At 40.5% G+C, this 72,089-nt stretch overlaps 1 protein-coding gene and 1 pseudogene across 1 annotated transcript; one reads left to right on the top strand and one right to left on the bottom strand.

Moving 5' to 3' along the window:
• Window positions 1–14,948: 14,948 nt before the first annotated feature.
• On the bottom strand, window positions 14,949–55,592 carry RAD23B (RAD23 homolog B, nucleotide excision repair protein). The gene is made up of 10 exons (XM_037495269.2): window positions 55,149–55,592; window positions 39,073–39,154; window positions 38,102–38,181; window positions 35,187–35,461; window positions 31,095–31,150; window positions 26,263–26,390; window positions 23,347–23,479; window positions 21,657–21,784; window positions 20,726–20,896; window positions 14,949–17,396 (listed from the first exon to the last, which is right to left on the bottom strand). The coding sequence occupies exons 1-10, from the start codon at window positions 55,212–55,214 to the stop codon at window positions 17,283–17,285; spliced, it is 1,233 nt and encodes a 410-aa protein (XP_037351166.1). The 5' UTR covers window positions 55,215–55,592; the 3' UTR covers window positions 14,949–17,282.
• A 7,200-nt stretch (window positions 55,593–62,792) lies between these two features.
• Window positions 62,793–63,294, top strand: LOC119231424 (40S ribosomal protein S7-like; annotated as a pseudogene).
• Window positions 63,295–72,089: the final 8,795 nt, after the last annotated feature.

The following is a 72,089-nucleotide window of genomic DNA, read 5'->3' as shown; positions in this document are numbered from 1 at the left end:
TTGACATGGCAGATAACAAGCACCTGAGGACCCATTGAGGACCCTAATCTCATCATGAGGTGCCATCCTCATGATCTCGTCTAAACTAAAGATGAAGCCCCACCTCCAAATACCATCATACTGGGGGTAGGGCTTCAACACATGAATCTGACACAGGCATGACCATTCAGTCCAGAGAAATGACAGTCAGCTTCTGGAGTCAGACTTCCTGGATTCAAATTGCAGCCTGACCTTATAGGACCTTGAGCAATTGTGTCTCAACATCATCTTCTAAAGTGGGATATATTGTATTAGTGTTCTCCAGAGGAACAGGACCAGCGCTCCATCGACTGATCAATATACAAATAGAGATGTATGAGTGGGGTGATGGGGACAGATAGAAATTGATTCATTTAAAGAACTTGGTTCACAAGATTGTGGAAGTCAAGTCCAAAATCTGCAAATTCAGCTGTTAAGAAGTTACAAGCCCAACTTCAAGAGTTGTCTGCTAATTCCTTCTCGCTGTGTGGAGCTCAGTTTTTGTTTTATCCAGTTCTTTAACTGATTGGATAAGGCCCACCTACATAATGGAGATGACCTGCCTTACTCAAAGTCCACCAATTTAAATGTTAAATTCATCCAAAACATGCCATCACAGAAATTTCCAGAATAATGTTTAACCAATTATTTAGACATCATAACCCAGTCAAATTGACACATAAAATGAACTATCATAGGTGGGATAATAATACCTATATCCTGTAGGTCTTCCTGCAGGCAGACCCAGCATTATTGGGTTCCGCTGTGTCCAAAAAAAAAAGATAATGAAATCCTAAAACTTTCCCCTACCCCCATACCTGTGAATGTGAGTTTATTTGGAAAAGTCTTTGCAGATGATCAAGATGAGATCTTGATGTATCCTCCTAAAAGGGAAATTTGAACGTGGAGACAACACAGGGAGAAGGACAGGTGGAGATAAGGACACGTGCAAGCCAAGCAACACCAAAGACTGCAGCAAAGCACCAGTAGCTGGGGAGAGGCCTGGAACAAGTCCTCCCGCCTCCCTCAGGAGATCCCACCCTGCCAACACTTTGATCTTGGACTTCTGGCCTCTAAAACTGTGAGATAACACATTTAAGTTATGAAACCACCCACTTTATGCTACTTTGTTACAGCGGCTCTAGTAAATGAATATACTTAGTCTCTAGAAAGAGCACTCGCCTGAAAGAAGGCCTGAAAGAGGTGTTTTGCTGGGATTTCGGTGGCCCCTTGGGCCCTCAAGTTCCAGACACACAGATAACAGCTGCAGTTACAGCCCTGAGCCTTGCCATTGGACCCTAATGGCTGGAGAGAGACCCCAGTGGACACAGGCAACTCCAGGGGCATCAGCAACTGGCTGAGTCGCACTGTGCTGTCAGTGACGGGAGTCCCTGTGGCAGAAAAACCATGGTGCATGTTGTTGTTTCTGATTAGTGTAGGAAAAACACTGTCACCAGGAGTAACTTGCTCCGAGTCCTGCCCAGTTTCCTGGTTCCTGTGTCCAGGTGCGTCTCCTGGCGGCCTGGCACTCCCCACCTGGGGGTGCTTCCTCAGCCTCCCCTCTGCTGCTCTGCTCACTCGTAGCTTCTGCCCAAAGTTGTTTTCACTTATTTGCTCTAAACTCAGGGCTGTACCAAGTTCCTCCTTGTACCTCCTCCCCACTCCAGACCCCAGTACCTACCCCCAACCCTTGTTAGAACTAACAGGCCCCCAAAACTCAGCCACCCCTCCTTCCATCCCCTTATCCCCTAAGCTCTTTTTATGGTATTAAACAACTCAGGCTGTGGAGTTATGCAGGTGCAAGTCTCGTCCCCTTTTCCCCCTATGCCTTGAAGGCACCAAGTTCATTCCCAGTTCAGAGTGTCGGTGTTTTTTGCTTCGTATTTACACTTCCCACAGGTCTTCAGGGAGCTGCCTCCTTCTCGTGTTCCAGAGACGCCCTCCCTCCCCTGATCATCCCAGCTGAAAGTGCCCCACCCCAGCTGATCATCATCAAAGAACCCGCCATTGTCTGAGATGATCTTATTCGCTATGGTACCAGTTGTGATCCAGCAGGAGAATAAAGCCACTTCCAGTGGTGCAAGAGAACTTAGAAGGAAACCAGTAACAAGGTGTTAGAGGAGCAAAGTGGAAATGGAGCCACCCAGGAAACTGCAATCAGAGTCCGCTGGGAGAAGCTGGGACCAAGGCGGTGGGGAAGAGGTGCCGTCCCACAGAAGCAAAAGCTTTGGAGGAGACCTAGTCACTGCCTAGGATACCAGTCAAAGCAGAGAGACCAGGGCAGGGTGGGGGGCATTTTTGCGCAACCATCCCAAGCCCGTTAGTTTCATTGTTCTTTCTCACAGACAAAAGAGGATTTTGGGGCCTCCCTGGCGGCCTACAGGTTGAATCTCAGCCCTGTCACCGCTATGGCTTGAGTTCGATTCCCAGCCAGGGAGATAACCCACATATGGGGCAGCAGACCCCTCCTGTCTCACCCGCTGCTCCCCTCAATAGTGTATTTCAGTAGATCCCCATGTTCTACTCCCCACTCTGTCTCTGGTGAATCATCTCAACCCTGCCCCTCCGGCCTATACCCCAGATTTACGTAAAAAAAAAAAAAGGGAAAGAGGACTTTGGAGACTTCAGTAATTTTACAGGCCCTTAATGCTGAATCAGGGGACAGAGCAGGGGCGGGAGACAGCAAAGAGGAACCCCTAGCTCAGAGTAACGCCACTCACCGCCAGCGCAGAGGAGCTCCTTTTCTGCCCCCTGCTAGACACAGGTGTCTGCACTGACATATGCGCATGCCCTGTGCTCTCTGGGCACAGGTGGCCACAATCATAGGCAAACGAGGCCACTCCCCATGCCTCTCAGGCCAGACATCCGGAACCTAGGAGGCTTGCAAGACCACAGGTGCCAGCCAGAGAGGCCAGTGGCAGGAGGGTGGAAGAAAGCCTGAAAACTATTTTCCCTACAGGCATGGAAAAAGGAGAAGGGATACCCCCATTTTCCCCCTCCTTTACTCATTCTGGAACCTCCCTTGGGCAAACCAACTAGGTAAGAGAGCCTTGGAAATGTAACTTTGAAGGGAAGCCCTCTGTGATACAGAATGGAGCAAGAGAAGGATCTGCGAGCAGACAGGCAATTGACAAGCACCTCCCTTCCCAGGTTCATTCACTGAACTTGCTGCTAAAATGCAGATTCCTTTAGGGAGGGACCCATCATATTTACTCCCCCCCCCCACACACAGAAGTGTCTGAACATAGGAGCTTTCAATAAATATTGACTGATCGGGGCTGATTCCTATTTCTTGAAGAACAGAGCATATTCGCAGCTTAGTTTAGACAGTCATTAAATATGAATAAAAAGAGTCAACCCAGTTTGCAAAGATTAAATGAGAAAACATTAAGTACACAGGCTAAAATTATAGGCAGCACATAACAAGGGTTCCACAAAGGATTGCAGGCACCATGAACTCATTTGTTTTCCAGTTGTACTTGGCCATAGTGTTCAGACAGACCATGATTTCCTATGGACGAGTTGTGACACCCGACACAATAGTTTTTAGAAGTAATCATAGTAAAGCATGCTTTGCCACGCCAGTGCACGTTTACTGTGGTGATATTTGATTCTTGCTCAATATCCATGTGAATTAGAAAAGAACCAGGATGAATTGAGAGCTCATACATTCCAGGAACTGTTCCTTTCCTTCGTCTTTACAAGTCCCCTGTGAAGTGGATGTTATTCTCCCCTCGTTGCAGAGGAGGAAACGGAGTCGCAGAGAGGTTATGTACCATGCCAGTGGTCACACAGCTGGCAAAAGGTAGACCCGAATCACCTGGCTTCAGCCCACACGCTAACCCCTGGACACGAAGCTGCTTGGGTTGGTTCTGTAACAACACCAGGCTTGGAATGATGCAGGGCTCTCGAGTAGTAGGTGGCAAAGCTGGGGAAGGGGTACAATAAACTGTATCTTTTCCATATCCCAGCCCACAAAGTTGGCTCTCCCCTCATGCTGTAGTACGAAGGCATTGAGCTCAGAGCTCCGGCTTTCAGTGGGCAGCTGCCCACAGGACTCAGCACAGCAGGCGCTTAGGACTTCTGTAAGGTAGCTGAGTGGCATGGGAGCAAGAATGGGGATCCCCTACTTACATCATCTTTGCTTGGAGTCAGACCTGCCAGGCCAGTGAGTCAGGGTGAGGGGTGGGCGAGGGGGCAGGAGCATGCCCGCCAGTCGCTCCTGGAGAGCAGGGCACCAGCTTGTCTGGCTTTCATTAAAGCCACAGCAGAGCCCCGGAAACACCAATGGCCCAAATCAAAACAAGCACGTTATGAGCCAGTCCCACACGCCAGCACAGAGGAGCCTCTCCGAGAAAACAGTGAGGTAGTCAGCTCGCCGCTTTCTGGAACTGCCCACACACACCTGGGGTGGCGAGCGGCACCTGAATGATTTACAGCCCCCAAACCTTTGTGGGAACACAGGCAGTAGGCAGATGGGTCAGAAGTTCACATCTGAAAGGCCTAACCTCTGGTAGGATCTTGGATTTGACTTTGGAGCAGGGAAAGGACATTAGTGGAAATCCACATAAGCTCTGTGGTTTAGTGAATAGCAAGGTGCCGCTACTAACTTGTCACTGTGTCATTGTTATGTGAGATGTTACTGTCTGAGGACCCTGGGCCTAGACACCGGCCTAGAGGAGGTTGCTGCCTTAACTTTATCTAAAAATGTAAAGTCATTCCAAAGTTTTATTAATTTTTTTAAAAAATTTATTTTTTTATTTGTACAAGAGCCAGGGTATAGGCCAGAGGTGTGGGAGGGAGAGAGGATTCACCAGAGACAGAGCGGGGAACAGAACAGGCAGACTGATGAAATACACTGCTGAGGGGAGCAGCGGGAGAGGCAGGCGAGGTCGGAGAGGTCTGCCGCACCGTGTGGGTTGCTCTGAGGCCGGCGGGGATCGAACTGGCACTGCAGAGGCTGCGGACAGCTTCACAGCGCTGCGCTCGACCGCCTGCGCCACCAGGTAGGCCCAGTTTTATTAATTTTTAAAAAAATTCTCCAAATGGACTCCAAAATCCATCACGTGCTACGCAGTCTTGACTAAGTCTTGCAGCTGTTGGTGCCCCGGTTTCCAGTATGCCAAACAGGGAAGGAATAAGGACTGCCTTAGAGGATGAACGGCATGCAGTCCCACTCAGGTGGTAATTATTCAATAAATGTTGGTTGTTATTATCTGCGTAGTCCACACTGCAATCTTGGGGTGCGATAGACTGGGAACAGTGCCCAAGTCCCCACCTGCAGAGAGCCGCCTAGCCTGAGGCTGTGACCTCAGTGACACAGGTGTTGGGAGGTGGCATCTAGGTCAACCAAATGTGGGCCTGTTCTGCCCGCCACACTTGCCCCAGCCCCCCTCCCCCCTCCCCGAAGGCTGAAGAGGCTTTCTCAGATCTGCCTTAGTGCTGACTTCTTCCTCCACCCCATTCCTTACAGGATTTGATCCCTAATAAGCATCTTGCCCCCTGAGCGCTAACTCATCACTTCCTGAGAACCTCCCCTGCCAGGGCTGGGAGTGGTCTGAGAAAGCAGGTGGTGGCTTGGGGTGCAGACGCTACTGCACCCCCTCAGCTGGCAGTGGCAATGGCCGGTGAAGCACAGGCAGGTGCCAGCACAGGTGGCACCAGTGTTGATGAAGAGGATGGTGCAGCTGTGAGTGGAGGGGGCCAGCGGGAAATGAATGTATGGGGTGATTGCAGGGCAGTAAAGTAACTCTAAAGGTGGCAGTGTTTGATGGCTATTGCTAAGCACTGGCCCCCACAGAAAAGTAAGGGACAGGAGAACAGCAGCGCAGGGCTTCTTTAACTGCAAACAGGGAACCGGGTCCTTTTACAGAGGGAGGGGCGATGAGCCCAGGACCACCCCAGGCAGCTTAGTCCGTGGCTACACTTCAAAAGGAAGCTCATCAGGCTAGGGTTAGGATGGGGCGCCTGACCTGTTAATCTTAGGACAGAAAGCTCTGAATGCCTCTGTTCCCCACACCTTCTGAGCTGGCAGCGTGGACCAGCCCTCCACGCCCTCCAGCACATGCAGAGGCCTCCCTGTAGGGAGCCCTATGCCCCTCATACCCCACCTCTACCTCCCCCAAGTTTAAAGTAATCCTTATATCTCTTTTTAAATTTTCAGTTTTACTTTTCACATTTAGGCCTCAGTCAACCACAGACACTAAAGACACCTACATGGATGTCATGCCAGCAAGGCACAGGACAGGTTTTCTATGATCTGGGCAGATGGGAAAAGGGGGAGTCCTGGAGCCCTTGGTGACTTTTTGAGGCTTTTTATGATCTTTCTACACCATTTGTAGTGAGGCAAACCAGGCCCAGGGCAGGCAGAGGGACCTGGGGACCGGGAGGCTGGCAGGCCTCCCTGTCCCGGCGAATCTTTAATTTCTCTGGGCTCTCCAGCCTTCTCTCTTCACTGGCCTCCACTGCACTGTGCCCTCTGCTGCTGCCCTTATGGTCTCTTGGCTCAAGTGTGCCCACTCTGCACGCCCACACCATACTCCAGATGCTGCCATCAGGCACGTGTGTAAGAGCACAGGTGTCAATCATTGATGCTAATGGCGGGAGGACAGAAAAAACCTGATCGCTTCCATTTACCCTATAATATATTAAGGTAATTTTTTTTTTTTTTGTCCAGACAAGTCAGTTTCCCTAATACCATTAAATTCCATCCTTTGTTCAAGGGTTTCCTTGCATTTGTTTGCCTTGTCCTGTGCTGCCGCTTTGGCTCTGTAACTACTGGAAACGCGAGTTGTGCGTGATCAGGTGGCTAAGGAGGGGTGGATCTGGGATGTGAACCCATGTGTAGGGACAGCACTGGACACAGTGCAGGTTTTCTAATATCCAGCAGACCGGGTAAAGGAGGAGTCAGAGTCCTCAGTGGTTTTTTTGCGGGTCTTTTATTGGGGTTTACCTGGTACACAGCAGGCAGGGCTGCTGGGGGGCCGGGAAGCTGGCAGTCCTCCCAGTCCCCAGCAAATCCTCACTCTATCTGGGCTCTCTGGTGATCTCTGCTTCTGTTTCTTTGCTTCTCTCTCGGCTTTTTTGCTTCTTTTGGCTTCTACTGGCGTCCTCACGACGCCACCTTTAAAAGCCCCTGACTCAGCCCAGGTGAATCCCATCTTCCTATGCCCACACCCTACTCCAGGTGCCCGCCATCAGGCATGCATTCAGGACCACAGGGATCCATCATCTATCCTGATGGCGGGAGGGCAGAAAAGCCTGACATTTTTCCTTACCCTATACCATGTCTGTTAATTTCAAAGACTGGGCACTTTGCACTCCATCAGGCTGTCCTGGGGTTTTCTCTTTCCCAGGAAGAAGGGGAATCGGGCATGGTATTTTGATTGCACTGGCTTCATGCCCCAAGCCTCAGAGGAGGTCTCCAGCGCTTTCCCAGAAGGAATGGACATTTCCCCGTGGCTCCCGGGACCAAAGGGAGAAACCACCCTTTCTGTCCCTGTGCCCTTCCCAGGGAGCGCCCAGCAGGACAGAGAGGACCCATCCCAAGCTCAGAGCCCAGGGAGACAACACCCCCCAGCCCAAGCGGGCTTCCTGCTACCTGTTCTGTGGCTGCAAAGAAGAACTAAGATGCTACTTGATTCTCTTTGGCTTTTTGAAAACAGATTTGGCCACATCTTTCTCCCTATTTTGCAACCATCCCAGGCCAGACAGGTTCATCATCGGCTCTCACAGATGAAAAGATAATTTTGGGAGGCTTCAGTAGATTTTTACAGGCTTTTAATGCTGAATCAGGAAACAGAGCAGTGTTCTCTTCCCCTCCCCTTGCCCCTCGGCACAGGTGCCCCCACTTACATATACGCAGCCCCTGCTCTGTGGGCACAGGTTTCCACAATCACAGGTTGCAAGACCACAGGTGCTAGACATAGAGGCTAATGGCGGGAGGGCAGGAAAAAAAGCCTAATTTTTAACTCATTTACCGTACATTCCCCTACTAAATACAAATAAAAGACACCTCACCGCCACCCTCCTCCAAGAAGGAAAAAACAAAGCCTGGTTGGCTCCCCAATGAAGCAATAGGATGAAGACATTCATTTTTGGCTTGTGTTTCTTTGGGCTAATAAACTTCCTTCTTTCCTATAATAGAATCATATACAAAAGCCCAAATGTAAAGCACTCTAGAGTAGCTTTAGAGGCAGGTGGTCTGCTCAGCCCCCTTCCTGTGCCTGGCTGCAACAGGTGGTCAGTAAATCTTCATGGAGTTAATGAAATAGGTTCTTTTTTTTTTTTTAAGATTTATTTATTTTTATACAAGAACCGGGGTACAGGCCAGATGCGCGGTGAGAGGATTTACCAAAGACAGAGCAGGGAACAGAACAGGCAGACTGATGAAATACACTGCTGAGGGGAGCAGCGGGCGTTGACAGGCGAGGTCTGCTTCACCATGTGGGATTCTCACCAGTCGACCAGGATCGAACCGACGCTGCAGAGGCTGCGGACAGCTTCACAGTGTGGCACTCAACCGCCTGCGCCACCAGGGAGGCCCTGAAGTACGTTCTTGGGGTCTGTCCCAAGCTGCAGTTTCATAAGTACAAGTGTGAACCCCCAACATGGCACTTACGTGCCTTATACATATGACCTTGTCCTACCTTAACCTCCTACCTCCTAGACCAGTCTACTTCCTTGCCTACGCCACATAAGTCTCATCATTCCCAAATTTACTCTTTCTTATATCTGTGACTTTGGAGGAGCTGTTCCCTCAGCCCAGAACGCCTTTCCTCCCATTTCTCCTGAAGTGTGCACTGCTAGCAAAACTAGGCAGCCCAGCTCTGCGAAGCCTTCTTTGATTTCTTGCCTGTTCTCTTGTAAGATCCATCTTTGTGCCGAGTATGCTTTGCTGTTGCTGTAGTATCAGCATGCCAACCTCTGTCACACAGCTCTTTAGGGTTTGGTTTGCACCTTTAGTCTTCAGCTTCAGTCTAGTATCCAGTCTGGCTCTTAGTACTCAACAAATATTACATAATGAATGAACTGATCAGTACTGAAATCGCCACACACGATCAACCCTCTGGAGGTTTACCAGTAGAGGAGCCAGCCCAGGATAGATCTCCAGAGCAGCAATGGCAGACACTGGGTGATGTTAAGCACTAAAACAGTGTCTCTGTCTGCCTCTTTGCCTGGGAGCTGGCACACACTTCACCTTCTGAGCCTGTTTCTTCATTGAGGTGGTACAGTTTAGTTCTAGTCCCTCCTTTCCCCAGTACAGCCTCAGCAATAGAGGGCCAGTATGAACTGGGCTTTCCAGACCCATATCTTCCCTTCTCCCCCTAGCCAGACTCCCCGCAGATGGCTTCAGCTCTTTCAATGTTCCAGGGATGCTGGTTCTTCCTCACCAGCCTGGGTCTATTATCCCAAGAGAAAACACTGCACGGCTCTCCCTCACCACAAGGGGGCGAGTTAGGGCACGGAGAACATCTGTTCACCTTTCAGCCTTGTTCTGTCAAATCCTGGCACCTTCCCATCGCTCACTTGGGCTTTTCACTTTACTTTCCATTTACAATGTCAGGCCAACCTCCTTCCACCCCAAAACTGTAGCCAAGACTTAAAACTCCAATTCCTTCTAGTTCCCTTGTTAGCCATGGGTGCTGAACTGCTGCTGCTGATGGTCATGGCAAGTTTTCTTTGGGCTTTGATACAATGTCCATAAATCAAATGTGCAAATAACTATGATCAGATATAGGTTTGTGCCCTACATGTTCAGAGAGTAGAATAAGGGAGCAGTTGGTCCTCTGCTGACTCCTAGGCAGGAATTTTCACAAGGCATGTAACACTAAAGCGGGTTTTAGAGGTTGAATAGGAGTTCACATGACAAAGTAATAAGGGAGAATTTCTAGACAGTGGCCAGCATGTATAAATGTGTGGAGATATAGAAAGGCCTAGGTAATTGAAATCCTGCGGTAGGTGGTAGAAAGGGAATCAGAAACAGGCTGAGGATGTAAGTTGGAGCAATTGTGTAAAGGGTGTTGGAAGGCAAGCCAAGTTTAATTTGTTATCCTGAAGGTAGGAGTGGAGGGAAGCATGGCAGGGGGCATCAAACAGGCTCTAGATGTTGCTATTTCAAACAGCAGTAAAGAAGTGATCCCTCACCAAACCCACAGCGACCTTCCCAAGCAGTGTTTTCTGGATCACTTAAAAAGTATTTAAGTGGAAAAATGATCACCCAACGGAACAGTTCTCAAACTTCCTTGTCTTAGGATCTTTCTCCTCTTGAAAATTAAAAAAATCCGGGCCTCCCTGGTGGCACAACCTATGAAGCTATCCGCAGCCACTGCAGCACAGAGTTCGATCCCTGGCCAGGGAGCAACCACATGACACAGCAGACCTCTCCTGACTTGCCCACTGCTCCCCTCAGAAGTATATTTCAGTCAATTTGCCTGTTCTGTTCTCCACTCTCTGGTGAATCCTTTAACCCCCTGCACCTCTGGCCTGTATCCCAGTTCTTGTAGCATAAATAAATCTTTATTAAAAAAAGAAAATTTAAAAATCCAAGATTTTTGTTCACATGGGTTCATCAATTTTACTTAATTGGAAATTAAAATTGAGAAATCTAAAAAAATAATAATTCAGGGCCTCCCCTGGTGGCGCAGCGGTTGAGCGCTGGGCTGCGAAGCTGCCACAGCCTCTGCAGTGCCAGTTTGATCCCTGGCCACCGGTGAGGGTCCCACATGGCACGCAGACCTCTCCTGCCGCCCGCTGTTCCCCTCAGCAGTTTATTTCGGTCCATCTGCCTGCTCTGCTCCCCGCTCTGGCTCTGGTGAATTCTCTCACCCTCCTGCACTTCTGACTGTACCCAGTGCTTGTATAAATAAATAAATCTTTTTAAAAAATGTTAATTCACTTAAACCCTTTATGTGGTAATTTTTTTAATGTTTATAAAAAAAATGCTAACTTTCATGAGTAGTATTTTATTTTTACAAATCTCTTTCTGGTTTAATACACTGGGATTCCCACATCTGCTCCTTCAATCTGTTGTGGTATCATATGTCATATCACGTGTGGGAAATTCACTATACACCTACAAGACAGTGGGAATGAAAACAGCAGAGTCTCAGTGTTATTATGAAAATAATTCTGACCTCACAGAGGCCCCTAAAAGTGATGCTCACACCACATTTTAAGAAGTGCAGGTCTAATGACAGCCAGGCAAATCTGGGAGCAAATAGCTGTTAAGACAGTGAAGGATTACACAACCCCCCCCCCCCAACACACACACACACTCAGCTCAGAGCATGCAAGGAGGCAGGAAGAAAGGGAGCAGCCCCATGGGGTGACCGGAGCCAGTGGACAAGGCTTGCGTCCTGCTCCGCCTGAGTGGCTGAGTAGTCTTAGCCTGACAAGCCCATTAGCCCAGGTATAAAATGACAGTAAAGCTTGTTTAAGTAAACACTTAGCAATGTGGCACCTGGCCTGGCAAATGTCAGCTCCCTTCTCTTGGGCCGGAATAAAACATGAAAACAGCATTTTAGTAGCTACTCAAGGCACATCTGGGGAAGCTTGTAACAAGGATCAGAGGTGGACCCCAACATGTGGTCACCTTGAAAACACAATACATTAGGACAGCTGCTCAATTCAAGGTCATGGTGTGACATGGCTGCCAAAGCAGCAAGCTCAAATTTAGGTGATACTATAGTATACACAATAGGGAGTAGGGGTGGGAGCACCTTTGACAGTTCATACTTAGACTTCCGCGGCCGAAAGTATTGTGTTCATCAGGGTGGAAAGACTTGACAGAAATCATTCCAAGTGATTTTTTTCCCCCAGTGTTGAGAAGACTTAGTCAGACTATAGGAGGTAGTCAAGGAGAGACATAATCACTTGGACTCAAGTCTAGGCCTGAATGAGTCCAAATCCTGATGGGCCAGTCCATCCCAACCTGGTCCCAGGTGTGATTCCTGGGAGTGCAGCTGCTACAGTTATGTGAACACTGCAGGGAGGGGACACATCGACACACCAGGTCACCCTGCTATGCAGAGTGAGGCAGCATCTCTGTGGTATTCCCTCCCCAAATGCCTAACTTGAGTCGTCATGAGGAAACGAAAATGGTAAGTTCATAAAGATCAAGGAAGAACTGAGAAAGTTCTAAATGTAGTATGCCATCCTAGATTGGGTCTTTGTACTCTGAAGGATCTTACTGGGACAGATGCAAAACTGAAATGGGTTGCAGAACCAGGGATTACATCTAAGTGGAGCTCCTCCCCTCCTGCAGTTTTTTAAGTTTGCAATTGTGTAAGTTTGAAAACATGGTGTAGGAATTATAACACCCAATTAAAGATATGAAAATATTTTATAACTAAAATATCAGTGAAAAATTTAATTTTCCTTCAGGTAATTTCCTTAGAACCATAGACAAAGTCAGTCAAACCACTGTCACACAAGGAGCAGGCCTAATCGATGTCAGAAATTTGAAAACAAAATTTAAAAAAATCCTCTAAAATACGAACTACTATACTAAAGTTGCAGGAAAAAAATCACCCCAAGTTTCATCAAATCTTTCAGGAACCACCTAGTTGCCAAGCTGATCCAAGGCACAGCCTCACCATTTGCATTTATTCTCAAATTTTAATCAAATTTGAGGCCATTTATCGAGTTCTTCTAATCTGCTATTGCAGACAAATAAAACCCAGATTAGCTCTGATAATTTACAACCAGTTTAAGAGCAGTGTTGGACTTTGTTACAGAGAGGGAAGGCACAGTAACCCAATCTAGGCTCCCTACCAAATATCCCGCGAGACTTTGGGTGGTAGTCAGCAGCCAGGTAGTCCCGCCACCGTCACCACAGGGAGCTCGGGCAGAGCTACTATGAGTACTCACACAGCAAGCATAGCACCTGGACAGAACATTAGGGAGAAAAAGACAAGGCTGCTTGGGGCAGGGTTGAGGACAGTCTCTCTCTAGACATCTGTAACTCATTCTGAGCTACGTGGGAAGAGGCTGATGAGGAAGGCCTAGATCCAGGCCTAGATCAAGAATGGAAAATAAAGTCTGAGCGAGGCAGGAACCCCGTATGACTTTCCTAATTTTCGCTCCTGGAAGACAGGTCAGGTTCTGTTAAAGGATCCATTACTATTTAAATGGTTATGTCATGCAATTTGCAGCAACATGGATGGCGCTGGAAGGGATCATGCTCAGCGAAATAAGCCAGAAAGAAAAAGAAAAATACCGGATGGTCTCACTCATAGCAGGAATCTAGAAAACTTAAATAAGGGGCCAGGAAAATGAATAACTATAAGAAAGTGAAAATCAAAATCAACAAAAAACTATGAACCAGAGACACTCTATGGGGGGTAGGAGGCGGAGAGGGGAGGGATTGGGGTCAAAATAAGGGGGTTGCAATTGTATGGGGAATATAAAAATAAAATTTATTTTAAAAAAATAAAATGCAGTAAGGCACTTGACTTAGAAAATGTAAAAAAAAAAAAAAAGGTTATGTCAGTTTCCGGCACAACAGCAGACCACATGCCCGCCTTGGAACCACAGCACCACATACAGGAAGCACCAGTCACCACAGACATCCCTGTGGCCCTCCCATTCTCTCCGACGTGAAACGCCTACGCGGGGGACCACTGCCTTCCAAATCTAGGGAGGGCCTTTTACAATGAATTGGTCATTATCATTGTCCCTCGTTCCCCAAACATCAGTGTCCTATTTGCTATAGGTCTAGGCTCTTTGCCTTGCCACTGTCTCTCCTTCCCATCTCCCATCCTCAAACCACCCAGGCTCTTCTGAAAATCTGCCAGCCACCCACCAAGTCCAACTGCTATATAATCTTCCCTCCAGGATCCAGCCGTGCTCTTCTTCAGTGTGGCTAATATGCTCCCTCCAATGTCCCCAACTCTGGTCCCAGGGCACAAGGATTCTCAGATGCACCCATTTTTCCTGTTTTGGTTAATTTTGACAGTGCTTAGGGCTGAATTTCATTATCTGACTCTAAGGCAAGTAGTGCAGCAAGTGGTAGCTGAGATACAATGCACATGCTGGGCTGGCACGTCAGGCACACAATGCTCCTGACAGTAGGTGATACTCCTCCTCTGGAAAAGGCCTGTGAAGGTCAGATGCAAAACAGACTAAAGCTAAGATGTGAAGTCAGGAGGCCAAGAATGTCAAAGACAGAATAAAAACCCTATCAGTTAACACAGGGTGTGCCAGCTAATTCAGAATAAGTCTTTTCTGTCAAGAGCCAATTAACAATTGCTTGGCTTTGTAGGGCATAATCTCTGCTGGAATTACTCAATGAGTCGCTGTAGCACCACAGTAGCTACACACAACATGGAGGTAAATGGGAGCACAGATGTGTTTCAACAATTATGGACACTGAAATATGGATAATTTTCACATCATAAAACATGTATTTTCCTAACCATTTAAAAATGTAAGACCATTTTTAGCTCATGGGCCATATAAGAGGCAGTGAGCCAAATCTGGTACATGGGGCTGTGGTTTGCCAGTCCCTGAGAACAAAACAGAACAAAGGGGACACGGGAGAACATGAAAGGACTTGCTGTACCTGAGACTCACGGCTCACCAAATACAGACGTGGTCAGGAGGTACTCACTTTCTGAAATTACTTACTTTTTGGCTGAACGTTTGTAGCAGTCTGAAGCTGGCTGCTCTAAGAAGCATGATACGCGACCAAAATCTCTATTCAAGCCCTCCCGAACCTTGACTTACACTCCATCAAGTATCCCTTCTCTGTGATGTTTGGGTTGAGAAAAACAAGAGACCCAATAAAACCAATCTAGAGTCTGGTCTTCTATATGCTACAATCACCAATTACTTAGGAAAACAGAACTAACAGTGATAAAGGTATTGTCAATTTTCAATCTAATATTCTATATGGTAAATCATTTTAAAAAATGAGAAATGCAATTTTGATATATTGAAAATATTTTATAATTAATTCTCTAGAATCCTAGCCATCTAGTACAGGAAAAAAAATTATATATGGTGGAACACTTCAGTTTTTTAAACAATGTAAAGACATTTGGCTAGAGGATGGCAGTAAGAATTTAACAAACATAAACTTAAGCTTCCTCACATTTTCCACAGATCAACTAAACAATAAAAATATTTCAAGAAATAGATGACAGAATATCTTAGATGCAAAATTCCAAAGTCAAACAGCCACTGTATTACATTAAGATTTACCAAAACTGTTTTTGTAAATTAAAACAGCAAAAGGTCACAAAAAGCCTATTTTTTTTTTTCATAGTGTCTTGGCTGATTCTTTAAGCAAATAAACAAGGAACTGTAAATAATGGTCAAAACTTGGCCTGAACTGTCTTCTGGTAATTATTAACACCACTATTTGTAGTTTTGTTGTCCAAGGACAAAAGCTCCATGCCACAAACTTCTGCTGTCACTTTCCAGAGTAAAGAGGCTGCTGCTGGTTTGGGTTTTTCCTCCTTTTTCCAGTTTTCGCTATGCTCTGAACAATTAGGTAGCAGATAGAATGTCAGAAAATAAAAGAGCGTTCCATTACTCAACCAGAAATGCCACCCTCTTCCCAACTCTGCCTGGAAAGATGAACATAATAATGAATCCTTATTTTATTCTCCTGAGACATTTTGCATATCCATTATAAAACATACAGGTAATACAAAGTCCAAAGGCCTGTCGTGTTTATGGAATAAATACATGAAGATTAAACTACGTAACAGTGAGGAGAAGCCATGGTTTCATTTATTTCATAGGAGATAGGTCATGAGTGCAAGACGTAAAAACCTAAGAGTTGTCATCTGCTAGGCATTACTGCAAGAGATGTGCAGGGAGAAATCTGTGCAAATTCATCTTCTTAGTATCAGATCGTAGGAAAAAAGCCAATAGTACTTCTTTCAAGAGTCTTTGTTTATACTCAGGGGAAAAAAAGATTTGAAAACTGAATAAATATACATCTGCCCAATTTATGATCAAGTAACAGTGCCAATGAACGAGATTCTAAAGAAAAAACTGATGGAAAAAACCCAAATAAAAGTCAACACTGCTATTAAGATTTTTCTTTTAATATGCCATGAGATACCTTGATTGTATAGTTTCCAAAGTACTTTTCCAGCTCCAACCCTTCCAAAAGATTTCACCAGTCTTTCCAAACACAATAAAAGACTCTGGATTATAGTTCTGTCCACCATCTCTTTCTGAAAGTCATATAATCCTGATGACTTTAATGGTCATACATTCTTATAAGGAAAAACATTTACAAATATCAGAAACCCAGTTGTGAAACATCTGCATTATTTTTTAACTGAATCAGCATTTTGTGGGTTTTTAAAAAAGGTAGCAGTTTGAACTCACGACTTGCTGACAAACACATTTCTGCTGAGGGAAGAGAGAGTGAATGCTGCATTTCCCCATTGGCCCCAAAGTGCTAATTTCACAAAGGGATACATCAAAAGCAACATGCAATGGTGGTTTTAAAACTTTTACTGCAATATAACAATGAAGTAAACAGTAATTAGACACCTACCAATTTTTTCCCAAAACAACCCCACCCCCAAAAAAATGTAAACAGGAAAATAACTCTGCCTATTGCTTGTACAGCTTTTCAAATCATGTTAGAAAGGTCTCACATTCAATGACCAGGAAATTTTAAAATAGCAGTAATTATTTTCATTTTAAGTAAAGGTTCCTTTCTCCCCTCTCCCACCCAAGTATTTAACATGAAAGAATGGGCTTCCTCACATATTAGATTTATACTTATTTGAAGCAGTAACAAAAACCATCAATAATTTGGTATTTCTGTATATACTTGCTTCAATTTTTTTCACCCAATTTCACAAACCATTATCCAGTGTTGCCACGAAATAGAGACTGTAGATCCAAGGTAGCAAAGTTCCTTTCTGAAACCAATGTTAAGTCAAAGAAATATAAAGCAGGGCATTACACTAAATTTCTGGATCTAGTACACTAAAAAGAGTGAAACCTAGGAGAAGTTACCTACTGTTTTATAGAAGAAATAAAGACCTGCAAAAGCTGATTTTTTGGTTGTATATTATTTTACACACTGTGTGGATTTGCGTCATCTGCTAATTGAAGCAGACATGCACTGTATTTATCCCTGCCCTATATCCTAGATCCCTCCCTCCCACCCCCAACAATCTACTACCTTATACCAAGTATTGTGGATATGAACCCAAGTCATCCCAGACAATCCAGTGAACAAAGTTAGTGTAATGCACTGGTGTGAAGTGTGAGATTTAAAAAAGTTCCTTTCAATCTTCATCAAAATTTTGCTGTAGAAGAAAATTGGCAGCCAAGTTCTCATTCTTCTCACAAGCAAAATATGCCTGTATCACAAGTCCTTCAGGAAATCCTAATGCCTTTAACTGGAAAAGAAAAGAAAATCTATTATGGATTCCAGCACAGCACTGAGGAGAGATCATTTGAAAATACACCAGTATAAAAGACAGGAAAAAGCTTTTGAAAATTTCACATGCATTCACTCCTATGGACATATGGTTAAACCTATGGATCAAAGAAGAAATCACTGTCCAATTCAAGGGGCTGGAGGGGACAGGGGCCTTTACAACTACCTACAAAATTCCTTGTTCTAGATAAAGGTAGTAGCTAACAAATACTGTGCTATTACTCTTTGGCATCAACACTAAAAACTGGCTCCTAACACTAATGGTTTAAAAATAGACATTTGTAAACCAAATGGCAACATATGAAGGATAAAGATCTGGATTAGAGCAACTGGAAAAGAGTTTAGCCACCTTATCTAAGTCACTGTCTTTCCCTAGTCCATTATCACTCTCAATGTTGTCCTGTGAAATAGTTCACAAAGGAAAAATAGGTAATAGATTACTACATGATATATTTTGAGATCAAGACATACGGCACCCCATTTTTATCAGCTTAATTTTTTACAACATTTTAAATGGTGATACCAGTCACATAACTTGGTCTCTTAGTCTATTAAAAATCCCTTGTCACTCAATAATAGTTGCTTTTACACTCAAGTCGGCTATCTAATTCATGTTTGCCAGACTAAGTTATTTATGAACCCCCTACTCAATTGTCTCAGTTATATGAGTTAGACTGTATCAAGAAATAACCTTTAAAAAGTGGGCAATGTCCTAAATTCAGTTACCAGACAAGTAACTAAAAAATGATTTCATTACCTAGGTCTTGTCCAGATTAAAGCGGGGCTACTTAAGTAAAAGGTAGATAGAGCACGATCCAACTATATGCTTCTAGAAGACCCATATTTTAGATTCAAAGACACAAATATGCTGAAAGTAAAAGGACGGGGGAAAAAGATACATACCATGCAAACAGTTACAAAAAGAGCTAGCGTGGCTATATAAATTTCAGACAAAATTGACTTCAAGAGAAAATCTGTTACTGAAAACAAGACATTTTATGATAAAACATCAGGAAGAATTCAATATAAACATGTATAATGAAGTCCCAAAATACACAAGAAAAGTGACAGAACTGAAGGGAGAAACAGACAATAAAAGTATGACATGTTCGTTTTCTTTTAAAGATTTATTTATTTATACAAGAACTGGGGTACAAACCAGAAGCGCAGGAGGGTGAGAGGATTCACCAGAGACAGCGGGGAGCAGAACAGGCAGACGGACCGAAGACACTGCTGAGGGGAGCAGTGGGCGAGAGAGGAGAGGTCTGCCGTGCCACGTGGGTATCTCCCTGGCGGGCCGGGAATCGAACCCTGCTGCAGAGGGTGCGGACAGCTTCACAGCGCTGTGCTTAACCTGCTGCGCCCCGGGGGAGGCCGAGATGTTATTTTTTAATAATTGTTTAATAATGGATACAACTAGACAAAGATCAACGAAGAGATAACAGTGTTGAACTGTAAATGAACTGGTACTGATAGGTATTTACAGAACACTTAGCAGCAGATTGCATATCCTTCTTAATTATATACGGAACATTCTCCAGAGAGAACATGTTAGGTCATAAAACAAATTTCAATGCATTGAAAAGGATTAAAATTTATCAAATTCTCTGACTACAATGGAATGAACTCAGAAATCAGTAAGAGGGAAATTTGGGAGATTCAGAAATAACATCCTTAAATAATCAATGGATCAAAAAATCACAAAGAAGGGCCTCCCTGGTGGCACAAGGCATTAACACACATCACTATGAAGCTATCCGCAGCCCCCACAGCACAAGTTCAATCCCCAACCCATGGCACAGGAAACCTTTCCTGTCTCACCCGCTGCTGCCCTCGGCAGTGTATTTCAGTCAATCTGCCTATTCTGTTCCCCACTCTGTCTCTGGTGAATCTTCTCACCCCCTACACCTCTGGCCTGTACCCCAGTTCTTATATGCATCAATAAGCAAACCTTAAAAAGTATAGCTATCAGACAAGCTAACACTCAAACTGATATGGAAATGCAAGGGAACCAGAAAAGCCAAAACAATCTTTAGAAAAATAAAAATGGAGCACTCATTTTCCAATTTAAAAATTTACCACAAAGTCACGGTGATCAAGATGATGAGGTATTGGCATAAAGATAAACATAGAAATCAATGGAACAGAACTGGAAAGTCCCTTACATTTATGATCAACTGATTTTCAACAAGGATGCCAAGACAATTTAATGAGGAATTCTTTTTAATAAATGATGTTAAGACAACAGTTATCTGCAAAAGAAAAAAAGGACTCCTAATGCCTTACACCATAAATGACAAGTAATTGAAAAATGGATCACGGACCTAAATATACAAGTTATAAATTCTTAGGAAAAAAGACAGGTGGCAACCTTTTAAACCTGAATTAGGTAATGCTCCTATTATGACACCAAAAGGAAATTTTTCCAGACAGAAATCTAGAATTGATAGCCAGACCCTAAAGAAAAACAGCTGTTTTAGAACAGCTGTGGTATCATTTATTCACTTTATAAGTTAGGTGAGGGTGGAGACATATCAGCATGATATATATAAAAAAATACAATTACAAACCTTAAACACTTGATATGTTTACGTCACAAATAAGGTCAAATTATGGTACTAACAATAGTTTCTAAGTATTATGTTAAAATTCACTTTTTATCTGATTTCCATCTCAAAACACTTTATAAGGCAGGGCAAATATTAGTGCCCATCTTAGCAATAGGGCCAGAGAAAATAAACCACTTAGTCAGAGTGTCATAAAAATTAGGTTACTACAATGCCATGCCCTGCACTGATTCACCTATAAAGACGGAAAGAGATCAGGGTACCACGTTCTGAATGTTTACTGTGTATGTTTTTATATAATTCATATACATATCTATTTTACATTTTAGTGACAGAAATTAAGTAAAATTTGAAACGTAAATTTAAAACATGGTAATCCTGAATTGGGTATATATTTTAAAACCACTTTTCTTCATGAATTTTAAAATATGAAATTTTTAGTTTCTTAATTTATATTTATTTCATACTAGTCTACTGTATTTACTGCTAGTTCCTTGGATTCACAAAGGACAAAATGAGAGAGCAGAGCTGAGAAGAGACTGTCTACTACAATCCCTATAGCAATGCTCTGCTTGGCTATGTCCAAAAGAGCTATCTCCCATGACAGAAATGCTTTTTAACTGTGAAATCCAATCAGTAGCCACTAGCCACATATACTACTGAACATTTGAAATCTGGTCAGTGACTAAAGAAATAAATTTTTAGTTTTACTTAAACTTACCCTTTCTATAGCTTCTTTTTCCTGAGGTGTTACTTGAATGTAGTTCATAGGACCACTTCCAGCTTCTGCAATTCCTCCACTACCACCTCCACCTCCTCCTCCTTGGCTACCAGCTTCTTGAACTGGTTCATTTAACATCTGAATAAAATGCTCCTGGTGTTGGCTAATTTGCTGTGATGATTTGAAGAACAGAGCAAAATAATACATTGGTATAAAGTAACTTCAGGAAAATAAGAAATCTAAATACAAATAAGAGGAATCCTCATTTTCAAATTGCAATATATTAGAATTATTCTGGATTATCTAGTCTTTGTAAGGAAGTAATTTCTTGTACAGTACTGAAAACAAAACAAAACAAAAAAACCCCAGTACTGCTGACTGAGGTATAGTAAACAGTGATGAAATCTAAAGAAATCAAATTCTCTTTCATAAATAACCCCTCACTCCCCAGTAAAACAAAGTTAAAAAAAAAAAAAAAAAAAACTACTTAAGTGCTACAAGAAATAGACTAAACATATTTAAATTATATAAATAAAAATATACATTCATATAAAAGCCATACTAGTAGGGAACACAACTTTATACAAAGCTGAAATGAGCTGACATTAAATAAGCCTATAGCTATGCTTTTTAAGAGACAGTACTCTACAAGTAAGATACTTGGTGAAAAGATTTTTGAAAAAGCTAAGCAGTTTCTTTGTTGAAGAATTTGTAAGTTTTTTTGATAAAGTGCTTCCCCAGCTTATTATTTAATCAACTTAAATTAACCCAACCACCACCCACAACTCATTTTTCAGCATGCCTGTCTCTAGCAGTCTACTGAGTGAAGCTTAGAAGAATGGTTTATAAAGCTGGTGGAGAGAAGAGGATGGACTTTTCCAAAACGTGACATACTCTACATCCATCTCGGAAATTAACACTGATTAGTCACCTGCAGTAACTGAGGATTTTCTCGACCTATCTGTTGTAATAATGCTGGAAGTAGGGATGGATTCTGTTGAATAATTTGTCTCATCTGTTGAAACTGAGGCTGATTCCGTAAAAATTCAAGGGGATGTCCTAAAATAAAGACAAACATTTCAGGTACAAGTAGCAATTACATATACAAAGAACTGGTTTAATCATAATTTAGACAGTAAACATTTGCAGGTAAAAATTATAATTTGAATTCTCAGATTATACAAAATGACAGTATCTTCAAACTGTACCAACTTGCAAGTCTTATATTACAGAAGTTATTCCATAAGCAAAGGTTAAGAGTGCAGAACACTAAAAGAAAGTTTTATTACAACTGCCCTGCGCACTCAATATTATTAAATAATTCTGAAACTAGGATCCTGTATGTGCACTATCAAAAATTACTAAAATTTGTTCTTGTTGCTTATGTTTCTAAGATAAATATACAAAGACTGATAAAAATAAAAAGCTACTTATTTTATAATATAACGAAAACCCTCAAAGAGAAAAACTTGAGCTTGAATTCCTAAGAAATTCCAAAACAAAGAAGTGAGATATTCAATACAAATTGTAACTTTTTATTAATACAAGTAGTGTTACAATTGTAAAGATTTTTGGCATTACTATAAAATTAACATTTGTGATCTATAAGAACGAGATAAATGAGCAGCAAGACAATCCAGTAACTTGTAAATTTTTAGGGTGGTTCTACTTATCTAGTTATGCCACAGGAAAAGAAAAATTGTGTACAAAATTATGTTTTTGAAATTACTATTAAGTAATGAGAATATTTTCCAGTTGTTACTTCCTAAATTATTCAAACATTCAATTAAAAAGAGTATTCTTCATATAACACTAGTTTTAAACATGAAGGACATGAGCCTCAGAGACTCAGTTATCCAATAAATGCTGCTGTATGGGACAGCACCCAAAGTTCAAACAAAAGCTATGCCTCCTCTTTCCATTTCTATGCTGAATATCAAGAAATGAAAAGTCTCTCCTCTGGGAGAGTACACACAAAATGCTTAGGGATTTTTGTCAACCAGAGTTGACTACCATAACAAGAACTACAAAACATGGCTTCTTGAAAGTCAACAGTTCAAATGACTTTATCGTAATACAGAAGAATGAAGGCAAACACTACATAACTCCTGCGTCTACTATGGGCTCTAGGCTTTGCTCTGCAAGCAAATCTTGACAATGAAAATGAGAGTGCTAACCAGTAAAAAGACCTCAAGCTTTGCTTTCACCCCTACATGCAAGATTTAAAAACCTCTCACGTTTTATAATTTTGATTGTTTAATAACCAGTAAGGACCTACTGGTTTTGAAATTATACATACTTTTGTGACTTTTATAGGAAGAGAAAGAGATGAGTTAAGCAACACATTCTAAACACTGTAAGCACATGAACACTAAACACAAACTGGGAAACATCTCTTCCTTAGAATAAGCTAAGCAGAGAATGTCCTTTGCCCAATAACATTTAATGTAAGCAAGGATATCTTTTGAAGCCACTTGGAATTTTTTCAGGGCCCTTCTCTATGAACAGAGAACTTGTTATCCAAATGCATTAGGAATGACTCTCCCCTCGAAAGTATTTCAGATTATTTTACACTAAAAATTCAGGATCATTTCCTCCCCATTCAAAACATTCTACTTTACCTCCAGTACTTGTTGTTGTAGTCGTTGCTGTTGTAGTTGCTGCAGCTGCAGCCACTGAAGACTGAGGAGACACAGTACTAGCTGCTGGAGGGGGGTCAACCACAGCCTGACTTTCTCTATCTCGAGGGATTCCCTATAACACAATTTCCCATCATTTAAAGTTAAATATTATACAGAGTAAAAGACTTATTAATCTAGCAGCACTGTCCAATAGAATATTTCATAATGGAGAGCTCTGTATAGCTGCCTTCTAATTAAAATACCCATTAGTTGTATGTAGCTACTGAGAACTTAAAATGTGGCTTTTGTTACCAGCGATTCAAATTTTTAATTTACTTTTAGTTTTTATTAAATTTAAATAGCTATTTGTCTATAATAATACTTAATGGCTACCCTACTATATAAACAGTGTGTATCTAAGGTATAAATGATCTTATAATTTATAAAATGTAATGAAATGATGTTTATATAGTGACACATTACATCTAACACTAATCTTCAACATTTAAAAAGCTAATTGTTTTAAATATTAAAATATCTATATGAATCACTACAACTAGACAGGTATGGTTTTTATGCTACACATTATTCTGAACTTCATAGAAACTTTCACTGGATACTGTTTAACATTTGAAAGGCCTGCATTTATAACCCAATCCTTAAGATCATTCACAAGAAAAAGTCTTGATATACCCACGGTGGTTCTGAAATGACTGCTGGAGAAAAAGTCTAATGAAGGCAGAACAGGTGATGACAAAGGTCAAGGAGGATCTCCTCTAGAAGACCAATGGTTCTGACAGAGTGTCACATACAAAACACTAAAACTATTCAATATTTTAAAAAGTACAAAAGAAATTTAATGACTTAGGTGTCTTTATTCAAGTCTGTAGCACTTACATATGAAGTTACAAGAAAATGGCACTAAAATTTGGGAATACTCTGCATTGATACAACTTATTTACAAGATTTTTCATATACTGCTTACTGAAAGTCTCTTTGAAACCCTTATACATTTTAGAAGCAGGAGAATGAAGAAGGAAATATTGCATTTGAATAGGAGGTAGTAAATGCTTCCATCTCCCAATAAGCCAAGAGACAAAATCATTAATATACAAAGATAAAAGGTAATGAACAGATGGGTGCCTGCATCAGATGTCACTTCAGGCAACCCTTCTGTCTATGAAACACAGTAAATAAAAATATTTAAAGTCATTTATGAAGTTATTGTTCATTTATTCATTTGCATTTGATAATTTGAAAATAGTCATTCATTTTTATACCTCAAAATTTCAAATCCATTAGATCAAAGTAGTCGATGCTATTAAACTTATTCATAATTCCAAATCAAATATAAATATCACCCACAACAACTATCAATTCAGTATGAGTCGTCAATTCAGATAAATTGGTAAGTAAATGAAATGCCGGTATTTAAAGATTCCCCACAAGAAGACAACAGAAAATTCAAAAGCTGAAATGATATGCTATGAAAAGGTTCTGTGAATTTCACAAGCTTAGGCAAATAACTGGTGGAGATGGAGGATTTATTCACTCATGACCATTACTCTCCTATAACTACTATCTGAAAAAGGAATTTCTAGCAGAAATACAACCTGGAAACAAGGAATAGGTTAAACTGTAGAATGTAGTGTTAACTGTAATCCTAAGAGTTAGGATCCTGAATTTCTAGAATGATATTTAGAGTCATCCAGACTTTAGAGAAACTCCAAAACACCAAAGACAACTAGGGAAACATTGTAAGACTAAAAAAAAGTGAATCCAGTATTATTTCAAAATTCTACACTATTACTTTGGCCCATGCCACATCTATAAACTAACAGACATTCATTGTCATAAAATAACAAGATATAAACCCACGTCTACAACAACTTATTTCTCAAAAACCTTTATACTAGCAAAAACCAACTTATTCAAAATATTTTGACTTCTACTGACTATAAACAAGCTAACAATTCAAATGCCAGTGGATCTAAGCAAGGAACATCATACATTAAACTAAATACATCGGGGCTCCCTAGTGGCGCCAGGGGTTAAGAGGCAATCTATGAAGCTATCCGCAGCCACTGCAGAAAGAGTTTGATCCCCGGCCAGGGAGAGACCCACAAGGCGCAACAGACCTCTCCTAACTCGCCCGCTGCTCCCCTCAGCAATGTATTTCAATTGATCCACCTGTTCTGTTCCCCACCCTGTCTCTGGAGAATCCTCTCATCCCCTATACCGCTGGCCTGTACCTCCGTTCTTGTATGTATAAATAAATAAATCTTGAAAAAAAAAAAAAAAACTAAATGCATGGTGGAAGGGAGCAGGTGGGAAGACAGTGAATTAAGACTCTAAGTTGTAAAACTTTCATGTAAAGAACTGAAATATGTAAACAGTTGTTTCATGTAAACAACTGAGTTATCCAAATAAATCAGATAACTGAATTTTTAAGTGAAATCTTCCAATTTTAAAAAGCTAGCAAAAAATTACAAAAATTCAAAAATTACAAAAATATAATTTGCTTTCCAACTTTTGCTCTATATAGTACATCCAAGATTATGCTGAGAGTCAAAAACAGGTATAAAAATGTTGGATTAGAATAGAGAAAAAATGTGCCCCACCCTATCCCCCTAAACACAGCTGTCATCCTTGAGGTTGACAAAACTAGGCTAAAGGCACTACTCCAGTAGACAGCCAATTTTATAAATCATCTACTCGTTGTTTTTTGAAAATCCTTGTCAAAATCCTTTAGAAGGTTACAGTTTATCAACACAAAATGTTAGCATGATAAGAAAAATAAAGGCATTATGTAAATTATTCTAGCATGTATTATTTACCTGTAAATTGTTACTGTTCCTTTAGAATCAGATTTGCTCTTAAACAACTAGAATAAATAAAGTAAAACACACTTCTCACCATTAAAAGATACTCCACTGCTCTGTCAGGGTTGTTGTAACTGGCTCTCAGGGCTGCAATTACTTGCTCTCGTTCATAACCCATTGACATGATCTCAGTTACCATATTCTCATAAGACTGACCCGTCACTGTGTGAGGGTGGAAGGAGGAGAAAAAAAAGAGAACATTAATCAGTAAACATTCACCACATATTTTATACATGTGTATGTGTGTACATATATGTAAACAGTGTCTTATTGCTATGAATACAAAGATGATCAACAGTATAAACTACAAATAATGTGGCTGGTAGAACAATCCCACCCTCCAAAATCCTTGGAATCTATGAATATGGTTAGTGTACAAGGTGAAAAAAGAGCTAAAAATTCCCAATCAGCTGACTTTAAATAGGGAAGTTACCTGGACAATCTGGGTGGCCCAATTTAACACTTTAGGACAAGGGTCTATAAGAGTAGGAAGGAAGCAGATGAGAGGGTCAGAGAAATAGATGTAAGGAAGAGAACACAAAAGCAGGGTCAGAGATGCTATGCTGCTGCCTCTGTTGTTAAAGCCAAGGAACATGGGCAGGCTCTAGAAGCTGGAAAGGACAAGGAAACATTCTCCGCTAGAATCACCAGAAAGGTGCACAGTGCTACAGTACTAACTTTTGCAGGGTGAGCCCTGCATCAGCCTTCAAAGCTAGAAAAAAGTAATAAATTGATGTCTTATACTGTTAACTATTTTATACTGTAACTATTACAGCAGCAACAGGAAACTAGTATGATTAGTAAGCACAACAGAAATATCAGGTCTAAAGCAGCACAAACATGAAACACAATTAGCAGGTATGGAAGAATAGACAGATGAACTGATCTTTGAAAACAAGTAGGATGGCCATTTCAAGAAGCCAACTCTACCATAATTAGTTTTCCTTTGATACCTTTTATTATCAAAGCAGTTGGGGGGAAGGATAGCAGCTAGGAAAGTAGAATTTCACACATCAGACAAAGCTGGTATAATGCCCTAAGCACTATTATCTAAGTGAGCCACAATCTGTGCTCACTTTCCACGGATTCTCTGCAACCCTCTAGCAGCTGAAGACCCCCACTTGCTTTTTCATGGGAATGTCAGATAATATGTAATACTCTGATGAAAAGAAAACAGTATTCTCTCCCCTTCCCCTGTGCCCTTCAATTCACCTCACTCAAGCCATCTTTTTTTTCCATTCTGGGTATCATTCCCTTTTTCACATCCTCAAGGAACTGGACCTTTTGGCTATCCTCTCTCTTGTTCCTCTCCAACTCTTTCCTCTACACTTAATTACTCTGAGCAGCAGTAAACTATGTCCTATCCATGCTAGAAATAAAAACACATCTACCTTAACCCACCCCAATTCCTCTTTCAGGAACTGGTCCACGTGACTGCTTTCTTCCCTTCACAAATAAAGCTGCTTGCACATGCTCTTGTCCATCACACATTCTAATACCAATTATTAGTCACACTGGATCTCTAAAAAATTCCTCTCAAGTGTATTCCACCATAATCCACCTTCTCCATTTCAATAAACAGCACCTCTACCCATCCAAGTGACTGAACTTGAAACCTCAGTGATTTCAATTCCCTTTCCTCTCCTTCCACATGTACTACTGTATCTTTTAGGACCTATCTCTATATTATATCTAAAATCTACCTGGTTCCCTTTTTCTCCACTGCCTTCTCTGGAGACCAGTCCACCACAACCTCTGGTCTAGATAATACCTTGCTTCCTTTCTCTTGCCCCCAAGTCTGTAATTCAGTCTTCAGTCAGCCACAAAGTTTTTAAAAAAGGAAACCTTATTCCATTTTAAGTTCTCAGTCCACAACACCCTCCCCATACCACACTTCGACCACAACATTCTCTAGTTTACTCCACAGCCATGCCTTCTTCTGCCCCACAACCTTTACTCACACCAAGTTGATGGTTTGTGCCTTTATATAGTCTAGCTCTCAATTTAGAAGTTATGGTCTCAGAGAGTTCATTTAGTGTCAAAAAATGCTAGCTAGCCATTTTTACTTATGGAAACTATTCATTTTCTTAATAGCATTCATTTAATTTAGTTTGTTTCAATATTTCCTTTCCCCCACCTGAATACAGGTTGATATGTGCATGGGATCATGCCATTTTGCTTTCCTGACACTTATATGACAGTTAAATGGTTTTTTTGGTGCAGAATTTTCAATAAAGGCATTTAAAGGCAATGAAAGAATAACTTACAAAAATATCACTGAGCAATTTCAGCATTTGACATCTTGTTTAGAGTAATGAACTTTCCTTTCCCATTCCATCAAGGACTTTTTAAATTACTCATTGATAGAATCCTAGCACCAAGTCACTCAAGTGGCAATATGCTTTCAGCAGTCTAATTCCCAGATACAGAAATCAGTATCAACATAAAATTAAGAGCATGGCGTGTCAGAACTACACTATATATTTTAACATTATGTTTCTCATTTAATTCTCTCAATCACTCTATGAGAAAGGCTTTTTCCCCCCTCCTTCTAAAGGTAATAAAGGTGAGAGAGATCAATCATATGATCATGGTATCTGGCTGGAAAGTCATAATGCAGAGACACAGAGATCACCTGACTTCGAAATTCCCATACCTAATCATTATGCTGTCCCTTCTAAAATCATCCTGCCTATTTAAGTAATAAAAACTCATAAAGAAATGCCCATATGCAGTTTGATACTGCTTTAATCATGACAGTACAAGGACAAATGACTTGCAGAAAAAGTATAGTGATTAAGGACAACAAAAGCAGTTAATGAGTCTAAAGAAGTTGTGGTAAAGAACCTCACACGTCATTAAGAATGAGTTTTGGAATTACTGCCTAGGTCACAAGAACTTATGATGGAAACTAACAATGACCTCACTAGATCTGATTTTTTTCAAAGCCCACTAGGGCAATAAAGAGAAGAGGATAATGCAAGATTATCAGTGAGGTAAGGACCTGAAATAAGGTCACTGAAACAATACTCCAGAAACATTAGGAAGAAGGAGCAACAGGACTCCTGGCTTCAGTGGGCCAAGAGAAGCAGAGGGTCAGTATGATAACAATGTTTTAGAAGAGGGTGAATGATGATGCAAGGAAAGGAGGGAATGAATGAGAAGGATCAAACAGGAAAATAAACGATGCGTCAACAAGGGCCCTAAGGGGTCTGTGGAGATGGCAGGTTTTCCAGCTGAACAGCTGAAAAAGTTGAGTGTGGAAGGCACAAGGGAGAGGTGTAGCAGCATTATTTTGGGAATCCTTAATAGTACATGGGTGGCATTTGCCATCCCTGAAGTTTGAACTTTTGAGTTATGCCCTAGACTAGAACCAGAAGAAGAAAACAACCCCCCCAACCCCAATACACACACACCTCTAGGTAAAATTAAAAAAAAAAAAAAAAAAAAAAAAAAAAAAAAACACACACACATTAAAAAGCCAGAGAAGGAAGTCAAAAATATAGCTCCAAAAAAGTGGTACCAAACAAACCACAGTAAAGTATCAACAAAAAGACTGGTAAATTAAGGATTAATAAGCTAAGGGATCCTGAAACCACAAATTTCATATGGCTGCTCCAGGAATGGTAAGACATTAAGGGAAGACATCACCATCAGAGGTGCAGGTGTAGTGGCAGCTGGTGGGGCTCTAGGCTCCTGCTCCGCAGCGTCATGAGTACTAGTAAAGCAGCAGTGTGTTGTGGTGGCCAAAGGCTTCAATAGCATCAGGGGCAAAAGTGCAGCCAGTTCCAGTTCTGAGGCTACAGAACATCTTACTGGTCCTCTGAGTAATCCTCAAGACCTTTCAATATCTCTGCAACAATTTCCTAAGTAAGCCTTTCCCTGTTAGAAACAGAGCAATGTTTTCCTTACAGGTCCCTCTCTCATACTCATATAGCAACAAAGCAGCCCCAGGTAACAGTTCTTTAAAGATATAAATGTGGGTTTGGTAGCTGATTATTAAGTAACTATTTTGCCACTGGATGCAACAGCTAACCAGTAACCATTTCCCATGGCAATGAGGGCACCATGGATCTCACATCCTGTTAGGTCAGATGACCAACCCCAGAGCTTATAAAGTACTGCTGAAACCCAGCTGCTACAGCAGCTAAACAGAAACCCAGAACTGCATTCCACTGAAGTGGCTGTTATCCCTGTTTCCTTCTACCTTCCAGCCATTTCAGGAACTGAAAAGCTTCCAAGGGTAGGAACGGAGTTGTCAGTCAACAGACCAATAATTAAAAGGCACAAGAGGAATAGTACCAGAGATGTTGCAACAGGAAAATGGGATAAAAAAAGCAGAACTGATTTTGACAGATGAGATGTGACTGGAGGGCAAGGCATTACTCAATGGGAAAAATTAAAGGTTGGGAAAAAAGGGCATTTTTGCTGCAAGTACAATACAAACATGCTGAAGATGGAAACCTATAGACCACAAGTTGGAATGAAGGCTGGAATGAAGGCTGTTTCATCTTTCTTTAAGATGAAACATGATGTAGATTTAGTAACATTTTATACCATTTCAAACACACTTTGCAGTAAGCCTGCACAGAGATCAAACTTTGCTAAGACCTCATTCAAAATTCATATTAAGAAAAGAAAAAATTGTTTGCTTTAAGGAAAGGAGGATGTTTAACTCAATACAATTTAAAAGAACATGTAAAATGCAAATTTAAAAGGTGTTTAATAACACTAATAATTATCTAAATCATTCAGCAGCTTGAATAAAAACAATCATAAAAATTAATACATTGTCACCATTGAAAAAAACGAAACTTAAAAAACACTTCCCTATCTAACATGGTTATTCACAATGTGGATACTTACCAAGTGCACTTGTTGCATCTTCAAAAAGGTTTGATCGAGATGAATCTCCTGATGTACTGTAAAAGGTTTTCATAAAATCACTAATCAGAAGGTATTACATTAAACCACCCTGCCTGTAGGCTAAAGAACTACTAAATAATGGTAATCATTTTTGAAACCAAGGAGGGAAAAAGGTATTAAAGTTTAATAAATGTCCAATCTATAAACTCTCTGATTTAATGAAATACGTAAGTTTCTGGCTACTGAGTTTGTTTAAACAGTCTTCTAGATTAAACTCCTAAGTTTTATCCATAGCATTGATAGTTGGGAAGAATTTTCAATCTTAATATTCATTTTATTCTGCAACTGCTATTTTTTTAAATGCCCAGAAATATAATACCAATATATAGCACATGTTGAAACCACACGAGGCTGAAAAGACCCAGAAGAATCTATACTGTATAATTTCAGTTAGATCTTATAATTAAAGCAATCAAGTTAAGGGATACAGCATAAGCAAAAAACGTAAAGGCAGAATAAATACTAACTACAACTAAAACTAATGAGTTTGAAAGGACTAAGTTTCTGTAGGTAAACTTACAGACTGGAAGACCAGTCTGAAAAGTAAAACAAACAAGATTACAAAAAACCATAAATAACAGATCAAAGAAAAACAAACTTAAGATTACAAAACTGTTTAGGTAGCAGTTATCAGTTCAGAGTAAAACATACACACAACACGAATTTATACCTCTGTTCCCATTTAAAAAAACTAAACAGTAGACTTCAGTCCTGAGAAAAACCTTCTAGTTTAGCAAGTTTGAATTCTAGTTTGAATTCTAGTTTGAATTCACATAATACTCAGTTTCTCATTAATACAATGAAGTCAAAAACTGTACGCATCTATCCCAGGTGTTGTGGAGAGGATTACTGCTAATAAAGTGCTTAGCAAGAGCCTGACTTCATGACACCCAATATGCTTATTATAACAATCCTTTCATGTAATATTTTCAGTATCTTCACTAACTAGAAATACTAACATATGCACAAGACAAAATATAAAAAAAAAAAAAAATAGGCAAAACTAAGGTCTTGCCTAAGACCCTCTACCCAGACAACCACTATCAGTTTTTATGTAACTTGTATCTTGCTTTTGAGTTTTTGTTTCAAGGCAGCACATCTGTTTTTCCAACCAACACACAGTAGTCCACTTAATTTATGAAATCAAACTCTCAATAAGGAATTTTTAGTTTCAATTTTAAAGTCAAATTTATTAACCTTTTTTCTTTTCTGACTATTTTGGTTATTTAGCTTAGGAAGAACTTCTCAAAGGATTTTATTTTTCCCATGTTCTCTCCTCTATGTTAGGGTTCACCTTTACATTAAAATCTATATCCATCTAGAATACATTTTTATGAGTATAAAATATGAGTTATCTATCCTTTCCCCCTCCAGATGCTAAAGTTTTTATCCCCATAGCATTTTTCCCACAGCGACATGAAGCAACATCTTTATCTTACATATTATATTACTGTATGTGTTTAGGTCTATTTTTATTTAATTTTTTAAAAAAGATTATTTATGCATACAAGAGCTGGGATATAGGCCAGAGGTGTGGGGGGGGGGGGCGGGTGGTAGTGGTGAGAGGATTCACCAGAGACAGAGTGGGGAACAGAATAGGCAGACTGACTGAAAAATACTGCTGAGGGGAGCAGCGGATGAGTCAGGAGAGGTCTGCTGCGCCATGTGGGTTGCTCCCAGGCTGGCCAGGGATCGAACTCATGCTGCAGAGGCTGTGGATCGCTTCATAGTGTGGTGTTTAACCCCTTGCACCACCAGGGAGGGCCCCTAGGTCTATTTTTAGACTACTCTTTCACAGAGCATCTTTCTAATAAGTCTTTCTAATAAAAGTCCTATTAAATGTTTTATCATTATCATGTATAAACACATTTAGTGTCTTACAGACTAGTCCTCTTCACTACTGTTCTTTTACTGAACCACTGGTACATGCTATTTTTAAAATTTCTTTTTAAACATTACAGATTAGACTGAGGTATACTATAACTGCCATTCCTCGATCTTGACTCTGCTTCACCATTTCTTCCCTCCTCATGTACAGAGGAAACCTATTAAATCTATTAGGATATAGCTACTTTCCTATTGTCTTTCTACATTAACAGCATACCCACAGAAAACATGCATTGCTATTTTATGGCTTTTGTTTGGTTTATGGTTGCTGCTTAAATTGCTTTGCAATCTGATTTTTTTTCCACTTAGTAACAGAGCTTTGAAACCACATTCATCTAATATGCATATATATGGCATACTTTAATTGGCCTGTAGCATTGGATATGAGGGCTTCTCAAACTTTGGAAAACTGAAGAATTCAGCAGAAAAGCTTGTTGAAATATAGTCCCTGAGCTCCACCCTAAGAAATAATAGGGCAGAGTCTGAGACTTCGTTTCAAACAAATACCCAGTGATGCTGATGCTGCCTACTGACTACCACATTTTGAGTAGCACTGTTCTCTAAAATGAATGTCAGGTCCGGTCATGCCCTTACCAATGCAATTTGCCTTCAAATACAATCAGTACAGTCCTTCTCCTTCTGCACAAGTGGAATTTGCAATGTAACAGGTGGTTTTTCTAAAACGAAAGTGATCTAAGCAAACAAACTAGGTGATTGAGATCTTTTCCTAACACAGTTGACGGGAACAATCACAGAATCACACTTATAGGCACCACAGTGAAGGGTCATGACTACATTCTTTCTGATTACTGTTACACACGTCATAAACTTCCTTGTAAGTCAGTGATTAGTTTCAGTTGTTGCAATTTTCCACTGTGTCAGGTTCTGATTCAAGAACTCTAACTACTGCCACTAAGATTTGAGTTATACTGAAGTCATGAAATATCAACAGAGCCAGTATACACTGGACAAAATATAACCCATGCTCTCTTAGATAAAGGAGGGTTCTCTTGTACTATTTCTAGCCAAGTGAAATGAAAGCATTTGCTATGGCTATTGTATTGCTTGGGAGTAAAAATTTGTCTGAAACTGCTCAATGGTCCAAATGCCAACTTCCCACTAGAAATTATTTCTTGGGGCCTCCCTGGTAGTGCAGGGGTTAAAGTCTCAATGCTATCAAGCAATCACCAGCCACTGCTGCATGAGTTCAATCCCAAGCCAGGGAGCTAACCCATATGGCTCAGCAGACCTCTCCCATTTCACCCACTGTTCCCCTCAGCAGTGTATTTCTATCAATCTGCCTGTTCTGCTCCCCACTCTGTCTCTGGTGAATCCTCTCATCCCCTGCACCTCTGACCTACACCCCAGTTCTTGTATGCATAAATAAATAAAGTAAATCTTTTAAAAAAAATATTTCTTGCTCCCCAAATATCCTAACACTTTTCTTGGTTTGTTTTAAAGAAATGAGCGGTAAAAGCTTAAGTTTGTACCTAAGTTCACAAGACACAGATAACACAGTGAAAAATTCAGACAATCCATATGTTCAACAAAGGGGTAAGCAACAGCTAACACTTATTCAGCACATGCTGTGTGTCATGTGGTATTTCACTTCTTTTAGGTTTATAATTTCGTTTAATTCTATAACAACTCTATGAGATAGGACCTATTATCATCCACATTTTACATAAGGAAAAAATCCTAAGAAATTCTAAGGTTTCTTTTGTAAAGTTTCTAAGAGCTAATAATGTCAGACCCAAACAAAAAGACACACAGCTAGAAATATTTACCAGCATTGAATTATTTATAGTATGTATGAAAGAATATAGATTTAATATAAATGATACTGGAAGGTAAGATCAGCTACTGACACTCTTATGTCTAGTTATGTCATAATTTTCTTCGGTTATTTGTTTTTGTTCACTTTTCTAGCAAAACAAATAATGATTTTAACCCTCTTTCCCTTCCTCCTACAAGAAAAAAATAAAATTGATGCGTGGTATAGAAATCTGGATTATGGACATTTAAGCACATATAGACTGTAGTTACAAAGTCAATTTGATCAAGATAATAATTCAAATAAATACATGCCTAAGTTCTCATTATAAACATATTTTGAGATACAACTTCTTTGAATTCAGTTCTTACCTGTCAGTTGATGTTGGACTGGTAGCCACTACTGGTGTTTCTGCTGGCTTTTCTGCAGGTTTCTCTTGTTTAGTTGTACTAGCAGGTGCAGGTTCAGAAGATGCTGTTGTTGAAGCTGGAGTGATGGATGCAGGTGGTGTGGGAGTGGGAGCCAAAGCAGGGGTGGAGGGTGGTGCCTGAGCCACAGTTGGTGTTGTGGAGGAACTAACTGTGGTAGTGGTGGCAGCATTTGATTGCTGAGTTGTAGCTGGTGCTGGTGTCGTTACTGCTTTTGGCTAAACACATCAAAAAGCAAAAGAATAAATTATGATAAAATACATGATTGTCCAATTTCTAATTAGACTGCATTGTTACAGGATACTACAAACATTAACACACATGTGGACTTACAGCTTGGAAATAATTTTCTAACATGACATAATAAATGATCAATACTAGTAATCTCAATCACTCTAAACACTTTAAAAGCAATGAACACATCTAATCTTATCAACCTCAATGAGCTTTAGCCCAGAACTGAACAACGAGCATTTTAAAATACAGAGAATGTATTTAAAACAACAACAACAACAAAAAGCAAACAGGGGCCTCCCTGGTGGCACAGGGGTTAAAGTCTCAGTGCTATCAAGCAATCCCTAGCCACTGTGGTGGCCTGAGTTCAATCCCCAGGCAGGGAGCTATCCCACATGGCGCAGCAGAGCTCTCCTATCTCACCCTCTTCTTCCCTCAGCAGTGCATTTTCTAACAATCTGGCTGTTCTGCTCCCCACTCTGTCACTGGTAAATCCTCTCATCTCCACACCTCTGCCCTACACTCCAGTTCTTTTATACATAAATAAAATAAATCTTAAAAAAAAAGGAGGGGGGCCTCCCTGGTGGCAGAAGGGGTTAAGATGCAACCTATGAAGCTGTCCACAGCCACTGCAGCACGAGTTCAATCTCCGGCCAGGGAGAAACCCACATGGTGCAGCAGACCTCTCCTGTCATGCCTGCTGCTCCCCTCAGCAGTGTATTTTGGCCCGTCTGCCTGTTCTGCTCCCCACTCTGTCTCTGGTGAATCCTCTCACCCTCCTGTGCCTCTGGCCTGTACTCCAATTCTTGTATAAAATAAATAAATCTTTAAAAAAAAAAAAAGGGCAACAACAGCAAACACATTTCCTACCCAATAAACTTCCTTATTTAAGTTGCTTGATTCTAATGTCAAAGTATTTGCCACTTAAAAGTATTACCAAAATAACTTTCTTAAACTGAAAGTATAAGCAGAAATATGACTACTGAACACACCAGGTATCCTGCTGATTTTAGAAAAGGGAGGAAATCCCATCTGGTTTCAAACCAGTAAGTACAAAGAGGTTAACATAACATTTTGAGATGTAGATGTACTTAAACATAAAAATAAAGGCTAGATAAAGTTATAAATATGCTCAGCACTTTCTGAGCTAAAAGCAGGACAATAAAGGCTCCTACAGAGCAAAAAAGCAATTACATATTTGCAAAAATCATAGTATTTGAGGTTTATTTTTTTCTAAGGCCTATCAATGCTATCTATTTAGCTAATAATTTTACTAAGAACAAAGGTAACTTTTGATGGAAGATAGGATTAAAATGCAACGTAATTTGTTTCATGAACATTATTATAATCCTATGTAAAATAAGAACAGCCTCAGCTCCAAATAACTATTCTTCAAATGCATGCAGCTATTCTGAAACCTATTCTGCTTAATTTTTAGTTATGTTCTAAATAGCGAGTTACTCTTACACTAAAGGAAATAAGACCAAAAGCAAATACGTATCCAAACACGTGGCTATCACATTTTCTATAATGCACTATGTATGAAAAACTAAACAAGCCAATGAAATGTTATTCAGCACTAAGAGTGACAAAAAATCTGGTTCATGCTGCAACATGGGCTTAAAGACATTATGTTTAGGAAATAAGGCACTCACAAAAGGATAAATACTATGATTCCACTGAGATGAGAGGAACCTAATGTAGTCAGATTCATAGACTAAATAGAATAGGAATGCCAGGAGCTTGGGGAGGGGGGAGGTGGAAATGGCAATTAGTTTAATGGGTACAGAGTTTCAGTTTGTGGGAGAAAAATGATGTTCTGAAGACTGATGGTGGTGGATACCTAACAATGTGAATGTACTTAATGCCACTGAATCTTACACTTAAAAAATGATTATATTGGTAAATTTTGTGTTAAGTATTTGATCACACACACAAAAACTAGATGAGACCAAGTTTCCTCATTTGATTTTGCTTCTCTATTTCTAAAGTTTAACATGCAATGAGTAAGCACTTAAATACAGCAAAATCAATAGTTAAAGGGATTGTAAAAGCTTAAGTCCACACATGTTAGCTGGTGAGCTGCTTTTTGTTTTTCAGTACAAGTGCATGCAGCAATTAAAATTTATTTGTTCAACTATTTTATTCTGCATGTATCAATTATTTTGTGACATGAACCACCACTCCTATTTGACTTAAGACTTCACTCCAGACTTCTATGTCTTTAAAGAAGTTTATGTATGAACAAAGCCTCTGTAAGTCACAAAAAATGTGTTGTTAAAAACTTCCTTACATAAACAGTTCAACATTTTTTTAGTGGCCTTTTCATTTTTTTCTTTCCCAGTTTCTGCACTCTATTCCACTCACTTGTAAATACCGATAAAATGAAGAGTCTACATGGTTTTTCTGCCTTGAGGAGTCTGTCAGGTCTAATACATAACTTAAACTTAGCAAGTTCCTTGAAGGCACCCTTATTAAAAACTACAAAATAACCTTTAATGACAGTTAAGTACACATTACTATGGGTGTGCATATACTGTATTCACTTAAAAGGCTGGACTTGTGATCAATCTTTTATTAAGACTCACATGCAGAAAGATAAACAGAATGAAGCTGACACTTACCTTTGTCACCATAACCACGACAAAATTTTTCTCATCGATTTTATATTCTTTTAGAGCAGTATCATCATTGAGGATTTTACCTAACACATTAAGAGAGAAAAACATTATTTAAGGTTCAGCTACCTAGAGCCCACGGGCAGCTTCGTAACCCAATGCTCAACGGCTGCGCCATCAGGGAGGCCCTCTATCCTTGTATTTTTAAAAGCTTTATATAATATGAATATTAATCTTTTCTTCTCCCTTTATTTATAGTGCTCTTTGAACATACAAGGTTTTCTATGTTCTCCCATCAATTTTGATATATATTTTTTAAATTATTTATTTATTTATTATTTTATACAAGCACTGGGCACAGTCAGAAGCGCGGGAGGGTGAGAGAATTCACCAGAGCCAGAGCGGGGAGCAGAGCAGGCAGAAGGACTGAAGTACACTGCTGAGGGGAGCAGCGGGCGGCAGGAGAGGTCTGCACACCATGTGGGATCCTCCTCCAGTGGCCGGGGAGCAGCCACGGATCGAACCGGCGCTGCAGAGGCTGCGGGCAGCTTCGCAACCCAGCGCTCAACCGCTGTGCCACCGGGGAGGCCCCAATTTTGATATTTTAAAAAACAGATTCACTGAAATGATTATTTCACAGGAATAATTAATAAGTGCATTAATGAACCTAAGTGAGTATAAAGAGTTTCAATTCAAAAGATAAAAAAAGTTCAGATTAATTAAAAATACAAATGGTAGTTTTCTATGTTGCTTGCAAAGACAAAACTAACATCATTGGATGTAAATACATAGAAAGCAAATGTGAAAACACTGAACATCAGTATCACATTCAAATGATTGCTCTCTCCCTGCTTCAATCTGCACAATCATGTTTCTGACACAATCACTTAATATAGACTCCAATTCACAAGAATTTCCCAAACTAAAAGAATGTCACTGTAAGAAAATGGCACATTAATTTCAAATTTAATTCATACCTGCATAAATTAACTTTTGACCTGCTACAGGAAAGGCATCTTTCCCCTTTTCAGATTCAATCTTCTCTTTTAGTGCTTTCACCTATAGGAAAAACAAAGATTTTTTTGTTAAAATCTAAACAAGTGGGAATCCGGAACCCAAATAAATAATGCAAGATGAAATTTTCATGTATTTTAATTTATGCTGCTCAAAACTTAAAATATCATCTTCCTCATACAAAAAGACCCAGTAACCCACATTATTAAACACAACAGGTATAAACTGTTTCACCATCTATTATGCATATATAGATTTTTAAAAAGTTACCAATTGACTTGATAAATCTATTTTAAGTAAAGGTTTTTTTTAATATATTTTAAAAAAGGTTTATTTATTTATTTATTTGTTTGTTTATGCAAGCACTGGGTACAGTCAGAAGAGTGGGAGAGCAAGAGAATTCACTAGAGCCAGAGCGGGGAGCAGAGCAGGCAGAAGGACCGAAGTACACTGCTGAGGGGAGCAGCGGGTGACAGGAGAGGTCTGCACGCCATGTGGACCCTCCTCTGGTGGCCGGGGAGCAGCTGGGGATTGAACCAGCGCCACAGAGGCCGCGGGCTGCTTCACAACCCAGCGCTCAACCGCTGCACCCCAGGGAGGCCCTAAATAAAGGTTTTGATATGAAAGTTTTAATTCTTTACAGGCTTATCTTCTATAGAGTAAGAAGGTAAAGCTCTCTAAACTAAATGGTCTAAGAAATAGCTCTCATCTACAATCTGTGAAAACTTCAATGTAGTTACATGTGAAAGTTAAAAGACAAATGAAGGGCCTCCCCAGTGGTGCAGCAGGTTGAGCTACGTGCTGTGAAACAGTCTGCAGCCTCTGAGTGCCGGTTCGGTCCCAGCCAGCTGGCAAGAATCCCACGTGGCCCAGCAGACCTCTCCTGTCATGCCCACTGCTCCCCTCAGCACTGTACTTCTGTCGTCTGACTGTTCTGCTCCCTGATCTGTCTCTGGTGAATCCTCTCACCCTCCCGCGCCTCTGGCTTGTACCCCAGCTCTTGTATAAAAAAAAATAAATCTGGGCCTCCCCGGTGGCGCAGCAGTTGAGCGCTGGGTTGCGAGGCTGCCCGCGGCCTCTGCAGCGCTGCTCCCCTTAGCAATGTCTTGGGTCCTTCTGCCTGCTCTGCTCCCTGCTCTGGCTCTGGTGAATTCTCTCACCCTCCCGCGCTTCTGACTGTACCCAATGCTTGTATAAAATAAATAAATAAAATCTTAAAAAATAAATAAATAAATCTTAAAATAAAAAATAAAATAAAAGGCAAATGAACCACTTTAAAAGTGCGCAATATTTTATTATAATAACCCACGGGGGCTTTAGAAGGACTGATTTAAAACATAATTTGTGAGGGTAGAACCTGATTATCAGTATTTTTTAAAATTATTTATTTATGTATACAAGAACTGGAGTGCAGGCCAGAAATGCAGGGGGGGGTTAGAGGACTCACGAGATAGAGTGGGGAGCAGAACAGGGAGAGCGACTTAAATATACTGCTGAGGGGAGCAGCAGGTGAGACTGGAGAGGTGTGCATTGCCATGTGGGTTAGCTCCTTAGGACAGCTTCACAGCTCTGAGACTTAAAACCCTTTGAGCCAACAGGGAGGCCCTAGTTTCATTACTTTTAAAGACAAAAGAATCAAGGGGACAAATTCCACATCCTTCAATTTCCCAGAATACTTGTTATAATGTCTAAGCTGTTAGTTTTAAACATTATATGAAAAACTGTCTTATAAAAGGGGACAGAGGGCCTCCCCGGTGGCACAATGGTTGAGTGCTGGGTTGCGAAGCTGCCCACAGCCTCCAAAGCGCCAGTTCGATCCCCGGCCGCCATCTAGGGTCCCACGGGGAGGTGGGGGGGCAGACCTCCCCTGCTGCCCGCTGCTCCCCTCAGCAGTGTACTTCGTCAGTCTGCCTGCTCGGCCCTCCCCTCTGGCTCTGGTGAATTCTCTCACCCTCCCGCGCTTCTGATTGTACCCAGTGCTTGTATAAATAAATAAATCTTAAAAAAAAAAAAAAAAGGAACAGAGCATTCTTTCTTATAAAAAGCAATGGTCTATTCTTTGAAAGTAATAAAGTAATGTTTACACAACTTCAGAAAGTTCATTAACATACTCCATGTGACAGAATACTCAAAACTCTGGGACAAATAGGAATACCATCCATTCAGTTTTATAGTTGAGGAAATAGCAGAGACATTAAATTATCTCCCCAAATCACACTGCTAACCAAATAGAAGCTGACACCCAAAACCAGCTCTTTGACTCAAAATATTGTGCAACTACCATATAAATCGCCCTTGCTACACTGATCTTTCTGATATAGATCAGGAGCATCACCTCTATTTTGTTTCCCAAAGTGGCAATAGTTTCAAGACTTGCAACCTACTATATTTTCTTCTGTTCTTAATTTCAAAGGTAAAAAAGTAATGATTTTTAAAAAGCACTCTGAAAATCTGAACTCAACATCAGTAAACTGGATATAAATTCCATGTCTCTATCCATATTAGTACAGCCAGTCCTCAAATAACTTGGTCTTAACGTTGATGAGAAAACATTAGACAAAATGACTGATGATCTGGTTTTTTCACATGTAGTTTTAGCTTAAAGTTGCAGTTTCCAATGACAACTAGCTACACACTATTCTTCTATTAAGTGGTAAATCCTATGTGAGGTGTAGTTTTGAATAAAAAAGCACAAGGAGTCCATAACTTTTTAAATAACTCGGTTTTGCCCCTCCTTCAAAAAAATTTATGTTGACGGGTTTGCTTTTACCTGTGCATTCAGTTAGCATTTTATGGGACTGAGAAATAAAAGTTATTATCTAAATTCTGAGATAAAGTAACCTTTAAAGACTATGTAGTTGAACTTCTATGTTGCTAATGGAGGCCAAAGGAGCGTAGGTTATCCCAGGGATCCCTAAAGGTTCATTAATACACTTATCAGGTGGTCCACAAAGTCAAAAGACATTATTTGCCTTTATTCATTCTCATTTTCTCACAATTATTCAGCTGAGTTTTCCAGAAGGTACAAAGCATGTTGTGTTATCACAAAAATGAGTGCAGGAGCAGCTGAGAATCCACCTATCTTCTATTAAGCCGAACATTAAATAATTTGCAAAACAATGTCAGTCCTCTCACTGCTTTTTGTTTTGGAAAATAATTTTTCACACAAAAATGTACTAACTGTAACATATAAAGATGTCTTATTTTAAAATATACATTAAATTTATTTTAATTTCTAATACAGTAAATATTAATAAATACAAGCCATAGTCAAGTGTTGTTCTCAAGTCCTCAATTAAGTGTAAAGGGGTTCTTAATAATAAAGTCTGAAAATTACTATCTTTTTTGCTAAATGACCTGCCCAAAGTCAACTGAGTGGTATCTGAGTATGGCTAAAGACTTTATCATGATACATTTCCTTTCATGCTTTTTTATTTGTGGGAGAGAAGGAATGTAATATTTTTATTTATTTATTTTTAAATAAATTTTATTTTTATATTCCCATACAATTGCAACCCCCTTATTTTGACCCCAATCCCTCCCCTCCCCACCCCTCACCCCCCATAGAGTGTCTCTGGTTCATAGTTTTTTGTTGATTTTGATTTTCACTTTCTTATAGTTATTCATTTTCCTGGTCCCTTATTTAAGTTTTCTAGATTCCTGCTATGAGTGAGACCATGGGATGTAATATTTTTTAACTGTGATTGCTTGGTAAAATGCACACATGAATTACAGACCATGTATCTCTATGAGAGAATCCAGTTCTTGGGAAGGTACACAGATATTTAACAAGTAAATTAATGCACCATAGAAATATGTGAAAAATGGAAATAAAAAACAAACATAAAAAATGAAGCAGAAAACAAGGAACAAGCAGGAATCTCATTTACAGACAACTCAGGATGAGTCAACACTTAACAGACAGATTTAAGTGATTATCTCTCTCAATTTAACTTGTGTGTGTATATATATATATACACAGATACACACACACTTCCTACCCAGAATCTCCTACTTTCACTTTGATCTTAACTGCCAGCTCTATTAAAAACAGACACCAATGTCACTGCTTCTATCTTTCCCTTCCTAATATCACATTCTTGCTTGTCTTTCTGTTGCTTCTGCCAGGCAAAATTTCAAATTGAATTTATCCATCAGTACTCAACATAAAATTTATTACTTCAGCTTCTCTGTGGTGTCATACTGTCCTATCACAATTAGCTGACAAATCTCACCTCCAACTAATTAACCAACCGACTTCCTGACCCTATTTACATCCAGCCTTCTAAAATGCCATTGGAGAAAAGGTACCCACAAATGCTCTTTTTCCTGGTTAGTCCTTTTCTCCACTCTTCAAGAGGTTACTTTAAACCTGTACTTTCCTCTAAGTCTCATACTCAACACCCCACATCCCACCCCTGCAGATGACCATTTTCTACTTCAAAACAAATACAACATTAGAAGAACTCACCATAAACTTTCTGCAACCTACAGACACTGAATTCTTTCCAACTGTTTTCTGGTTCTCTTAGCAGTTTCCTCCAATAGTCTGCAATTATAGATTCATTGTTTTCTACCCTTACTCCGGGTTTATTTTCAACTTCTCCCTCAAAACCAGTTTATTTCCATTCACACTTTAACAGAGCCAACTCTATGACCTTCAAAAAGCAAAAAACCCGTACAACCCTTGTCTTCTGCTACACTCTCTTCCCTGTAGTCTCAAGCATTTTTCAAAAAATTAGCCAAACACTTCACTTATATAAGAGTACAATATAGTGCTGATGAACAGAAGGACTCTTTTCATTTTGCTGCTTAGTTTCTCCAGTAGTGCCTACTCCCACTATTCTATGGAGACTGTTCTCACCATATCACTGAATTTAGCAACCTCTAATCAGATACTTCTTAGTTCTTTATCTGTCCTGTCTCTCTTTTGTACACTGTCTTCCTTTGGCGTCCACAATGCCAAACTGTTCTAGCTTTCCTCCCTTCTCTTTTCTCTGAAATCTTATTCCGTGGCCAGCCCTTAAAGTGTTACTCCTAGTTATGCCCAAGGCTGGCTACCTTTTCTTCTCCATAAACTTCCAGAATAAACCATCTTATCTATTCCTACTTTAAAAAAAAAATAAAAGATTTAGTTATGCATACAAGAGCTGGGGTACAGGCCAGAGGTGTGGGGGGTGAGAGGATTCATCAGAGACAAAGTAGGGAGCAGAATAGGCAGACTGAGTGAAATACACTGCTGAGGGGAGCAGCGGGCAAGTCAGGAAAGGTCTGCTGCACCATGTGGGTAGCTCCTTGGCTGTGGATTGAACTTGTGCTGCAGTGGCTGCAGTTAGCTTCATAGGTTGCATCTCAACACGTTGCGCCACCAGAGAGGCCTCTATTCCTACTTTTAGTAACACTCTAGATGTCATCTGCATGCCTCCTGACCTTCAGTTATGCAAACCCCCTCTCTCCACCTGGTCTTTCACTGGATGTCCCATAAGCATTTTAATCATAACGTGCTTGCTGAATGATGGCTTCTAGACCAATTTGTCTAATTCTCCCTAAGTTGATTATATTGAACACAAACTAAAACAGTTTATAAAGAAAACTTATCTTTCTAAATGCTGCACAGAAAGAATAGGCAGCAATTCTACACATGCATTCCCTTGGCAAGTTTATGGCCAGCAATGGATGTGCTCACAAATCACATAACTGGGCCTTGTCCGATACCAATGCCCAGTTCCAGTAAGGCATTTCAACCAAGTTAATCTAGACAAAACACTACAGTCCAGTAAATAACTCGGGCTACCATATCCAAGGTTAATAAATCAAACTTTTCTTCCAGCTACACACTTATCTCATGAAGTTATGCAGCGAAATAACAAAAATACTCCATAGCTAACATTAAACATAGTCGACAAGCCTTTTATTCTTTTTCCCCAAAAGCAAGACAATATCATGGACTCTTTAAAAAGTACCAACATAAAAGTTGATCAGTTACTCTTTTTCATCCCATTCCCTTGTGAGGGGCTTGTCTCTTCTCCCTATTTCTCACATCAAATCATTTATCCAGTGATGCCAACTTAACCATCTATTTTCCAAAGTGAACACTATTTTATTCCCACAAGACTACTCTAGTTCAGGCCAAGTAACTTCTTTTCAAATTTAGATTGTATGTTTCCAATGTCAAGCAAAATGATATTATAAATTATATTCTCACAACAACAGTATGCTGGTTTGCTCTGTCAGTTTTCTTTTTTCTTTTTTTTTAATAGAAGTGTTATTTTTTTTCCTTTTAGATTTATTTATTTATTTATACAAGCACTGGGTACAGTCAGAAGCGCGGGAAGGTGAGAGAATTCACCAGAGCCAGAGCCGGGAACGGAACGAACAGACCGACGAAACACACTGCGGAGGGGAGCAGCGGGCGGCAGGAGAGGTCTGCGCACCATGTGGGACGGGATCGAACCAGCGCTGCAGAGGCTGCATCACAACCCAGCGCTCAACCACTGGGCCACTGGGGAGGCCCTGCTCTGTCAGTTTTCTTACACGGCATTTTTGCTTAAGATTTCTAGAGCTACCACTTGTTGATTAGATCAGCAACAAGATATTCATGAGCTAATCCAGTTTTCTCAATGTTAAAGTATATTTTCCTTATTACAATTACATACTATGAAATAAAACCTGCAAGCTTTGTGATGGGTAGCCTTGAAATGTAGAAGGGTGATAAAAAATTACTTTATGAACATTCCACGCATCCATTTAATGTAATACAAGAACGATGGGGCCTCCCTGGTGGAGCAAGGGGTTAAGATGCAACCTATGAAGCTAACTGCAGCCACTGTAGCACAAGTTCGATCCCGGCCAGGGAGCAACCTACATGGCGCAGCAGACCTCTCCTGGCTCGCCCAGTGCTCCCCTCAGCAGTGTCTTTCAGTAAATCTTCCTGTTCTGTTCCCCACTCTGTCTCTGGTGAATCCTCTCACCACCACCCCTCCCCCACATCTCTGGTCTGTACCCCAGCTCTTGAATGCATAAAAATAAAATACTTAAAAAAAAAAAAAAGATGACTATACATGCGAGGTATTCACTGAATGCATACACATAAAATGAATGAAACATTAACAACCATCATTAAGAGAAAAACAATGACAGCTGCTTAAACAAAGCATAGTGTATTCATGTTTAAGTAATACATTTAGATATTAAAAAAATGAGTGAGTCTAAAACCTTCACTTTATACTTTATAGTGAACCTAGATTATTTTAGCAATTTAACGGAAGATTTAAGTTTAAAAGAAAAAAAAAATTATACTGTACCCCTCCCAAACCATTTCTTGTTATTATTACACAAGAAAACAGTACAATTTTGGGAGATTTCATTATTTAAAAAGTCTAAGGCAGTAGTTCTAATACTACTAGATGGTAATACTACCAGTAGTTCTAATAGTTCAGCAGATTAAAAAATAAGAGCAACTAAATTTGACAACTATTAGCAAAGGAGAGAGATTCCCAAGTCAAACAGGTTTACAAAAGGATTTTATCATTTTCACTATAGGCAAAACTTTTCCCTTTTTGGTTCTTTAGGTAGTAATTCCATTTGAGAAACTGACACAGGCACTAAAGAGTATTTCTGAATTTCTTTCCCCCAAATAAATCCCCACTAATTCTGAAAATAAAGTTGATTATAAAAATATCAGTAAGGCCTCCCTGGTGGCGCAGGGGATTAAGCACTGCACTGAGGCAATCCGCAGCCTCTGCAGCACGAGTTCGATCCCCAGCCAGTCAGGGAGAACCCCACACGGCAAGGCAGACCTCTCCTGCCTCGCCCGCTGCTCTCCTCAGCAGTGTATTTCAGTCAATCTGCCTGTTCTGTTCCCCACTCTGTCTCTGGTGAATCCTCTCACCACCTACATCTCTGGCCTGCACCCCACCTCTTGCATGCATAAAAATATTTAAAAAATAAAAATATCAATAGACTTCAATGCAATAGGAAAATCTCTCCACTGGACCCAAGGAATTAAACAATGCAGTATAAGCTAAGGGGGTTGCAATTGTATGGGGAATATAAAAATAAAATTTATTATTAAAAAAAAATAAACAATGTAGTATAAGTTTTTATTAAAACAATAACTGAAAGTGAAGCATAAATAATGTGTGAATAGACAGTAAACAAAAGCAATCAATCCTCAAATTGTGTTCATGATCCAAAGGTTATTATTTTATATATAATTTGAAATCCGAAACTATTTTTTTCCCAGAGAAACCATGGTATTTAGGCTCCTAAGTCAACCTATAATGTATTCTATTATAAAATATATTCTTAATGGTATGATTTCATCAAAACTGAGAGATTTTGAAGATTAAGTATACAGAAAAGCAGGGATTCTAAAGATACCTACAACTTTTAAGAAGTTTTAATATAGGCAGAGGAATGGAGTGTTCTAGTGCACAACAAAAAAAAGGTCACTTACTTTAACAAGTGAGTGGAGAAAAGGAGGAGAATGAAAATTTTTATCTACCTGTTTAGGTATCTAGGACCTGTTCATTTATTAGTCATTTGTAGCTGCTCTATTGCTAAGATAGACAGGGTTACATTGTGTTCAAGACAGGACAAGTGGGCCTCCCAAGTGGCCCGCAGCAAGTTGAGCGCTGCGCTATGAAGCTGCCTGCAGCCTCTGCAGCGTGGGTTCGATTCCCGGCCGGCCAAGAAGATTCCCACATAGCGCAGCTGACCTCTCCCGCTCCCACTCTGTCTAGTGAATTCTCTCACCCTCCTGTGCCTCTGATTGTACCCCCGTTCTTGTATAAATAAATCTTTAAAAAAAAAAAGGACAAGTAAAAAGTAAGAGAACACTCCCCTAATTTAGAAATTCTATGATGTATTTGAAAAAGAGAGAGGAAAAATAAACAAAATCAAAAGCTACTGTTAAGTTTTACCATGAGGAACAGAAAAATGATGCAGTGGCCAAAATGGAAAGTGGAGACAAATGAGGATTCTATTAAGAAGGTAAAAGTGTGTAAACCCTAGAAATGGAGAAATTGATGTAGAAGAGAAAAAGACAAGTAGTGGAGAGACGCACTACACAGGGACAGAGTATGGGATATGAGGGAAAAGTAGAGGGCTAGGCTTAACACCATCTACAATAGCCATCTTTAATAAAAGGAGCTAGCAGGTAGTTCTGCTAACTTGTGAAAGTTCTGTTCCAACAGTTTCTATATTCTCAATCTAAAATCTAGGGTGATAAATCGAAAATAAGGAGATATGAAATCTGCATATGGCAGTGGGAGAATAAAAGAAGTAGTGAAGTGTATGATGGTCAGGCTATATAAGTGTCTCACTGAGGCTAATGTTCACAAATTTACACGAGACAGGTATGTTTCCTAGCTGCACAGGTGCAAATACATAGTTGAATTACATCACATTTGAGGTTTCCCAAACAAGAATGATGGAGTGGTAACATCATGCTGCCAAATAATGTCATGGTTCTCTTTATGTAATACCTCATATTTATATACCCTCAAATTCAATGCTATCAGGTTAGTACTTCCGGTGGCAGTATCCCCACTTTACAAGGGAAACAGGTACACAAGCAGGTAATATAGCAAGTAAAACAGCCAAGATTAAAACTCAGGCAGCCTGGCTCAAGTAAGCCTAAACTAACTCGTTGCAATGGAGCAGATTATGATCGCTGATCCTATTTTAGCTGGGCAAGGGTGGAAGTGATAAGGTGAGGGTAGGGCCAGTATGCATCAGAACAAAACAAAACAAAAAAGCAACTATATGATCAAATGGATTACAGATTTCATTCGAATTATAATCAGAGGCAAGGTAAAGTGGGATATTAACGACAGATTATTGGGGCATCTGAACAACAGTTACTGGTAATGATAAAAGCTAATTACTAGTCATGGGTCTGAATTTCAGTAAAGCAGAAAGAAAGATTACTGGATGAGAGACTTAGAAACAGATGACCAAGATATCTTCCACAAATATTGAAAGTACTAAGACACTGACTGTATGATCTCAGGGAGTTATTACTCAGGTTGGTTTTCATTACAAAACATACACTTATTACACACATATTTTTCACAATTCTGGACTGATTTTTAATGCAAATCAATCACATTCTGGGAAGCTCAGAATCACTGACCATTTTCACATTTTTAACCTAAACAGCTAACCGCTACTATATCAGGAAAAAGGAGATTTAACAATGGAGAGATTTAAAAAGGAGAGATTTAACAATGTAAGTCCATGTTACTATCTCTACTTCCTCTTCTTCCATTCATTCCTCCTCCCTGAAAATTTTCTTCTCTTGGATTCTTCCTACCTAAAAAGTTGCTCCTTGACTGACATTTTCACCATTTCAATCTAACAATTCAAGGTTAGAGCTGCCCAGGACTGAGTCCTAGGTTGTAGCAACTTTTCACAAAGTTTCCTCAACTCTAGTTAATCACATACAACAGACAATTTAGGCATCAGGGCTTAGGTTTTTCAAAGAATGAGCATGAAAAAGACTGCTAGATGGTCTCATTCAGTCTCATGGACTGAAGTCAAGCATATATACTATTTGACTACTTTCCTACCTCTATCTCCAAACTTCTCTCTGGAATTGAGATTCAAAACAATTTTTTTCATCATCTCCACTTGAATGTTAACAGGTATCTTGATTTGTCTTACATTACCACTCCAACCCCCAAAGCAGCTTCTCTCCCAGACCTCCATGTCTAGGGAAAAAATACAAAAATTCACACAATTTACACAACCAAATTCTAGGTTTAATACTGATTTCTCAATTTTCCCCATTCCAACCAATCAAAAAAATGCTCTCAACTCTACAACTCTCAATCATATCCCAAGTGTACCACTTCAAATCTACCCACTTCACATATATTCTCCACTCCTATTTCTCTGGTCAAAGTCTCAACTGGTTAAGATTACTGTACAAGTCTCCTAACTGGTCTTCCTGCATTCACTCTTGCTCATCTTTCTACCATCCATTTTGTACTAAGCAAGTGACTTTCTTTTTTAAAAGATGTATTTATTTATTTATTTAAACATACATACATACATACATACAAGAGCTGGGGTACAGGCCAGAAGCACGGGAGGGCAAGAGAATTCACCAGAGACAGAGTGGGGAGCAGAAAAGGCAGACGTATTGAAATACACTGCTGAGGGGAGCAGCAGGCGAGACAGGAGAGGTCTGCCACACCATGTGGGTTTCCCCCTGGCTGGCCGGGAATCGAACCCTCTCTGCAGAGGCTACGGACAGCTTCACAGCACTGCGTTCAACCTGCTGTGCCACTAGGGAGGTCCCAGACAACTGACCTTTTAAGTTATAAAAGAAATAATCTTTCTCTCCTGCCTAAAAGCACCCAATGGCACCCTATTTTACCTTGAAAAACCCCAGTTTACTTCAAAGTCTTATAAACTCTGGCCTCTTGCTTTTAATTCTCAAACCTCTTAGGGGGTACCCCTAAGGAGTAGGAGTACCCCTAAGGAGTAGGAGTACCCCTCAACCTACTAGGATCAGCAAGACAGGTCTTTTTTTTTTTTTTTGATTCTCCAAACACATTCTTTAAGATCTTTCCCTACAGAAAAAAAATCTCATCTCAAAATGCTTACTATTATTCAGATTTAGTTTAAATGACAGCTGATTCAGAAAAGTCTTCTGTGACCAGTCAATTTAAAAGCAGCCACCCACTCATGCACTATCACATTACCTCATCTTATTACAATTCTGTATGTATCACTTACTATTATGTGGTTTTAAAAATATTTTTTCATTGACTGATTTTACTAGAATATATGTACCATAACAGCAAGAGCTGTCACTTAGTTAAGTACTCAAAAAAATTAATAAATCAACATGCAAAACTGAGGGATTACTGATTTGATAGTTCATCAAAATAATTAATTCAAAAGATCTTTATTAAATGCCTACTGTTTGTCAGATACAGAGAGAAAACATACCAGATATCCCAGGTACTTCCTACCATTATGCTAAGAAACCTTCATTTCACTTCTGTGATATAGCATTTTAATATCAACTACTTAATGTTTTAATAATCTAGGAAACTTCTATAAATAAGGTACAATCTTCAGCATGGCTGTATTAAAATACATAAACCACAAAAGGCACAATTCACTCATAAATGACAGCTAGCAAATATTGTATGCAAAGCAAATGCTAGAACAACTTAGTTTATAGCACAATTGCCAATATTACATAAACCACAAATTGAGGAATTCTTTGCAGATTATACAGTATATTAAATATGATGTTTACAGTAAATAAAACTACTGTAGCTCTGGGATTCTTTTTCAAAAATCTCCAATGTTTACACACAGCTTTGATGTCACATATAGTAATCTTATTTCAACTTGTGCATTTCAAAGCTCATCTAAAACTTACTGGTGGTTTTTTGTCAGTCATTCACAAAAGAAAGCTGCTTTACTGTGGATGTCACAGGCGAGAAGGGGAGAGAACCTTTTTTCAACAGGTTCCATCACTAGCAGTTGCCATTATGACTCAAACTTTGATAGTGGTAGCTGTTGTGTGTTTTTGTTTCCTCTTCAGTGATTCAAATCACTTGTGGCAAGAGCTTGTAGACTGAAGGATTAAATCTGTATACCATATACTCTTTTCTCGTCATTTTCAGTGAACAATAAAATCTGCACTGTATTACAATTACCTTAATTTTTGTCCTTTAATTCACCTGTTCTTAATTATTAATGGGCTAATTACCAAAACAAAAAACTAAGTGACTATGGATCTGAACTTAAAAACTATGCACATTCCATTTCCCTTTAAATGACCACCATACTATCAAAACCAGAATTATAAACATTTTTAAATGAATAAGTCTATTAGATATCTCAAAATACTTTATTATCCATATCAATTTCTAATGTTTTACAGTAAATCATCTATTCAAAACAGAACACAAGAACATTCTTTTAGTCTTCCCATCCCAAACATTACACCTTCTCATTTTGTTTTGATATTGTTTGCATTTTTATAAGTGATGTAATACTCTATTAATTTAAAAAAAACCTATCTTTATAATAGTTAACACTAAATGTAGTGCATGGTTAGTGGTCCAGTGAACAATACAAATGTCTAATAAATGTTTAAAGTTTCACTAAAGAAGGGTGAGATGAGGGACGAACTTACAGCATTCAAAAACTAGAGCAAATGCAAATACCTTAAAAACAAATCCTCTTGCCTTTTCCAGTTAGTACAATCCCTATTCTATCTATAGTCACTGAGCTCCACTGAGGTCAGTAAGACTCCCAGAAGATCCAGAGTAAGTGTATGTCCCTGTACTCCCATCCCAACAAAGCTGACTAAACATTTACTTGTTCAACAAATGATTCACTCTCCTGATTCCTTTTCTCAGTTCTTTCTTTCACCCATTTCTGCTCCTGATGATTTCAAGCTCACAAGTCAGTTTGTACAGTGGCCACCTTAAGTTACTACATTTCCTTAGTTCCTTCTAGGTAAAACTCTTACAAGGACAAATTTGTGAGCAGCCCAAGTCGAGACCTCAGAGTCCAAAGTTGGTCTATTTTATGTGGTTTTCCTTTAAGTCTCACTAAAATCCTATTTTCCTTCATTTTAGATCTAATATTCCTGGCTATCCAGATTTCACAGCAAATTAGAAAGAGGATACTTAGACTCTCCCTATATTAATATAATTTTCATTGTTTCTGACTGCAATTCTACCTTCAAGTACTGTGCCAAAATGTTAATTTAAAAACCACTTGAAAGGTAGAATTAAAATCGTTCTATCTTGAAAAAAGTTCCAAAATTTAAAGCTACTATGGTGAAAATCTACAAATCTTTTTAATGTAAATGGTTCCATAAGTCAGATTGTTTTCTTGCCCTAGACTAACAACGTTAATTGCTATATTTATACAAATAGCAACAAAGTTATGTTTATATAAATAGCAACAAAAAAAGTTGAAGTTAGTCTGTAACAATGCACCCTCAGAAAATATACTTCTAGAAGTATATTTATAACTCATATAACTTAATACATTCCCTTGGAAATAAACTGGAAAACAGCAAATACAGGTAGGAATCGATAAAAACATAATACTAGCTCCAACATATGTATACATAAGATGCTTAAAGAACTGCACAAATCTTAAATATATACATTTCAGTGAAGCCTATGGAAAGTCACAACATAACTTCAACATCTGCAGCTACTTACAAAAAACTCCTTTAGGTTTCAACAGTCCTGGAATTAATTTTGAATATCCTAAGTTTGTAAAGTTTTTGCAGCACCAACATTTATAACCACAGAAACCAAAGTCAGAGAGACACTTTATGTAAAGTTTTGTCTGAAAATATTAGTGGCATTTTAACTTTTATTCTTTCACTCACAAGTACACACTAAGCAGTAATTTTCAAGAATGTTTTCCATTAATAATAGAACACAGGGTGTTGCCAATTACTTGTGAGTATATTGAAGTTTCTCAAATATAAACGCTATTTTCTGCACCTTGACGAATTCATCACACAACAGACTATACCCACAGTAAGTATTTTGAATTCAAACCATTTTGTGCTACAATTCCAAAAGGGTTGGGAGAATCTGTCTGTTAAAGAATTAAAGATGACGAAAACTTAAGAATAAATATACAACATCATAACCTCAATCAAAGGCATCCTCTGATTAATAATTGACTCCATTTATCGACCACCTATTCAAATACCATTTAATCCTCACATCTCTGCAAGGAGGGTATTGTTCCCATCGAGTAGGGGATGGAACTAAGAAATTAATTTGTCCAAAAACACAGTAAACAAATTACAGAGAACAAATGGACTGGGGTCTACCACCAAAAAGGAATCAACAATTTTTTAAAATACGGACGGGCAGAAAGTTTCTGGTTTTAATTCAGCGCTAACACGATCTTAAAGTGTATAGAATCACAGTTTCAGAACATAAGCACTAAATTTACACTCAAGGCATTTTTCAGATTCTTGGCATAAAGTTGTAATGATTTCAACATAGTGGCTCTTTTTGCAGTCACAAATACAGACGATGGCATGAGAATTTACCACGTGGACTTTTGAAGTGTTCAAGGATTTAACTGCAGAAGAGATTCAACGTTTTTATTTTTTCTCCCTGGAAAAACTATCACTTGGGGGTTGGGGGGCGGGGAAGATGCAGAACTCCAACTCCGACCATTACAAGACTTCCAACAGAGCATCCGCTCATCTGGAGTAGTTTCAGCCTGAATTCGAAAGGCTGCTGACCCAAAAATCTTCACCACCAACGAGGCCTCAAGATGCCATCTATACAGGGGTGTGGGTTCGGTGGCGAGAAGACTGCAACTGAATATTCAAGATTTGTGCAAATAAAAGGGTTAGCATTTCTGGGGGAGGGGGGAAGGAGGCAAAGAACTCGTTTCTACCAACTCTCAACCACTCACTCTTCGTAGACGGAGCCTGATACTTTCTTTTAAGGTTCATTACCGCCGGTTACCACCTACTAGACCTCAGCGCCTGACCAGTCCACGCAAAGGTAGTGGCGATGCCTACATATCACCCCCGAGCCGTGCACGACCCCGCAGAGGCCGGCTCCACCGCCGAGGCAGTCCGGATCTCCCCTCCCCCTCCGGCCCCGCCACCGAGAGATCCCAGGCCTAGGCCCCCCGAGCCCCGCGGGCGTTAAGCGCCACACCATCTGCCCAGGACTGCCGGCCGGCGACCAGCTACCGCTTCCTCCTTCTCCGGCCACAAAGCCCGCGGACAACTCCCCAGGGCAGGGGCGACAGCACGCCGCCGGGCCCCCGGGCCCTACCCGCGCCCCAAGTCCTCAGGCCTCACCCAGCGCCCCAGGCCCCAGCCCCGCGCTCGCCGCATCCTCTCGGTGCGCCCGGGGCTTTCAGCTCCGCCGCCGCCAGGCCCGCCTCGAGGCTGAGGCCCCGCCGCGCCACCCCCAGCCCAGGCCCCGCGGGCCCCTCGCGCTCGGGCCCGCGCGCGGCCGCCCTCGCCCCAGCGGGGCCCCGCGCCCCCCGCCGCTCGCACCGTCTCCTCCGGGTCGATGTCGATCTTGAAGGTCTGCTGCTGGAGGGTCTTCAGGGTGACCTGCATGGTGCCGCCGCGCAGCTCCACAGTCGGGCCTGCTCCGGGTGCTGGCCGCTGGGCGGGGTCTGTGGCCTGGCGGGGCCCCGGGGTCGCCCGCGCGCCTCGCGCTCTCTGGAGGAAGGCGGTGGGGGTGGGGGCGCGTCACATTCGCCCCGCGGAACGGCCTCGCCCCCAGCCCCGGCCCCGGCCCGCGCCGCTGCCTCCGCGACTGCGGCCTTCCCCGCGAGCCCCGGCCGCCGTGCTTCCTCGCGCGCCCGGCGCCGGCCAGAGTCTGCAGAAGGCGCGCGGCGTACTGCGAAACCAGCAGAAAATCCGCTAGCTCACCACAGGCTGGTGGCCGCCATCATCGTGACTCGCCGAGACGCGCCCCCTCCCCCACCCGAGAAACCTGAAGGATGGAGCCGGGCCGGCCGAGCGCGCAGGCGTAGGGTGCGGTGGGACAGTGCGCAGGCGCGGTCGGGAACTCCGCCCCGGAATTGGGGCCGGGCTGACTGCGGCTCTGGAACGCCGGCGGCCTGGATGCGGCGTGCGCAGGCGCAGTGCGGGGGCGTCGCGGGAGCTCTCGGGGCTTCCTCGTTGCGTCTGCAACCCCGGGTGTTCTCCCGCCGGCGGCCGTTCGGCCGACGTCCATGCTCCGCCCAGCTGCCGGGGTTGCGCAATCCGTCACCCGGGTAGCGCTACGTGGAGCGCCTCAGGGGCTGCAGAGCCCGGGAGCGCGGGTGCTGGGGGGCGGCAGGTCGGGGCGGGGTTTAGGAGAAAGGGAGGCGGTGCCCGCCCGGCGGGCCGGCGCGCGCTGTGGGGCCGCGCCTTTGTGGTGTCGGCTGAGCCCGGAGTCCTGAGCGCACGGGCTCCAGCGCTGGGCTCCCTGGGTGAGCCTTGGAGCAATTTAGGGGGTCAGGCTCTATCACTTCTCTGCCTTGCGATTACTCGGCTCATTTTTATTCACTTTCGGAGACGTGGAAGTTCTTAGGACGGGCTTTGTAGCCCCTGCCTCTCGCTGCAGCGCTCTCGGCTTGTCCTTGGTGCCGTCGTTGAGGCCAGACACATGTGCCTGCCTGAGGACCTGCCTCTGCTTTTGCTCTCCTGCTCCCAAGGCTTCTCTCCCGACTTGCCCGCGGGGCCCGCTGTCTCTCCTCGTGCAAAGCTTTACTCAGAGGCCGCCTAGGTGCTCGGCTGTTCTGTGTCTTAGGGTACCTTGCGGTACAAATGACTTAAAGTGGTTCCCATGTTAAGCAAAGTTACAGGTTGCTAAGGACATCCCTGGCCAGCTTCCTCGTTGATAACAAGGTCACGCCTTCGTTTTGGGTGGATTCTAGGAGCTCAGATACAATGGCATAGAACTTGCTGAACGCCCTCCCTCTCCACTAAAGTGGTATTTCCCTTTCCCAGCACCTATTTCCCCGTATTGTCACTCAGTACCTAACCCTCTGCACCCTGTCTTCCTGTATTTACACTGTTAGTCACCAGGTGATCTCATCCCCTCCTTTGTTTTGAAATAACTCCAGCCTGGACCTGTCCCCATAGCCAAAGCCAGACTTAGCCAATTGCATAAGCAGTATTTTCGCTTGAAATGTAATCGGCCTCTGAAACTTAACAAGGTCAAACAGAACCATTGATTTTCCTCTCGCCCCCATCCCCGGACCGCAGAAACTTGCTCTTCTCCCAGCTTTTCCCCCATTTTAGTTCAGGGCACCACCATCTACGCAGCTGCTCAGACCGAATATCTAGTCATTGCAGATGAACCTCTTTCTTCCTTTCCTCCCCTACAGCTACCACATCTAATTCGTTATCAATTCCTGTCACCTTTATTCTCCAAACCATAACCCAAGCCGTTTCCATTTCTACTTCTGCATTTCTAGGCTAATCCATCATTATCCTTCTCTTGCCTCCCACTGGTCTGTCTACTTACACTCTTACTCTCCAGCTGTCAGTGTTCTTTTTCAACCATAAATCACATCTATTCTTAATACTTAATTACATACATTTTGGAATAAAATAAATTCTTTGCCTGGCTTTGGAGAATTCACAGGCTCTGACTTCTGCCAAATTCTCTGGCCTCATGGCTTTCCCTCTTACTCCCTCGTAATCTCGGTCATTCCTCCGCACCACCTTTCTCTCACCCCTCCAACTGGCTAAACTGGTTCTAGTCTCAGGGCCTTTGAGTTTACTTTCATTTGAAAGGCTGTCTTTCCAGATCTTTAAATTGTACTCCTTTTCATCATCAGGTTCCAAGCCAGTCAAATTTTACTTCCTTGGAGAAGACTTCTAAATATATTAACCCTTTTCTCTAGACAAGGCACTATTCTAGACACTACGTGGATAACCTCATTTGAGTGCCTCAAAACTATAGTATGGGTACAACATTATATGTTGGTTTAAATTATTTCATGAGGGCCTTCCTGGTGGCACAAGGGATCAAGACGCAACCTGGGAAGCTGTCCACAGCCACGGCAGCAAGAATTGGATCCCCAGCCAGGGAGCTGACCCACATGGCGCCGCAGACCTCTCCTGCCTCGCTCACTGCTCCCCTCAGCAGTGTATTTCAGTGGATCTGCCTGTTCTGCTCCCCACTCTGTCTCTGGTGAATCCTCTCAACCCCTGCCCCCCACCTCTGGCCTGTACCCCATTTCTTGTATGCATAAATAAATAAATCTTTTAAAAATAAATAATTTCATAAATTTGCTTGAAATCATTAAGTTATTATTTTAACTTGTTTATTGTCTGTCTCACATTACTACTCACTCCCCATGTCTGTTTTTTGGGGAGAAATTCATCCCCTTATTCACAGCTCTTTCCCCAACACCTGAAACTGTTCTTAGAACACAGGAGATGCTCAGTCACCTGTGTTGACTGAGCCCAACTCAATTGTAAGATCCATGACACTGGGTGTTGTGTCAGTCTTGTCCACAATGGAATCTCCAGAGTCTAGCTGTGGATGTTCAATATACAGTTGAATAAACTAAGTCGCTTTAGTTAACACTGACTACAGTTGTGTGAAAACATTTTAAGAACTGGACTATGCTATACAGAGTTATAATATTAAAACGTTTCCTGCCTTACCACTGTTATCTGCAGAAAAAAGGGAGTGAGAGATGTCTCTCCATGTATTACTATTATTTTTTTTTAAATCTTTTACTAATGGTAAAAAAAAAGTTAAATAGTCTAGAAAAGGATTAATTGAAAATAAAAATCCTCTCCCCACTTCCTTGAAATAACCATTGTTTTGAGTGTCTTTGGAAATTTTAAAGATATATACAAGAATATTTCCATGAATAATTGCAACAACAGTAGTTTTTCAATTGAAATATTCATCCACTAACATTTCCTAAAGTACAGTGTTAAGATAAAAAGTTGGTTTTGTTATGTTTTCTTTTAATTTCTAGAAAAACTGTATACCAAACATACCTACACATGGCCTAATGGTGCTGTTGTCTGTTTCCTTTTAAGATGGGGCTGCCTAAGTCCAGAGTCCCAAGGTTCACATGACACCATGATAGCAACTCCACTCTCACTACAAAGGTCACTGAAATGAGAGCACTTTTTAGCAAGGCTCCATAGGGTAGACCTTGGGTGTGGCAAGAGGCATCCACATCAATTCTACATATATTTCTTCTTGTCCCTAATGTGTAACAGTAGTTCCACCTCCTCTTCCTCATAAGAATCCAGTACCCCTCTTTATGGGTCCATTAATCTAAATAATGACTTGTACTTCAATGGGGCCATTGCTATGCCCACTAGCAAAATACCTCCCTCCCCCCCACATGACCTGGACTTCCAACCCTCAGGATTCAGAGTCATGGGAACAGAAAGTTAGCAAGGGGAGTGGTAAGCAGGACTTCTTCCCCATCTTGCTTCCTAGATACAACTAGTCTTCCTATTGGGGACACAGTGCCCTGTAGTATTCTCTGACTACATGTGTCGATTGCATCTTGAAGAATGAGACCCTGTTACTGGTCAGCATTTTTTCTGAGATGTGCTTCAACTGTACCCTCAGCCGGTCATTCAGTCACTCTCTGAGACTGGCTCTTCTAGAGAAGGTGGTGTGTGATAAGGCCAATGGTTCGCGTGATGATGGGGTCACTCCCAAATGTCTTTCCCTGTGAAGTGGATTCCCTGGTTGGATGCTATTTTGGATGCGGTTCCATGCTTGTGCATCAGGCTTTCTATAAACTTCTGTAGAGATGTGTACAGGCCGAAGCTCTACTGGGAGGAACTGTCAATCTATACCAAGAACAAATGTCTGTTCCTGTCAGAATAAATTGCTTGTCCTTCTAGCATGGAAAGGGCCCACTGCAGTCAATTTGATACCTCAAGGATCACTGTCATTTTGGGAATTCAGCACTGGACTTTCTTTTGGGGAGCTTGGGCATTCAGAGATGATGGTTCTTGAATCAGCCATAGTGAGAGTCCATCTTTGCCACCAGGCTCACTCCATTGATGTGCCCATCATGTCTCCACTCTTGCCTCCTGATCATCTAGTCTAGATACACGAGCCAGGCCTATTTAAAACATAGGTCAGTTTTCTCATGCTCAAAACTCTGTAATGGCTCCCTACTTCACTCACTGAAATCCCAAATCTTTACAAAGTCTTCCCTCCTTGCTCCTCCCCATTACCTTTTTGACTTCAGCTGCAATTTTGCCAAGTTCCCTCTGCTCCAGCCACATGCCCCTTGAACTGACTAGGTCCAGGCCTATTCAGGTCTTTTGTTTCCTTTCTCTGAAACATTCTTCTATAGATACCTCCCTTATTTTCCTCCAATCTTTGTGCAAATCTCCCCTTTTCGATGAAACCTACCTGTGCTCCTTAATCACCCTATTTAACATGATAAAATACCCTACACTTCCCAGTCCAGCATTCTCAATGCCCCTTACCCTGCTTTCCACCTTTCCTCATTAACCATCTATCTTCTGACACACTACAAATTTATGTTTCTTGTTTAATGTCTGTCTTTCCTGTTAGAAGACAGAGTTGTTTATTTTGCTCATTCCTGTCTTTAAGCACCAGGAAGAGTGTCTGGGACAGAAAAAGAGTTCAATTAACAATAAATGAAAACTTAGCCACCCATTAAAAAAAAAAAAGGAAAAAAGTGATGCCATGTATTAAATTAACAATTAAGACTTAATAATCTCTAATGATATCAAAAGTGTGTGGGAATGATGTATCCTTAGTGTGATAGTGAGTTTAAAGTTTGTTGCAACCTTTTGGAAAATCATATAGCCATATGAAGTTGAGGTGGTTCTTATAGAATTTCAACTCTTGTACACACTGCATGGACACCTTTAAAACTACTTTCCTCCACTTAGCTACCCAACTATGATTTGTAAAGTTGATTTAATGGTGCAGTTAGTCACTGGGGCAAAGGCCTGGTATTCACATGCTTTATGTTTAAACAGTATCATTTACGCAAACCAGCATTCTTTTTTCTCATTTGAACTGATTTTCTCATGAGATTTACAAGAGAGTGTAGAAAAATTGTTAACAATAAATTGTTTAAATAGATCTGTTTACTGAAGTTCAATATGCTTAAGTAGTTTGAGTTTTTTTTCCCCCAGCTCAACATTCTTTTTTTTTTTTAATTCAGTAGTTTTTTTTTCTTCCTTTTGAGCTAAAGCTGATTTTAATACACAATTTATTTCAGGTATATCTGATTTGTCTTTTGAACAAAAATTCATAGCCAGCTTTTTGTTGCAATCATGTTTGTTTGTTAGTTTATTATCATTTATTCTCCAGTACTTTTGGGAAGTGAGTATATGCTAGGTCCTATGTCAAATGAGTCCCTGAATTTCTGCCCTCAAGAGATTAGTAGGAGAAAAATAAACAAAGGATTTGTGTTATGTGCTGGGATTGGGCATGCTTCAGGAGGGCAGTGAGAATGGCTGGACTTTGAGTGAGGTGGGAGATGGACACTGAGACTCAGCCTGTGGACAGCTTTCCAAACTCTGTCTTTCACAGATGGTTCTCTATTCCATGTATGGGCCAAATGATCTGAAAACTGTATTAGAATTGGAATATTATCTTCTCATCAAGGACATTAGGAATGAGGGCCTCCCTGGTGGCACAAGGGATTAAGCACAGCACTATGAAGCTGTCCACCACCTCTGCAGCATGAGTTCGAAACCTGGCCTGCCAGGGAGCTAACACACATGGCTCAGCGGACATCTCCTGTCTTGCCCGCTGCTCCCCTCAGCAGTATATTTCAGTCAGTCAGCCTGTTCCGTTCCTCACTCTATAGCTGGTGAATTCTCTCACTCCACCCCCCACCCCCACCCCACCCCGCACCTCTGGCCTGTACCCCAGCTCTTGTATGCATAAATAATTTTTTTGTTTAAAAAAAAGGACATTGTGAATGAGTTGATATAATTATGTGGGCTTCCCTAAAGAAACCTTAGAGCATTAAAAACTTTTTTAACTTTCAATGGAAAGTATAGTTTTGGTTTTTTTTTCCATAAACCCATGTTTATCATTTATGGTTTTACAACACACGCCTGTCTGTGTTTTGTAGAGCTATTACACTATGTATTAATTAAGAAGAGCCCCAGGACTCAACATGTTTGAAGTTTAGATAGCAATTGTTCCACTGATACATCTTGTCTTGCATATTCATTGTTGAGTGAAATTGGTTTTAGAATTTTTGTTCCCATTGGTATTCCTAGTCTATTTCATTCCTTCTTGGCTTTCTTCACAGCCAGTTCTGAATTATAAAGTAGAGATAGCCCATATTGCAGTTTACATAAAAATAAAATTAAAATACAGGAGGGCTATGAATGGGGTGGGCTGCTAAACTTAGTAAAAACTGCACCCCTTATTCTTCCATATAGCTTTCATGACAAAATCAGTAGCTCTGAGAATGTAGGAATAAAGAAGACTGCTGGTCAGAAGACAGATTTTTAGCAGGAGGAAATAATTTGATTGAATTGTTGCCTTATATGACATTTAAGTCATTATATTCAATTGTTTGTCATAAATGATTTTTTTAATCTTTTTTTTTAAGATTTATTTATTTATTTATACAAGCACTGGGTACAGTCAGAAGCGCGGGAGGGTGAGAGAATTCACCAGAGCCAGAGCAGGGAGCAGAGCAGGCAGAAGGACCGAAGTACACTGCTGAGGGGAGCAGCAGGTGGCAGAAGAGGTCTGCGCACCATGTAGGACCCTCCTCTGGTGGCCGGGGAGCAGCCTGGGATCGAACCAGCGCTGCAGAGGCTGTGGGCAGCTTCGCAACCCAGCGCTCAACTGCTGAGCCACCAGGGAGGCCCCTGTCATAAATGATTTTAAGTCACTTAAAGATACGTAGTCTCTCAAGTTGTTATAATAAAGCAGGAAAGAGACTCCACTAAATATAAGATCTGATGGCATAATAAGACATTAGTTAATCATTGTTAATAGGGAAGTGTTAGCAGTAGATTAGTTGGTATCTATTTGGAAACTGTTGTGGGTTGAAGTGCATTGTCTCAAAGACAAGTTGAGGTTCTAACCCCACTACCTGTGAATGTGACTAAATGGAAGTAGATTCTTTGTAGATACGAAGTTTAGGTGACCTCACACAGGCTCTTGCTAAGCCAGCACTCAGCAAGGAGAAGGCCATGTTTCTCCTTGAGCTGGAAATAAACTGAGGCCTCTAGGCCCAGCTGTGGGAGCGGAACACAAAAGCAGTCAAGATTAAAGGCGGTGATGGTTGGGAAGCCTTTATAAACTAATTTCTGTTCCTTTACTGAACTCTTTCCTGAAAATCCAAAACCGCCTAATATGTGAACGGGAGATAAAGTTCAATGGAAAGCACAAGGTCTCAATTGCTCAGAAGAGATTTCTGCCTAAATCAAGTGGAAAAAGCTCTACAAAAATAAACAAAAGCTTCCCAGGAGCTGCACTCTGATGGTGGCGCTTAATGCGATCATGAGGACTCTCTTCCCAAGTGAAACTGTGGGATAAGAGAATCCCTGTGAAACCGGATGGCAGCCGGCTCATAAAGGTTCCTTTGGATAAAGCCCAGCAGAACAACATGAAACACAGGTTGCTTTTTATGGTGTCTCTAAGATGCTCTCGGGCAAGGATATTAATTTTGAATTCCTAGAGTTTCAGTTGTAAACTCTTTCCCTAGAGTTTATAACTAAATAAAATGTCATTCACAAAAAGAAAAAAAAAATGAGTTCAAACTGTTTGAGAGTGGCCCCTAATCTGGTGACTGGTGTCTTGATAAGAAGAGGGGAGTCTGAGTGCAGCCCCAGGGAAGGATGCCATGTGACAGTAGAGGCAGGGGTGGGAGTGCTGCTGCCAGGAGCCAAGGAACCCCAAGAACAGTTGGCAACCACAGTAAGTTAGGAAAAGATAAGGAAGCATCCTCCATCAAAGCCTTCAAAGAGAGCCCGGCCCCACTGACAATGGGATTTCAGATTTCTAAACTCCAGAACTGTGAGACAATACATTTTAAATCACCCAGTTTGTGGTAATTTGTTCTGGCAGCTTTAGGAAACTAATACAAACATCTTGATGTATACCGATATAAATTCCAGATGGATTGGTTAGCAAATACAAAAAGTCGAACTAAAGAAGCAGAAGACATTGGCAACTATTTGCCAAATTCCTGATCAGCAGCAATATCCAAACTTAAAACATTCCCATAATAGAAATTTACTATGTTAAGATTTCATTATCTTATCGCATAATAATGTAAACGCAAAAAAAAAAATGTGCAGCTAGCAATGAAAAACATTTCCAACATCTTTAACATATAAATTACTCGCACAAATTAAAAAGAAAAGCATTATGATTCCAATAAGCAAAAGGCAAAAGGCTTACATGGAAAATTCATGGAAAAAGTACACTTAGCCAATGAATAATAACATGGGCCAATGTTTTTACATGTTCAGGTCTTTTTCTAAATGCCTGTTAATTATGAGGTGACTCTTGTCAAGTTCATCTTTTTGTGCTTCAATTTCCTTCTTCTGTGCACATGTCTAAGAATTTATCCACAAAGGATGCAAAGAAGTAAGATGGCTGGATCATAGACAATATGTATTTTAAATTTAATAGACCCAACAAGAAGTCTATCCAAATACATGTCAGCATGTATTTGTACTAACACTGTCTGAGATTACCGCTTGTCCCTGTCCCCACCAGCACTTCACAGGTTCAGCAGATCCCACTCCCATCTGATGAGCAAATTACACCTGCTTCTTAGAAATTTAAATCCTATTGATCCTTAAGGGTACATTTAATTTCCACTTTCTCTTTGAGGATCTACTTTGATTGCTCAGTAAATCATATTTGCTTTCCCCCAATTACCTCATCATGTATCTACTCAGTCAACAAATACTTAGTGAGTGTTTACTACACACTAGTTATTGCAGATAAAACAATGAATAAACTAGGCAAAAAATCTACCTCTATGGAGCTTACATTCTACGGGGGAAAGAAGACAATAAAAATAAGGTTAAATTCATGATATGACACAGTGTTAAGTGGCAAGAACATGAGGAACAGATGTGGGGGGTAGGAAGTATTAGGGTAGGGATAGGACAGAAATTTTAGAGATAATGTTTGAGGAAAACTCTAGGGAAAGATCATCTCAGCCTTTCTTACAGCATTTCCCACTTTCTAGTCTATGCATTCACTTTAATTTTTTATTGCGATGAAATACACATAACATAAAATTTACCATTTTTAATGCACAGCTCAGTGGCATTAAGTACATTCTGACTGTTGTGCAACCATTCTTGTTCTACATCTCCAGAACTTCTTTATTTTTAAAGATTTATTTATTTATGCATACAAGAGCTGGAGTACAGGCCAGAGGTGGGGGTTAGAGGATTCACCAGAGACAGAGCGAGGAACAGAACAGGCAGATTGACCAAAGTACACTGCTGAGGGGAGCAGCAGCAACTCAGGAGAGGTCTGCTGCTCCATGTGGGTTGCTCCCTAGCCACTGGGGGATCCAACTCATGCTGCAGTGGCTGTGGACAGCTTCATAAGTTGTGTCTAAAACCCTTGTGCCGCCAGAGAGGCCCCAGAACTTCTTCCTCATCTCTCCCAAACTGAAAATCCCTACCCAACAATCTACAACTCCCTCTTCTTCACCGCCCCCCCTTGTAAGCCCCTGATAACCATTGTTCCTCTTTCTGTCCCTATGAATTTGATTAGATATTTCATATAAATGGAATCACAGATATATTCTTTTGTGTCTGGTTGATTTGATTAACATAATTTCTTCAAGGTGCATCCATGTTGTAGCTTATATCAGAATTTCCTTCCTTTTTAAGGCCGAATAACCTTCTGTTTTATATATAAATATATTTTATTTATTCAATCATATGTTGATGATCATTTGGATTGTTTCTACCTCTTGGCTATTGCTAATAATGCTGCTAATGGCGTGGTTATACAAATATCTGTTCCAGTCTCACCTTTCAGTTCTTTTGGGTATTGACCAGAAGTGGAATTGCTGAATCAAATGGTAATTTTATGTTTAAATTTTTGAGGAACTACCACACCGTTTTCATAGCGACTGTACCATTTGAAATCCCTACCAATAATGCACAAGTCTTTACATTTCTCTGTATTCTCACAACACTTATTTTTCTTGATAACCATCCTAATGGAAGTAAGTGGTATCACATTATGATTTTGATTTGATTTCCTGAATGACAGATATGCTGAACATCTTTTCATGTGCTGATTGGCCATTAGTATATCTTTGGAGATAGGGTTATTCAAGTCCTTTGTCCATTTTTCCAAAGGGTTGTTTTGTTGTTGATGAGTTCTAGGCTCTATATTTTGAATGTTAGTCTCTTATCAGATACATGATTTGCAAATATTTTATCCCATTCTGTGAGTTGTCTTTTTATTCTATTAATAGTGTCTGTTTTAGTCTGTTTGTCTACAATTACAAAATACTGTAGACTGGGTGGCTTATAAACAACAGAAATTTCTTTGTCACAGTTCTGGAGGCTGGGAAGTCCAAGATCAATGTGCCAGCAGATTCAGTGTCTGGTGAGGGTCACTGCCTGGTTCATAAATTGCCAACTCTTTGCTGTGTTCTCACAAGGCAGATGGAATAAGGAATCTCTCTGGACACTAATCTCCTCCACGAGGGCTCCAGCCTTATGACCTAATCACCTACCAAAGACCCCACCTCCTAATCCCATAACCTTGGTGGTTAGGAATTCAACATATACATTTCCAGGAAATACAGACTTTCATGCCACAGCAATGTCCTTTGGCATACAAAAAATAATCTTTAATTTTTTTAAATTAATATTTTATATAATTATTACATCATTTTTATTTTTGCACAATGTATGCATTTTCATTTTGGTTATACTCCCCATACAATTGCACCCCCCCTTATTTTGACCCTAGTCCTTCCTCTCCCCATCCCTCCCCCGCAAAATCTTTAATTTTCAAATAGCCAATTTTGTCTATTTTTTAAAAATCTGTACTTTTGTCCATGCTTTTGGTGTCATACTCAGAAATCATTGTTAAATTCAATGTAATAAAGCTTCCCCTATGCTTTCTTCTATAAGTTTTATATTTTTAGAGGCCTCCCTGGTGGCGCAGGGGTTAAAGTCTCAGCACTATCAAGCTATCAGAAGTCACTGCAGCATGAGTTGGATCCCTGGAGAGGGAGCTAACCCACATGGCACAGCAGACCTCTCTTGTCTTGCCTGCTGCTCCCCTCAGCAGTCTATTTTGTCACAGTCTACCTCTCTCATCTTGCCTGCAGTCTCCTCCCCTCAACAGCGGATCTGCCTGTTCTGCTCCCCACTCTGTCTCTGGTGAATCCTCTCACCCCCTAACCCCACACCTCTGGCCTACACAGCAGTTCTTGTATTCATAAGTAAATAAAAATAAATCTTTAAAAAAAATAAATTTTCATAGTTTTAGGCCTTATGTTTAGGTCCTTGATTCATTTTGAATTAATTTGTATCTAGCATTAGTAAGAGTCCAATTTCATTCTTTTGCATTCTAGGTATCCTTTTTTATTATATTTGATAATTTTCCACACTATAAAGTCCCTTGAGGACATGCTGGGTCCTGTGATTCTTTGTATCCTTATAGCACCTTGCATATAACCAGAGCTCAATGAACTGAAAAAAACAGTACATGGGACCGTTGAATTGATTGTTTGTGCATTGGACTGAAGGACCCAGCATATAACAGACATTTTAAAAATGTTTATTGGATTAATTGAAAATATTCTTACTCTGAGAGATTTCATTGTCAAAGGAAAAATTTTTTCAGTTAAGTGCGGTTATATTACATAATACATATATGTAAAAAGAGAAAGACAGATACTGAAAAATAAGATGCATAGCCATTTTCAAAACAAATACTTGCCTTCTATTTTGAAGATGGTGAATTAGAACTAGGAGTTCACCATTTTTCTTTCTTCTAAATCTTTTTGAAATAATCTAATTTAAAAAACAAGGGCTGTGGGAAACTGAGAAGGGTGATGCGATAGTTACATAAAAATGTTCCCAAATGGACATCAGGTTTGCTGATTCTCATGTCCCTGTGTAGTTCCTTTCTGTATTGAAACTGGATTTTAGCCAACAGAATACAGAAAGTGATACTGTGCGGACGGGATGTAAGACTTTAAAAATCCTGGCAGCTTTCTAGTTTGCACTTGTGGGGGAGGGGAGTTTCCCCTTTACCTATCTTAGGTTAATTGACTGCATCCTACAAATTAGACTAAATGCCCTAACTGGCAAAAAAGAGCAAACAGGATTTTGTTCATGCAGGTACCACACATATACGCAGAAAAACTCAGCGATGAGTCACTCAAAGGGGTGGTTAGAGCTTGGGCTTTGGACAGCATCTTAGCAAAGAACAATAAATTTGTAGAGAAGTGATAAGACAAAGGAAAAGGCTTTAAGCTTCCAAAGGCAGCAAACTGTGGGAAGGTAAATATTTGATGGAAACACAATGAAGTAGGTTTTGTTTGCGCAGGTCCATCTTGGTGTTGAATTTCCATCCTTTTTTTTTTTTTTATGGCCCTAAAACTTCCCTGGGAGAGGGGGTTTATGACAGTTCTCATTTCTTTTTTTTTTTTTTTTAAGATTTATTTATTTATGCATACAAGAGCTTGGGTGTAGGCCAGAGATGGAGGTTGTGAGAGGATTCTCCAGAGACAGAATGGGGAGCAGAATAGGTGGATCTACTGAAATACACTGCTGAGGGGAGCAGCCGGTGAGACAGGAGAGGTCTGCTGTGCCATGTGGGTCAGTTCCCTGGCTGGGGATTGAACTCATGCTGCAGTGGCCATGGATAGCTTCAGTGATGACACTTAACCCCTTGTGCCACCAGGGAGGCTCGACAGTTCTCATTTCATAGTTTTCTGCTTTTACTTAGAGAAGGGAAGTTCTGGGAAGGCTTCTTCCTGCACCTGCTGATACTCATTTGCCTCTAACTCAAAATAATCATATGTCAAAATGGTGTGTTTTAGGATATCATACTCTGGTACCCTACATTTCATGGTATTATTACTAAATTTAAAAACTAAGCCCCCATTCCTTGCCCAGCAGGAAAGTTTCAGAGGCTTGACTGGGTAGAGGGAGTGGATGGGACCACCATGGGAGCCTGGACCGTGAGCTGATGATTGGAAGAGCTAATAATTCATTATGCTAATGCAGATCATCAGTCAGGACACACCCAAGACTAGTCACTCTAACCAATAAATGATGCCTGGAGTATAAGTAGAGCCTTTGGATCTTCGTTCTGTGCAGCAGACCCCTCCTGTCTCATCTGCTGCTTCTCTTAGCAGTGTATTTCAGTAAGTCTGCCTTTTCTGTTCTCTACTATGTCTCTATTGAATTCACTTACATCTGTGCCTCCAGCCTACACTCTGATTCTTCCCATGACACTACATACTCTTGGAAGCTATCATTATATATGCTGCTAATGCCTATGCAGTAGAGAGAGATGCTGCAGGAAGACCCTGGAGGATAAGTTACCTCTGAGGATGGGGACTAACGCCATTTAGAAAAGGACCAAGGGATCAGATACGTGACAGAAGTCATCTCAGGTGTCTCCACACAGCACAGCTGTCTGACAGTAACTGCATAAGAATACTACAGTGAGATGAGACAAATTGCTTTGCTGAATCCAATCAACAAACACATAGCATCATAAGAGATCATAACAAATTGTTGCTTTAAGGGAGCCTCCCTGGTGTCACAAGGTGTTAAGACCCGGCATCCTATGAAGCTGTCTGCAGCCTCTGTCTGCAGCCTCTGCAGCACGAGTTCAATCACTGGCCAGGGAGCAACTCACATGGCGCAGCAGACCTCTCCTGACTTACCTGCAGCTCCCCTCAGCACTGTATATTTCAGTCAGTCTGCCTGTTCTGTTCCCCACTCTGTCTCTAGTGAATCCTCTCACCCCCTTCACCTCTGGCCTCTACCCCAGTTCTTGTATGCATAAATAAATAAATCTTTCAAAAAAAAATAAATTGTTGCTTTAAGCCATGAAGTTTGTAGTGGATCAACTGTCTAACTTTTTGGAAGCTATAAGGCATCTGGAAATGCACAGACAGAGCAGAAAAAAAAAAGGTAGATTTTCCTTCGTGTTCAAGGAAGAAAACTCCAAGCTCAGTGCAGAGACATTGGGAGCCAATCCTAATGCAGAATTGGTAGGGGTGTGATGTTAAGAACCTCAGGAGTTGCTAGCCTTCATTTAGTGTGCTTGTCAAGTGAGGGGTTTGCCAGAGGCAGCAGCTTTGTTGGCTAGTAAGAGTTTGTTGGCAGCCATGTCCCTTCAGGTTGCTGTAGTAAGTTGAGCATGTCACCTCCACAGTGCCTCCCTATACTATCCCTAGTATTCCAAGGACAGTGTCTGGAATGTTTGGCATTTTTAAAGATGAGGAGGGCGGGATGAGCATCAGAGCAAAAAATTTAGAGAACTCCATTTCCCTTGCTTAAAGGAGTTTCCAAACTGCCTCTAGGGAGGTGAGTAGCTGAAAATATTCAAAGAGCAAAGGTCACGGCTTACTGAGTTTGAGCTCACCAAATAAAGTGGGATGTGAAAGCAAACAGCACAACAAGAGAGATCTTCTAGTGCAATAACAACAGCTATCACTTCTAAGCCATTTGCCATGTGTTGAAGGCCACTGTGCCAATTCCCTTGCCTTATAGAAAACTGCAACAGAGAGAACTGGCAATCTGATCCCAGTCTTCACTATTAACCATTAGACTGCATAAGCAGAATGGTAAAAATAGCATTTCAAACTATTAGGAAAAGAATGGATATTTGAATAATAGTAAGCTTCTAAGTTAGTTATGGAAAGGAGCCAGTGCTTCAGCTAACAACTTAAGTAAGAGAAACATTATATTAATATCTCTAATTAATAGACTCTACAGATCAATAAGAAAAAGAAAAATAGTCAAATAGAAATGATAGAGTCAGGCAATAAACAAATGAAAAATTCAAGTGGTCGATATACACATATTTTAAAGAACATTCCACTTCACTAGTATTCATGTAACACAAGCAAAAACAACATGGGATATTAGTTATCACATGTGGACCTTCCCAAATAGAGGAATAATTTAATTTGCCTTATTAAATATTTAAACTTAATAAGTTGGAAGATGTCAAGCAAAGTGATACTGGAAAATAAAAGGAATAAAATGGATAAATGAATCAATGGAACAGATTTGAATGCTCTACAATAGAACCTTCCACATTAAGAAAAAGATACTGGATCAACAAGTGATAACCCAAACAGATAAAGAAAGGGAAAATTACTCAGTTAAGCTATGTTGGGATTAGTAATTAATTAAATGGGGAAAAAGTCAGATTTATATTTCACACCCTAATGCTAAAATTATCTTCCGAATGAATGAATGAAATATATGTGAAAAACATATCTTTTAAGCAAGATAACTAGAAGTAAAGATGAAAATTTATCTCAAAATGAGGAAAGCTCGTTCAGGACAAAAATAATGGAAGTAATTGCAAAAGAAGTGATAAAGGAATTTACTATCATCCAAAGCAATAATATGTGTATTTGGGAAAATGTTACAATAGTCTTTGATATATAATAAGATATAATGCTGTTATTTTTATCTTAATCAGTTCAAATATCAAAGAGATAGTTTTTGACTTTATGAATTGGCCAGGATTTTTAAAAATAAAATGGTAGTACTCAGTGCTAGCAAAGATGCAAAGAAATGGGCATTGTCCTATACTGCTTGTAGACATATAACCTGGAATAATCCTAAAAAGTTACATGGCAATATATAGTCTTTAATATTTTTATAATTTTTGATGTAGCTCCTAGATATTACTCTGAAGGTAATATATTCAGAAATATGATTTCCACTTTAGAAACAAGATTTATATGTCATCAATAAATATAACAGTAAAAGTTGGAAGGTGGAAATAGCCCAGTTGTTGAATACATGAAGAATGGTTTAACAAGTTATGCTGTATACTTGTCATAGAATTGCTATTTCATTGTAAATTATGATTTTGAAGTATATGTAGTAAGACAATAAAGTGTCATTCATTCATTCATTTGTTCATTCATCCAGCAAATATATATTGAAAGCTTTATGTATCAGGCACTGTAATAGGTATTGGGTTTTCACAGTCAACAGAAGGATTGCTCTCCTGGAACACACATTTGGAAGAGAATAGAAAGTAAATAAGCAAACTAATATGTCAGGTGGTGGTAAGTGTTAGGAAAAATAAAATCAGATGAGAGGAGATTTAATGCTACTAAAATACAATACAATGATAAGTGTTAGAAGATGTTTACATAACACAATGCCAGCTTTTATAAAGAAATAAGACAACCACAAAAATGCATGCACATAAATGTAGAAAAATGACTTGGAAAGAATTCAGAAACACTTTCACTGTTAAGTTCAACTGCTTAAAAG

This window comes from Talpa occidentalis, unplaced genomic scaffold, assembly GCF_014898055.3.
Source record: "Talpa occidentalis isolate TD23 unplaced genomic scaffold, MPIMG_talOcc4v2.1 talOcc4.7, whole genome shotgun sequence".
Lineage (NCBI taxonomy): Eukaryota > Metazoa > Chordata > Mammalia > Eulipotyphla > Talpidae > Talpa > Talpa occidentalis.
The sequence above is the reverse complement of the archived record's forward strand: the minus strand, read 5'-3'. Positions and strand labels throughout refer to the sequence as shown.

Bases quoted from the DNA above. Each gene is read 5' to 3' on its own strand.
- RAD23B (XM_037495269.2), bottom strand. From the start codon at position 55,214: ATGCAGGTCACCCTGAAGACCCTCCAGCAGCAGACCTTCAAGATCGAC. The intron at 35,462-38,101 runs GTAAGTGTCAGC...TGATGTGTTTAG, and splicing joins TCGTGGTTATGGTGACAAAG to CCAAAAGCAGTAACGACACC. The intron at 23,480-26,262 runs GTGAGAAGTGTG...ATTGTGTTATAG, and splicing joins CAGTGGAGTATCTTTTAATG to GGAATCCCTCGAGATAGAGA.